Raw genomic sequence first — 70,777 nt, forward strand, 5'->3', positions numbered from 1 at the left:
ACCTCCTTTAAATCCCAGATCATGTTTTATGTCAAACTTAAGATAACATCAACAGAGGAGGAGGAAATGTTAGTGTGTGATGTGAAACAAGATATTTCATCAGTATAGTTTTGAGAGGGGAAGCTCTGATGAAACAAATCATCAGCATGAGGCTGATACAGTCAATAAAGAGCACCAGACAATCTCAGTTACATCCTCCAAGAAACAATGATTCAGATTCAGAGCAGAGAGCTCCAACAATCCAAATCGATCACCTGATAAACATGGTCACAAAAGAATCAAACGTCTTAAAGTCACGGTGAGCAGAGCTGCAAATAACAGCTTTGTTTCTGTTTACAGCTATTTTCAGTTTCTTAGAAAGCAGGTTGGAAGACAGTGTGGAAAATTTCAGCTCTGAAATGTCAGCTGGATGCACCCCTGAGTCCCCCATCAATAACAATTTAGGCCCCGTGGACAAAGATACTGATTCATGAGTCACACACACTGTGACATGGATGTTTTCCAAAGGATGACAATGATTTAGTGGAGATGTGACAAACAGGATTTGACAGCTCATGCAAAGGCTGACTACAGACAAGACTGTCAAAGGAGGAAAGAGCACGTGTGTGTGTGTGTGTGTGTGTGTGTGTGTGTGTGTGTGTGTGTGTGTGTGTGTGTGTGTGTGTGTGTGTGTGTGTGTGTGTGTGTGTGTGTGTGTGTGTGTGTGTGTGTGTGTGTGTGTGTGTGTGTGGCCGGTGGCAAAGCAGAAATATGAGCAACTGGAGAAAGATGGCAAACTTTGAGTTCATCCTCAGGATAATCTGACACTTCTGTCACAGTGTGACAACTGGGATGAATAAAACTGGACTGTTTTTATGTGAATGTTGAGTTTTTTAGGATTGAGTTCACATTTCTAGATACTCTAGTTTCAAGTTTTATTCAAGTATATATTGTATCAATATAGAAGACAATTTCCACCAGTAAAAAAAAAAAGAGACAAAGAAAGTCACAATAATGAGATGAAATAAAAAGTCAAATTTTGAGGTAAAAATTCAAAATTATGAAATATAAAAAGCCAATATTATTCTAAAAAGTCATAATTGTGAGATAAAAATTCAATATTATGAGAAAAAAAGTCAAAATTATGAAGAAAAAAACCTCAGAATTATTAGTTAAAGTCAAAATTATGGGATAAAAAGTCAAAGGTATGAGATAAAAAGTCATACTTATGAGATAAAAGTCAACAATGAGAGAGAAAAAGTTAGAATTTTGAAATTAAAGTCGAAATTACGAGATTAAAGGTTAACGTTAAGAAATAATATTTGGAATCTGTGGGAATAAAAATGTATTACTATGAGATAAACATTCAAAATCAAAAAATAAATAAATTTTGAAACTATGAAATAAAAAAAGTAAAAATTATGAGATAAAAAGTCATACTGATGAGAAAAAAAGCCCAAATTACGAGATAAAAAGTCGAAATCACGAGATAAAAAGTCAAAATTATGAGATAAAAAGCCAAAATTACGAGACAAAAAAAGTGGAAATTATGAGATAAAAAGTTGAAATTATGAGATTTAAAAAGTCAAAATTTAGAGGTAAAATGTCAAAATTGGAGGATAAAAGTTGAAATTATGAGATAAAAATTCGAAATTTTGAGATAAAAAGTTAAAATTATGAGATAAAAAGTCATGCATATGAGACAAAATGTGGAAATTGTCAGATTAAAGTCGAAATTATGAGATAAAAATTCAAGATTATGATATAAAAAGTCGAAATTATGAGATAAATCATAACTTTGAGATGACAAGGTTATCTGTGAATCACCTTACTTGCCCAGCCATGTGAATTTGCAACACTTATATCTAATCCAAGCAAGCAGGAGCACTTGAATATCATAATTTTGACTTTTTATCTCATAGTAATGACTCTATTATCTCATAATTTTTGCTTTTTAATTCATAAATAATACTTTATTATGCCATTATTATGACTCTTTATCTCATTATTTTGACTCTTTATTTCATAATTTCGACTTTTATGTCTTTTTTTTTTACTGGCCGAAATGGGCTGCCATAGAGCTTCCATATGAAACCCTGCCATCCTGTGTGTTGTTATTGTAGCTTGCGGCTGCAGAGAGGAGGGGGTTGAGTCAGTGTTGGAGGAGAGACGTGCAGCTCGCAGCACACGCAGTGATTGGTCGGACGCTCCACGCTGCTCAAACCTAAACAGCAGCGTAAAGCAGACACGACCGTGGGATGAAGCAGCCGGAGCCACACAGCATCCTCTTCATCCATCCGAGACAGGCGCACACAGCCCGGGGCCAGGAGGAGCAGCGAAACAGCCAAGTGCGCGGGTGTTGCATGAGAGCATGGTGATAAATTAGCCTGTGGAGGGATATTATTGTTGTGTTTCTGCAGCAGAGCCTCAGTCTGCTACTGCTGCTGCTGCTGCTGCTGCTGCTGCTGCTGCTGAGCGCCAGACAGCACGGCGCTGTTTGCAACCATCCACTGACTGAGGAGGAGCATCTGCTGTGACAGGAAAAACCGGGACCGATCATGGGTTCGTCCTCCTGGTAACATTATCTGAGTCTGCATCTGTTGACATAGCGACCTACTAGCACCATGGGTTCCAGACTGAGCAGGCAGGGCAGCTTGGACAATGAGAATTTCGCCAAAAAGCGACGCAAGCTTCTGGAAAGCGGTGGAGAAAGCGACAGGGGCAGCCGGGGCGGAGGGGACTTTCTGTTCGCACTGATGCTCAAATCAGACAAACTGCCGGGCATGCTGCGGAGGACCAACCACAGCCCCTACATGAGGAGAGTGACGTGGATCAAAGAGATACAGAAGCTGCTCCGTGACCGCAGGATCGAGCAGGCGACCGACGTGCTCAAACTACTGAGGAAGGTGAGGAAACGCTGCACAAAGTCAGACATGTTTACATCCTGCTGCTGCTGCTGCTGCTTTCAGCCTGCAACAACCCAGAGTGACCAGCCCTGCATGCGTGTGTGTGTGATTACACTTTGACGTGTTGTGCAACAGGTGCCTCTGTGACCTCTGACCCCTCATCACCTCTGTTTCCTCTCATCCCTGCATGCTGCCTGAGAAGTGTTTATAGAAAGTAGGCCACACGCAGGCTGAGCATTGTACCTGTGACACATTGTTCTAGTGGCAGACTCTGTGTGACTCACTCTCACTGTGGGTGAACAGTATTGACATGAGATTTTCACAGCCTGTGCTCTAAACTGGGAAACAGTCAGTTTATCATTGTTTTACACCAGGATCAGCTGACTCTGAACACCACCTCCACCATCCTCTGTGTGCATGTCCTTGTTTCCTCCTCTCCTCCCGTCTCACCTCACCTCAGGCTGTTCTCACACACTGCCATTAGAGCGGCCTGCCCCCTCCACCCCTCTCCATAACTAATGCCTCTCCCTCCCTCTCTGTAATGGCCTGAGCTCCAGCAGCAACAATGTAAGCCCCAGAGTCCCGTGTTCCACCGCGCAAAATATTATTCTTCTGCGAAAGGTTTATTAGCTCTCACAGAGAAAAAGAAGGTCACGGGAATGAAAATCCAGACTGCTCTTATTGCCTTGGTAGTAAAGCTGCACGGCTTTATCTGTGGAGGAGAATTAATCTCCCGGTGTTGTGATTGTGTGGTTTCATCTTTTCAATCATTTTTAAGCTCAAAATATTAAACATGTCGCTTCCAGGTTCTCTGAAAGTGTAGACGTGCTGTTTTTCTCTGGCCTTTATTAGAGGAGAGGAGGTGTCTTTGGGGTTTTGGGTTACAGGAAATTATTTCTGCAGTAAATAATCTGCAGATTTAATAAAAGATTAATTTGTCTGAGGATCTCTCATCAGGCTTTTCTTTGTTATGGCCTCACTTTTAATTCAGGGGTTACAGATGTATGGGGCGATGATTGTAAAGTTGCACACACTACAAATAACATTTTTCCACATTTGGCTCTGAAACATAACTTTTAATGCAAATTCAGAGAAATATTTGTGAAATATATATTTTCAAATATCCTATATAAATGTTACATGTTTTTTCTTAATGTTATGTCTAAATGTCCTGGTTCAAAATATTTAGTTATGTTTTTAGATATTTAGTTTTCATGCTAAATTTTAAGATAACATTTCTAAATATTTATCTTAGATTTCTAAATCTTAGGCAAACATTTCGTCAACATTTCATATTTGGTGCTCCCGGCAGGCAGGATGTGAATTTGCATATTAGCAAAATATTTAGTCAAGATTTCTCAAGATTTCTAAATCTTGACTCCATATTTAGAAATCTTAGCAAACATTTAGTCAAGATTTCTAAAACTTGAGCCAAGATTTCTAAATCTTCAGCAAAGGTTTCCAAATCTTTGCTAAGATTTCTAAGTGTGAAGCCAAGATTTCTAAATCTTAAGGAACAATTTCTAAATATTTTGCTCATATCCAAATTCACATCCTGCCCACCAGAAGCACCAAAATAAAAGTTGGAGGAAGCGATCCAGCCAAGTGAGATTTTAAGAATATCAAACACAGTCGGCTAAATCAGCCATAAGAAAAGAAACGTACCAAGTGCTGTAATGAGACTGTTTAAGATCCTGATGCCACATTGAAGTAGAGTAGAGTAGAGTTTGACATTCTTAAAATCACTTTCTCGAACTTTTATTTTGGTACTTCCGGCGTGTGGGAGTGTAAATTTGCATAATAGCCAAACATTTAGATGGAATGGGCGAGTACAGATACCAGCCTTTTTCAAGGTATCAGTATTCGTGAGGGCAGCAGATACTAGCAGCAGATACCCGAGGCAAAAAAGTCTTACGTCGAGCAAGTCCTCCTCACCACTAGATGCTGCTAATTGCTGCGGTTTAACACCACAGCAAATGTGCGCCAGGTCCTGTTCAGACAACATGAATGAACCAGGGAGAGTTAACTGTTAAACTGTTTTATATTGCTCTTTAGTTTACTTTAAAAAATACTTAAACTCTGACAGTTGCTAGTTTTATTGTTCAATTTTAATATATTTTTTACATTTTTATCAAAAAACATTCTAAACTTTTATTTGGCCTTAATGTCAGAGTGACTGTGCTGTCTTTGATCAAAATGATCTGTCACTGTTAATTGAAATTTTATGTATCAACAGTACTTGTAGTACTCAGTATCGGTGAGTACTCAAGAGGGAGTACTCCTACTGGTATCGGTTTGCACAAAAAGGGGTATCGAACATCCCTAACATTTAGGAATCGGACCTCAAGATTTAGAAATCTTGACTAAATATTTGAAACTTTGGTAAATATTTCTAAATCTTTTCTCGAGATTTAGAAATCTTAGATAAATATTTAGTCTCAGCTAAATAATCAGAATGAAAACCAAATGTTTAGAAGTGTAGCTAGAATCAGGACATTTATTTATAACATTTATATATTACATTTAACATTAAGAATTTGTTTTTGACATATATATTTCACAAATGTTTCTCTAAATCTGCATTAAAGAGATGTTTTAAAGCTAAATGTGGAGACATGTTTGTGGTCTGTGCAACTTTTCAGTCGGCGCCCCCTTACAGATGTGCCTTTTAGCCCAGAAGATGCTCTGAACACAGTTGTTGTTGTTGTTTATGTTGCCCCACATTTGATGCAGGATCCACCTGACCGTGTCACTAAGTGCTGTCTTTGTGACCTACATAGAAACGCTGCTGAACCTTAGCCCCGGGTTCACCCTGAAGCCTCCTCTCACCTGCTGCACTGAACGTGTGTTTGTAAATATGGAGGTGCATCAGAGACGTGACAGCAGCTGTGGTGATCTCATTTGTTTGCTCGCCCTCACGCCCTCCTCTGTCTTTTAGCCGTCAGCTGATCCCGCGTTAATTACTCTGAAGCCTCGACACAGGAGGAGAGGGTGGAACATCCTTAATCAAGGCGAGAAGATAAACTGGCCAGTCTGGGCTCCATGACAGCCGCATCACAGGGGACACGGGCTCGCTTCCTCTAAATGAGCTCCACTTTTATTAAATACGCCTGACTTTATCTTTGCTCGCAGATGTCTGAGAGATCCTGTTCTCTGAATTTGAAAAGAGCTGCCGGTGGAGTTAATTGGTGTGTAACGGCGAGCTCTGCTCCAGATGTGACAAAGATCTGAGCCTCTGCTGCAGATTTGAGAAGGATTTGTGGCGTCCTGCTGTGATTTCAGTGACGGTTGATGGCGTCTGAGCTCAGAAGGGAGATATTTTTATACCTTTGTTGACAGAAGGGCAGCAGCGTCTTGTGTTCAGACTGCTCACTGTTGCCCTTGTTAGAAGGAGAGTCAGTAACATGGAGCTGCCAGCCTCCCACTCAAACTGTCGTTTACAATCAATGCCGATTGTGTTGGAGAGAAGACGGCTGTGCATGCCGGTGTGTGCATACAGTATGTACATGTCTCTGAGGCTTTCTTCTCTAATTAAAGTTTCATGTGCTGCACAAGTGCTGGTCCTGGTAGTTTGGCTCATTAGGGCCTTCAGGACGGACGTGTTGATGCAGGCTGAACACACAGCTCGGCTCACACAGCTGCACGGCTGCCCGCTGCGTGTCTCACCACGCTCCAAAGGTCATCTGGAAGCTCGGCTTTTTATTGCTTTGATTTTTATATTTGCCGCAGATCCTTTTGGATTTGTCATTTTCATGAGTAAGCTGCGACGACAGCTGTCAGTTCTGACCTCTCTGCTGATGTATTTATGTGCTGCTCAGATTTTTAAATCATGTTTATGCAAAATCTCTTATTTAAGGGAGGCACAGCTGTATTTTTAGGAAGTGAAAGGGATTATGCACCAAGGAAAGTTGAGTTGTGCAGAACGAAAAAACAGCTGAGGATTAGGAGAGTTTCTTAGTTTTTCCAGGTGAAGTTTAAAAGGCCAGTCTCTGATATTAAAGGAATAAAGTGTGTTTAAAGTCAGAAAAGGCTTGGTCATAGTTTGGTATCAGATCAGAGATGAGTCAGGGCTTGTCCAGTTGAGTTAGCAGTGTTTGCTGAGGCATGTTGGGATAAGCCGTGTGGCTGGGTGCCATGAAGGTGTTATTATTCATGCCAAACTGCAGCGCTCCCTGTGACTCCCTCTGGACCTCACTCTGCTCCTGTAGATGAAACAGCTCCTGTCTCCTTTAATGAATATTTCAAACTAAACACTTCTTTTATCTCTCCATCTTCCACTCACTTTGCCTTTCCACCAGAGGATCTCGTCCTCATCTCTCATACCTTTCTTCTCCTGAGCTCCAAAGTCACGCTGTCACATCCTTTACTGTAACACTGCAGGATGTTTTCACACTCTCACCTCGCTATCTTTAAACCCTTCCTCTCCTCTGATCTGCTTTTGTAGGATCTTGGTTTGGAGGGCACTTCGCTCAACGACATCTTGTACAAAAACGCCGCCTTCCTCAACCTGGTGGATCCCATCTCCCACGAGCTGCTGCTCAGCCTGGCTCGAGAGATGCAGTGTCCAAAGAAGGTCAGCCAGCACACTTCTTCTTCTTTTTGCTTCTGTAAACACTCACAGACCAGGCTTCAGACTCAGAAAGCATTCACCTGAAAAGTCACGGCCTCAGCCGGGTTCCTCTCTTTGAGACACGACTTCTTTAGATCAATGAAAATCTGATTCACAGACGCTGTCCTCTTTCATTTTCACAGAGATATGTTCAAAGACACTCTGCAGCAGAGATGGCAAGGGTAACCGGCAAAAAGTTCAGGCTCTGAAATGTACTCAAATGTACTTTTAAAAGTAAATAGGACTGCAAGAATAAACACAGAATACTTTTTATGGAATCTACTTTAGCAATGTTATTGTTTGAACAAACTCTACCTGCCTGGTGTCAATCAATACAAATGCTCAATGTACTTCACTTTATAGTCCTTTCGGCTTTTGTAACACATCACACTTCTGAACCATCGACTATAAAAAAGAAAAAATGGACATCATCTTGCTCGGCCCGAAGTGAGGTCGCCACAAAAACTGCTCCCCCTGGTGGCTAGCTGCAAAATAGGTAAAAAAATCTGGCTCCCCAGTCATTCCAGATGGGCTGTGGTCAAACTTTAAAAAATTAATATGCCTTGTAGAAATGTTTCTCACGCTCGATTGTTGTGGGGATTTGAAGATATCATTTGGCTGTCTTGTATTCAAGTCCTCTTTTTTTCATTAGTTATACGAGGTTAAAAATGAGGCTTTATGTCACGTTTATCGATGATTGACAGCTGCCGTTCTCGTGTATTTTTGGGGGGATTGTTAAAAAAAGGTAAAAAAATAATTGTTATTTTAGTCACCCAGCTCCACTCAGATTCTCCCAGAATCCCTCATCGTCTCTACTGTGCAGACTCTGGCTGCAAACTGTTACCAATGGCTGCGCCTGTGACGGGGGAATTTTGGCTTCAAAACCGTACAATGATAAATGACGGAGCCACGCTGTCCACTCTATATACAGTCTATGATCTAAACTCTGTATTTTGGACCAGGATCAGCTTATAAACTTTGGAGTCGCAAATCACGCCCATAGGCCCAACTCTTAATTGACCTTTTTAATAACACTTTTTTTAATATCACATTAGGCATTGGTTGTTTCTCACTGTACAGGTGTTGTGTTACTGTAAGTGACCACCCAGGGACTACAGATGAAAATAACTAAGCTTCTCTAGCCAATGGGTGCTGCCCCTGTGACTGTGTGGGACCCTCACTGTTGTTCACCCCGTGCAGCTGCTCCAACGTTAGTTGTGCCACGTGTGGGCAGAGTGGTACACACACACCACATGCGCACGCTGGCACAGACAGCCATGTCTCCTCCTGCCCAAAACAGTTAACAGTCATTAGTGTTGCAGCGTCAAAAAATGAAAAGTATATAGGTTTAGGCTTTATATTTAAAGTAACGAGCCTTTTTTGGGAAACATAAGGAGTAGACTGATACTGATATTTATGCTTAAGATACATCTGAGTAAAAGTACAAAGTCTTCAAAGAAATAAATACTCCTAAAAGCACAAAGTACCTGGAAAAACTGCTTAAATACAATAACAGAGTATTTGTAGTAGGGATGCACCGATATGAACATTTTGGCCGATACCGATATTAATATTGATGTTGCGGCTGATTACCAATATTTACCGATAGCAATATTGGTAAAAAACAAACAAACAAACAAAACAATCTGAGATGATGTGTCGAGGTAGTTCAAAGAATAAGAGCGGCAAAATCGTGAGAAAAGACGACCATAGAGAGGATCACAGGATGGAGCGCCCGAGATGGATGCGATCAAAAAAAGTATGTTTTGTCTGTTTTTTGGATCAAAAGCAGGAGGAGAGACAGAAAAGAAGAGGGTCCTCTCTTTTTACGTAGTTTTGGTCTTTGGCATAGTCATAGAAAACAATATTTTTGGGGGTCTTGGAAGATCGTTGGCCGGCAGCTAATCAGTAAATATCGGCTGTCCCTGATATGTTAAACAAATGACCAACATCCCACAATACAGATATTGATACTGATATATTTGATATACTTTGTTATTTGCCATCTCTGCTCAGCAGAGACATGTAACATACGACCAGCTGGAACAAGAAGGGCTGTTTAGTATTTCAGACATGTTTTCAATGCTGCTGAAGTTGGTGGAGCTGTTTCTCTCAGTCTTAAGGTCGTGTTCCTGAAAATTGATGTTTTATGTTAATATCGACAGAGTTTCAAACCTCACCCCTGAAGGAAGCCAGCAAAGTAGCTCATTACTGACAAACAGCCTGTTTTTCTGGCACAGGGAGAAACCTCTGACTGTGAATACTGAAATATTCTGATGAAGGCACTGACCACCAGCAGCCACAACATGCTTAATGAACTGAAATTAGCCGTGTTTACCAGTGGCTGTGTCCTCTCTCCTGTGTGCTTCCTGTGTTTTCCCCATCGGTGCACGCTGCTGTGATTACATTTTCTCACCCAGGCAAGGCGGATAAATTGTGTTTTGTTCAGGAGTAGCTCAAGGCGTTACGTGCAATAATAAACCTTGGTTTATGTTGTTTTTTTTACCAAGCAGGTTGGTAAGTTTTAGAAAATGGAGAAAACTTGGCAGGATTCAGAGTCCAACAATCCTGAAGTAATAGAGTGTAAAGACGTTTCCTCATGCACGCATGAGCAGAAAATCTCATCCTGAACGCTGCTGCTGCTTCTTTCCTGTTTGTCTCTTTGTTCTCGCTGCAATTATGATCCCTCTCTCTGCTCTGTTTCTGCAGGATGCAGACACCATAAAGTCCTCTGATAAGATTTGCAGACAGCTCATCTACCACCTGACCCCACACTCAAAGTGGCTGAGGCAGAGCATGTCCAGACGGAAATCCCAGGCCTGGTAAGCCCTCCTGCTCAGACGTCCAGTCTGTAATAAATCTGCAGCTCGGCACAGCAGAAAACAAGGCTCGGCTCCACGTCGAGCTGCAGAGATTTTCATCTTTGTAGCTGACATTGAAGTAGGACAGAGCCGGCCACAGGCTGACCTGACAAGAGCACCATGGTTACCACAGCTGTCAATCATCTCTGTCTTTTAGCGCTCAGGTCCGTGCAGCGTATATATTCACTTTCAGCCTTGCTCTCTTCTCAAAGCTGCGTTGAGGAAACGTGTTTGTCATCTTGCAAAGAAAAGACGATGAGGGTTGTTTAAAAATCTAATTATGCTTCTTTTGATGAAAATGTTTTTGATGTGCAAATGACAGAGTAATAGTTTGTGTGCAAATAGGTTTTGTGTGCCTTGGTGTGTTTTGTTCATGGACTGAAGCAGGTCATCAGAACTCCTCTTCATTTAACTGCTCATTGTACATCCAGCCCCGGTGCTGCGAGTAACGCTTTCATTTTCCGTGGGTGTAAATAACCTCTGGGTACTTGAAAAGGAGACAATGCGAACACAGCGAGACGAGACATTTTCATCACAAGTCAGTCTGCGCTATCAACACGCAGCATCAGAGGAGAGCAGGAACATATTCACAGTCATCTGGCAGAATCAGACACTCCTCAGCAGAGCCGCACAAGCTCGGCTTTGTTGTGCACTTGGACTCAAATTCAGCCCAGAAGAGGAAAGACACGAGAATTAAGTGACTCTGACAGCATCTCTGAAATCCTGAGATCGTGCAGATACATAAGATCACTGAATTCTTCGCTGAAGGGCCTTGTTTTTCTTTTTTTTTTAACTTAGTCATGTTTTTGGCTTCAGAACCTGCAGAGAGAGACAGTCTGACACTGGCTGAGACAGCAGGAGCAAGATGAATCATTCAAACAACAATCCTCCCTAAAACAGAATATTAATATACGAGCTGCGGTGAGCTCTGACGGCTGCGGCTGTCGATGTGTTTATGAACAAATAGCTGTCAGAGATAGAAGGAGATGAGACAGGACCAGTCTGCCCCTCACTGGTGACAGCAGAATCACTTTATTTCTGTCTGAGATATTTAATAAAAGCAGCTTCTATGAATCCTGACATCAATGTTCCCTGGATGCACTCTTAGTTTTTCACTAATAGTCATTAAAAGAGCTGTTTCATAGGAATCCTTGGGTTGTTTGCATTTTAAAAACAGTTTACATACTGCGATATAAGCTAATTACATTTGAGTTGAGTGTTAGAGATAGTGAATAACACTCTCATTCCTGGGTTAAAAATACCAGGCTTCAACCAGCAGGTGGTCAGATTAGCGTAGCATGGCAGAGATATTATAAGCATCAGGAAAAACAAGCCTGGCTCTGTCTGAAGATGACACAGAGAGTTCAAAGCCTATTAAACACTGTGATGAAACACATGTAATGCTTGTATCGAATGAAAATGTTCAAACGTAATTTGAGTTTAATTTTATGTAGGCTTATTTTTTGGATATGTTAACTGAACCAGTGTGAAAAAAGAGAATGTCCAAAACTAGTTTAAAGGGATTTTGGCTTGCTACAGGATGACCAAAGATGCCCTCTGTTACAGCAAAGTGTTTTTAACGGCTGAGTTTAACATGAAGAGGTATACGGTTATTAAATATGAACAAAGACAAATCAAAGGCCTTTAATTTAGTTTTTTAAGATGTTTCCTTTTAATTCTAAGTTAACTAAGGTAGTGAAAAGTCAAGCAGCAACTTCTGATCTGGATCTAAAAATTTGAAGCTTTTGTGGAAGTGCTAAACTGCAGTTCCTCAAGTGTCCACTTGTTTTGTTGCGTTTCAGCCGACCTAAAACGCAAACTTTTGAAAACGGCCTCCCGTGTGGGATATTTTTGAAATGCTCCCGACACCGTTGCCATGTAAACAGTAAGCCGGCATTTCAGTGGAAACTCTGATGTCACACTCCGGTTCGCGCAAGGGCATCAAACAGGACAACAGAACTGTTGTTACGATTGTCGCGAACTACCGTGTTGTGCTTGTGCTGCTCAATCTACTGTGTGTGCTGACTGTCTTTATACAAAATGAGCATCTGATGCTCCACTTTTGCACTTAGAATTCCTAAATACACCAGATGATCAGCTCAACTCTACTTCAATGGAGATCTCCCAAAAGCGGCTTCTGGATAAGACAGTTATAGCGCCGACTAAAGGCCTGGTATGCTTACTACAGCGTTTGCAGTCCCTCTGTGTTTCTGTGTAAACACAGATTTTTTTTCACTGCATTTTCAGATGAAACATTGTCGTGCAAACGTGGCCTTAGACTCTGTCTTTCTCAGTGAGCTCTCTGCTCTTTGCTATTTCAAACAGGAGTGAGGAATTTCAAACTGAATTCATATTTTGATCCAGCACAGATCAGAATAGTAAGAAATAAATCAAGAATAACAAACAACCACTAAAACACATTTTGTTCTTTTCAGGTAAACAAGAAAATAACAGAGATTTTGCGACCAGAAAATAATGATGTGCTACACTATTTTTCTGCTGTCTCGTAAAACAGTAATTCATAACAACAGAAATTCTTAAAAATATCATTTTGATTAAAGAGCGGTGGATGATGAATTAACCATTAAAGATATATTTAACATATTTTGATAATCAGAAATACAAACATCCTGCACCGTCTGGTGATCTAATAACTTTGTTAAACACTGATGGTTGAGTTGAGCTTTTTAATAAGACATCTGATGATGATAGGATTCAAAACTTTGCTGTAGAAATAAATGGATGATGTCACAGAAAATATCTATATGTTTTATATACAATGTGAAAAACACACATTGTACCTGGGAGATCATGAATATAGTATTGCACCAAAGACAACCTCAAACACATCTGCAGGTATGATTTAAAAACAATATTGTCTGTTAGGGCGGGGACCAAATCTCACACTGAAACTCACATCAGTCTGAACTGCTGAGGCTCAAATGTGAGGTTCCTCAAGGTTCAGTGTTGGAGCCTTTGTTGTTTATTTTGTATATTTATCTATGTGAATCCTCCATGCACTCAAAACAATTTCATTTGCTGACCGCACAGATCTGCTCTGCTGTGGGAAGAACTTAGAAAAACTGTGTGAAGCAGTGGAATGTATTGAAGGAACAAAGGAGTTGGTTTGATCCACACACTGGGCTCAGGCAAAAATAACTGTGGGATATTTTTGAACCAGTCATCTACTTCATTCAGGAAACCTGTGATAAATGAGGGGAGTTAGAGATGATCATCAACTAGGCTGGAAACACGAAAAAATATCTAGCTCAGCAAAAATATGAAAATCAATCTGCATTTTATGTGAAGTCAAGGACCCTTCAAAATAACAATGAATGTACACGGTATACTGCTGATGCATTCCATCATCAAGCAGCAACGTCTGGTCGAAATGATATGAAGCCTGTGGACAAGTGCTAAAACTGCAGTTCATCAAGCATCCACTAGAGGCTGTCTGCAGAAACACCATCCCACACTCATTCCAAAAAAGGGGATCTTTGCTGCAAAAATGAACATTTTTGTAGACTGGCTCAAAAAAACAGTTTGGTCTGGATACTTCGGGTTTCTATTAGCACACACTGTACAGAGGGAGATTTTTCATTCTTCATTTCTGAAGTGATTAAACTTATGAGTTTTGTCCATATAAGGCCACGGCTGTCTTGACTGCTCTGTAGCTGCGTCTGCAAATATCCTAAAGACCCGTCTCTTTACCTCATCCTAACTCAAACAAAACTATGCTGAGTCAAGTTTTTCAATAAGGCCTCCGTCAGTGATTGGCTTCAGATCTTAGTATCAGAAACAAAAAAAGGATGAGTTCACTAAGACTACATCCATGTGTTATACAGTCTTTAGCTGCCATACATTAATTTTAGTGTGGGGGTTTATGGGAACACATAAAGTGAAATGGACTCAATCATCATCTCTCAGAAAGGAGCCATAAGAATCACAAAACCTTCAACAGAGAACTAACAAACTCACTATTTGTCAAACTAAAACCTCTTCAAAGCATTTCAGATCATGCACAGAGTAAAAATTGTACAAATATTAGTGCTGTCAGGCGATTAAAAAAATTAATCTAATTAATTACAGGATTTGTTATTAATTAATCGCATTTTAATCTCATATCTGCTTAAGGCCCCAAAATAAAGGATTTGAATTCCAGGACATTAAAATTACATTAAAAGTCACTAAAAAAACATTTAAAAATAAGTTGTGAATGTATACAACACATTCTTAGGTACCCTGAGGCATAAGGAACACATGAAAAAAGTTTTATGGTTCTATCTTTACAAAATCTACACATTTCGGCACCTAAGATAAGCTGATTCGATTTTTAGGAAGGCTTTTGCTTCTGTCACATTTTTACTCAATGTTGACTTGATTTTCACTGCAATATGAACTTCTTTACTTCTATGAGGTCAGGAGAACCAGGGCTACAGGCTAAAAACTGTGAGGAACTATGTACAAAACACTTAATTCAAGTCTTGGATCAAAGAAAAGTGAAGTATTTTCAGTTTAACATGCTCTGAACACACAAACTGTTGCTGATTGGTGCAGAGCAGCCCCAAGCTGAAATATGACACCAGGAAGATGGAAGAGTTCTTCAAAGAATTATTTAGATTTAAATACAGCATATATATCGATCATTCGGGGCTTGTTTGATGCAGTAAAGGGTGCAGAATTATCTGTTTTTTACAGAATTGAGCTAGAGAAAACGGTTGATTTTCTGCAGATTTTCAAAAAGGACGTGTGAATAAATGCGATATGACGGCAGTCACAAACACTCTCGCTTCCCTCCCTCAGGTTTAAAGCATGTTGCTGACGTCACGTGTGATACATTCAGGGACCGTCGGAAATTTGAAAATCTGACGAGAACACCTCTTTTTCCAAGTAGGACAGTTTGTAAATGCCAGACATTGAAAAATAAGTGCGTCTTTGAACGCACCGCAGGTTTGAGATCCAGATTAATGTGTTAATTTTTATAATGCGTTAATTTGCGGTGTAATTAATTAATCTAATTAACGCGTTAAAATGACAGCCCTAATAAATATTCAATAATATCTAAAAGTTGAACCACACACAACCTCAGAGAGTGAAGTATACGTTACAGACATTCAGCAGTGAGGACCAGTGCAGTTGTGTTCAGCTGCAGGCAAACTGCCTTCATCCTTCCAAACAAAAACAGTTCATTTAAAACCCTCTGGATCGTTCATCCTCTCATTATCCAGCATTAACACTGCTCACCAGTCGCTCTTAATACTAGACAGGCATGTCTGACTGAAATTCCTCAATGAATTACGTCTGGATCTCACTAATCTGGTTAATCTATCCATCTACTTTGTTTTTGTTTCATCAGAAATGTTGTTTTTCACATTTAATAAAAAAGCCTCTCAATGAGCCTGACACAAAAAGTGACCTGCTGTTACAGCCGATGATACCTGAGGGTTAATTTCATGTCAAAGTAGAATCTGTCAACACCTTTGTGACCTTTCTTCTCTTCAGTTTTCACACCATGTGTCCACTCCGCCGGCTTAATCTGACCTCGTAATTACCTTGTTCTTTTGTCACCTGAACACCCAGAACAAAAAAAAACTGTTTCCACATAACTTATCTTCATTAACCGCTGGGTAAAATTCAGCTTTTCAGCTGCTCTTAGATCCTCTGCTTAACATTAGGATGTGCTTCGTAGCATGAAATCGCATTACAGCTTCCTCTGGGATCCATCAGTCATTTACTGAGTGCTTCAGTCCACTCCAGGACAATTAAGGATAAAAAGAAAGTTCTCCAAAAAGTTCAGAACAGTCAGTCTCAGGTCATTTGTCTGTGACTAAAACACCTACTAAACATGAGGATATGGTGATGGCATTTGTTTTTTTATTTCAATCAGTTGTAAACGATGAGATACTGCACCCTGAAGTAGAAACAGTGGTGTGTGTTCGTGTGTGTGTGTGTGTGTGTGTGTGTGTGTGTGTGTGTGTGTGTGTGTGTGTGTGTGTGTGTGTGTGTGTGTGTGTGTGTGTGTGTGTGTGTGTGTGTGACAAACATAGTAATAAAGCAGAGTGGATTGAAAATGGAAGTGAAATGTCAGGAGACAGATGAGATTAGATGTCCCGTCTCGTGTCTCTCCTGTGCAGTTTGGCTTCGGCCATGAGAGGGCCAAAATGAATAATGGAGCAAAGCTTCAGCGTCAATGACTCTGCAAAAATCTGAAGCGTGTGAGCGCTGCAATAACAGCCCAGGGGAGAGCAATGAGCAAACGAGCTGCTGAGAAAAGTTAGTTAATGCTCAAATAAAAGGGATCTGCATTACAGCTTCCATTTTCCACTGACTTGTTTGAACAAAAAACACAATTTCCCCTCTTTTTAAACAGCATTTCCTTAATAAGCATCATGAAAAATAATGCTGATGTATCAGTGAAGTAATTTGAATAACACAACCTGAGAGAAAGAGTGTCCTCATTATTTGAATGACAGACTAATGAGCCATGCATGTGGACAAAAGATACACCCTGACCCCTTTGTGTTGATTTGTTAATAAGACATCATTATACAACTTTAATTCAACTAATTATTCATTAGAATGTGCTTTATTCATTACAACACTTCATTTACATGTAGTGCATCAAATATTGCCTTAATTCTGTCACCATCTGTGTATTATTTGGCTTTTATGTCCCTGCGAGGAGTTTCTAAGGGATCTTGAAAGTCTCCCTTCTAGGTATCTGCCTGATTGTAATCCACACTTTGAAATGAGATTATCAGCACCAACATGACAGGTTACAGTTTATTTCAAAAAGCTACTTCTTAGCTTCCCTATTGGGTTGAACAGGACCAGATTGATTTACAGCACGTCCAAGTCTCTATGACAACACCACGCCAGATGATAAAGTTTGGAAGTGAGAAGAAATAAAACACTGAGATCTGTGTTTTTCTCTGCTGAAAAAAAAAAATTCTGTGATTAATTTTGTAGTGATGGTGGACACTGGAGCCTAACTGTACGACAGAAAAAGGACAGAAGAGAAGAAGAAAGATAAACGTAACAGTGATACAGTCCGAGCTACAGGCTAACACAGGAGCTAATCTGTTTGTGATAATGTTGATTCCAACCCACAGTCAGCAGTTATTCTGCAGTGGTCTGTTCAAACTTGAGAGTCTATCAATAAATGAAGAGTGAGGTTATGTTAGCTCTGCTTGGTAGATGACTGGTAGGACATAGCTAACCAGGATTCACTAACGTTACACATTACAGACCTGTCTTAGAGCATCTCTGTCAGCTGAGCTAAATATAAACAGCTACTAAACTACTTACAAACTGACGGTGTTTACTTGTTGTCACGTTAGCCTACAGATACATCAGCATCAGGCTGACGATAGCGCTACATATAGCCGGCTACTACAACGTTAGCTTGTATCACGTTATAAACCGTAGGGCTATGTAACTGCACTGATAAATACCCTACCTTAAAAATTTGTCTTGAACAATGAAAATTAGTTTCGATCAGCTCTCCATTTAATTACAAAACAAACACACAATTCGCTAAAAGTAATTTACAATATTGTGCGGAGACTCAAGGCTACAAGGTGGCAAGGGTGTCCAATTAAAACAGATCCTCCTCATAGCATCTTTAATTCAACAGTAAATGTTGTGCCAGGAGGGGTAATTTTGTTCTTTCCTTGCTCTTTAAAAAAATCTATCAAGCAGCATGTTATTACTCAGATTAATGTATTTTTTAGACCTTTTTAAAGACTTATCTTTAAACTCGCTTAGTCATTTTATCTGAACCCTGTTGTCAGTGTTATTGTGGATGTTAAGACAAAAAAGAAGACACCTGAAGTTATCAGTGACACCCTTGTTCTCTGGTATCGGTCTAATCTGGAGGAAGGATGAAAGAGGCTCTCACAGAGGACGCCTCAGACACCCATTTTTTGTGCTGCCTGAGCTATAAAGGATGAGACCGTCTGAAAGGACAGACAAAGAAGTGGTTGTGTGATCAAAACCCTATTCACACCTGCAGGGGGGACTGGGTAAGATTGCAGCCATTAGGACTTTTGTGCTTCTGGAGAAGATGAGACTTTTGTCATATGAAAGAGGGACGGAATAGAGAAAGGAGACTTTGATTAAAAAAAGACCCAGCAGCCTTGACATTGTCTTTACGTCAGGGGTTTTGTGTTCAACAGTTGATTCAATTCCCTTTTAGCCTTGCTTCAAGTTGAGGTTTTTAACTCCTCTTGCTTTTTTATCTAAGTTTTGCAAGTGCAGTAATAATAGCCCTCTAATGTATCAGGATTCTGCTCGTCAGCCCATCACCTGCCTCTGAAATGAAGCTGTTAAGTGCTGCTCAGGGGTCATTCATTCTCAGCACGACCTAAAAAACACTTTCAAGCATCAGCAGCGACAGGTTCTGCAGTGGATGTCACAGTAAGTCACAGTGAGCCAGAGGATGCTATAATTCACTGTGACACTGAATCAGAGCTACAGGCCACTTCAGCAACAGCTCGAGTTAAACACACCGCACCCTCAGGGGGGGTTTGTGCACCGATAAATAAGACTGACTGGGAACAAAAGGACAAAGTGTATAAATAATGCATACATATTTTTGTATTCAATTTAAAGGAACACCTTCTGCTTCAGGAGAGCAATGTGCTCATACTTCTATCTGAAATATTTCCTGAGAGGCTTTGTGGTTTTCACAGGCGCCAAGTGAGGCAGAGAAATTGCAGTTCTCTTCGTTGAACTGCTATGTTCACTTCATAATTATCCCATTGTACCTTAAAGAGGGGGTATTATGCCTTTCTATAAGTCGATCAGGTATATTAAGTAACAATCCTGGATGTTTATACTAAACATGCAGGATTTCAAATCTCTACATACTTAAAAAAGTAATCCTGGACCTGTCTGTAAACTGATCAAGACGGTCTGTTTGTCTAAAGCCGCGTGTCCACCAAGCAGGGGTAAGTGGGGTAAGGGAAAATTCTTTTGACCAATCAACGGTCTGCAGTGTTGTAGCTCCACCTTCTGAGAGAGGATCAGTTTAGTCTGGCACCCACACGAAAGGGTCCCAAAAAGTGGAACGGCTCTTCTCGGTTATTTGGGGATCTGTCCTGGGATTAGTCAGTGGACATGCCACAAAATGTGCGCTGTACCAAGACAAACCGAACCAGTCTGCTTAGTGGAAACACGGCCTAAGGGTAGCATGAGACTTGCTGAGGTCATCACTTAAGGATCTCCTAAATGGTTCCAGACACGCTTGGCAGGTGGGTCTCAAACACCAAGGTCTTTGACCATAGTTCCGCCCCCAACAAGCTTCTGCAGGGCTAGCCAATCAGAGGGAAGGGGGTCTGTGGAGCAGGGAGCCTTAAAGAAACAGCAGCAAAAATGAAGTGTATAACACAGAGACTGAAATAAGTGTTTTCAAAAACACCAAGGAAAGAAAAAGATAGATTTTTATGAGATAAAAGTTCTGTAAAGATACTACTGCTCAGTACCCCCTCTTTAAAAAAAAACACAGAGGAGCACCTAGCCATTAAAATATAGCCAATAAATAATAAATTGACCCTTGTTAATACTGGTAAAAAAAAAACAACACAACATATCCAATCCCAATGATGTATGAAAAATCAGACTATGGGATTAGTCAGCACGAGATCAGACTATTAAGATGCATGTATATAGCCTAGTTGGATCCAGAACGGACTGAGCATGGCTCTATTAACACACAAAGATAATAAAATTGCTATTGGGCTGCAGGATTCCACATGATCGACAGGTCTCGGTACACCTCCATATTTGGCACAAACCAATTTCACCCAGAAAAGGAAGTTGATGACTATGATAATTAGGGTCACACAACAAACACCATGTAATATAATAACATGCATAGTCTGTAAGAAACAGCGAGCTACAGCTGCATCCAACTCAGCCATCGTTTTTAGAATGTTGTTTCCTTTTCAGGTGAATCAAAACCTAGTTTAATATGCACACAGCTTCACTTGCCAAAAAAGGAAACAGCGCCACCTATCAAAGTGGAGTGAGATGTTTTCAGCCAGAAGTCTGAGTCTGTGTTCTGCATGTAAACGCTGACAGGACAAAGTCTCCCACTGTGACTTTACGATCGAGCTATCACCTAAGTGGGACTGCTGGGTGCATGTAAACCTACTGAGTGTGAATTTTCTGTGCAGGGTGGATGTCCTGCCAAAAAGAAAAAGTCAATATTGAGCACTCACCCAGAATTTTCAATGTCCAGGCTTGGCAGTGTGAAGCAAGTTATCAAGCTGGAGGAGTTTTCTTTTTCCTCCAGAGAATTTTCTTTTGACAAAATGTTTCATACTCATGACGGATACCAACACAGGATTAGCAAGAAGATGCATGCTTACTTACATGGTACTGTTGTAGACTGCACCAACCAGAGCTGGGCCCAGCACAGGAGCAAAATAAACAGGACTTCATGTTTATGCTGTGAGTGGATGTGTCACTTCACCTGCAGGACTAAAAAGTGTAGGTAACACATTTACTAGACCACCCCCCAGGGTAAAGTTACCACCACTGCCCTGAATGAACAGTTTATCAATGATTACAGAGATCTGTTTTAGGTCTCTCTGAGCGCTAATTCAGCACAAGAGGTCATCAGTCTACGTCATCATAAAACTGCGCACGCATCTTGACCCCAGAAGCGTCGGTTAGCTCCATTCATTCAGACGAGTTAACGTTTGTTAAACACTAAATTCAACCTGTCATCAGCATAAAAATGTACGGTTGTCCTGTGGTTAGTTTTTAGAAACAATACTGTACAACAGAGGCAACGTCCATCAAGTTTTGACTGTCACAGAGCAACCAGTGTTTTGGAGTTAATAGCGACCATGCTAACTGGTGAATCTCAGCCGACAGTATCAGTGATTAACGGCCGAGAGTCACCAATTAACAGGGTCACACTTTACACTGAAACACCAGCGACGTCTGCGGGTAAATTATTAACTCTGGACGTAGTTTCTGGTTCTTTTATTATGAACCAGGTCTCAGACTCAGCAGTCTGTGTACTCTTTTTGGTCTGGGAGGGTTTCTGATTTATTGAAACACGTTTACGTCCTGGTCTGTCACAGTCTGGTAAGTGTCCACGGATAATGCAGTCATGAGCATCGAGTGACAGTTGTGTGTTTAAATTCTTCTCTGGGTACACGCTGGATTTCTCCTCTAAAAACGTCTGTCCACTTGCTGATCCCTTCTGTTCACTCACTGCTGTTTCACAAACCTGGGAGCTCTTTACTATCTGTATAAGTGCTGATATTTACTTAAAACATTTTTTTTTTTTGGTGGTATCCACGTATCAACAGGGTATCCAGCACTGTTGATAAACAAATACTCCTAAGAATTTGCAAATATACTGTTAGGGCAGAAAAGCTAGACATTATTATTTTGTGATTGATAAATTACATCTTTTTACTTTCATTCCTGAACAAAAAAATGTGTTTGGGTGGTTTTGTGTTATCCTGAATGTCTGACTTCTCAGAGGATTTCAGTTTTCAGCCTTACATCATGTCAAAATGCCTTTTGTTGGATCACATACAGAGAGTTTGATAATGTTACATTACTGCATCAAGTACTCTTTCCATACTCTAGTTTAATATGACCTTGGTACCAGCACATTTCTTAAGATCTTTATCAGCGCAGCTACAGAATCAGAAAGTAAAAATAATCAACAGGAGCTGGAAGCTGATCAGTGTTTGAGTTGAAAGTAGTTTACGTCCATAAATTGTTGCAGAAATCCAGGGCTAATATCAAACATTTCTAACAATTTAGAAAAAAGATGACCCTGACATTCATCTTTCTATTTGGTTTTGTTTTTCTTTATCAGTATTTTAGATGGTTTTGATGGCTTTTTTGTCTTATTGAGTTCTCCGGGTTCCCCCGTCTGTGCCACAGCCCTGCATCAATCTTCTACCGTTTACCGTGTTCAGGGTCACGGGTGGCTGGAGCCTATCCCAGCTGTCTTAGGGCAAGAGACAGGGTACACCCTGGACTGGTCCCCAGTCAATCACAGGGCAGACACACAGGCAGACAGCCTTTCGCGCGCACACTTAAACCTATGGGTAATTTAGAATCAAAGATTAACCTGATGAGCATGTTTTTTATGGGGTTTTTTGTTTGACTGTGGGAGGAAGACTGTGGAGGAAACCCACGCAAACTCCACACAGAAAGGCCAGCCTTGCTCTTATCAGGATTGCTTTCTGTGAGGAAACAGTGCTAACCACTACACCACTGTACCGCCCCAAAACAAATCAGAGTTTCCTAAATCCAATTATGAACTTAAAAAGAAATCACAGCAGATTTTTGCAACAGAATCGACACAACTCACAGTGACACATGTTCCTCACAGGGACTTTAATATGATCTATTATTTGTAAAGGAGGCTATAATGTTGATTACATGTGTCATGGGATCATTTTCACATTAGTTGGTCTCTATTTCCTCTAAACAAACCTAACTACAGATCTGTATAAAAGTTCAAAAACTGTGTTAATAAAGAATTATTCATAAGCTGTCTTAACTGCACCTCTGAAAAAGACAGTCATCCATATGTATGACCACAAAATCAGCTGAGACACGTTCTGATTCTTGTTTCATCATGAATGCAGAAAAATGCCTCACAGTTGAATGAATTCAACCTAAACACATCTGTGCAGGAACTGTTTTCAGTCGCCGTCCTCTAAAACCACCTGTTGCAATGGTATATTTTAAAACTCATGAGTCATGGTGACTCGATCATTTATTCATGGTGAGCAGCAGGAGTTCATACACCATCATTATCATGTCATAAATAGTCATGAGTCATGCATAAGTGAAGGGTTTGTTGTGGTCTGTCGTACAGGTGAGAGGTTATCTGACTAATAAAGTTTTTCATGGAAAAAGAAGGTTGTTTTTTAAAAAGTGTTCAATGAAGGGAAACTGAAAATCGAACATCAAACCTCAGGCTCACTTTTTGCTAAATCTCTCCCAAAGTGCTTATTGAGTTTTTTTGTAACAACTTTAAATGAACCGTGACGGAAAGCATGACTTCTTTTAGTCGCAGAGCATTCCTAAAAGATTAATCTCTTTCCTTTCCTGTCCTAGAAATACAGTTGCCAAGTCTCTTCTTTTATTTAAGTTTAATCTTTCTCTAAAAACCCTTCATAGATTATCTTTTAAGCACTGAAACATTCTGGGCCTGTGCCGTAAGGAGCTCTGTGCCGCTGGCCGTCACAGCCGTAAGCTCAAGCTGCTGGCTCGTTTCGGATGTTTTGGCTCTTCTGTTTGCACGAGTAAATCCCCGTGCTGGACTCTCTGTGTCAGCCTTCCGCTTCGTGCGGGCCCAGTCACCCAACGCTTTGTACAAACTAAAAAACACGCTGATGAAAATTGACCCAGCGCTGGTCGATGGAGCTCAATTGTAATGGGTTTCTCTTGGCGCGGCACCAGCGGGGCTGTTTGACTCAGTGAATAGATGGTTGGTTGTGTTGGTTTGATTCACTCGGCAAACAGTCACAAAAAAAACATCAACACCAGAGTTAACCCTCGCAGAGCCAAGTTAGAGTGTGTGGAAGATGTAAACACTGCCTTGTTCCCCTGTCACAGATTGAATTTAATCTGCAGATCAAACTTTTTCCTCTCATTTCAACTGATTTTTTTTCTTTCTCTCATCAGTCTGAAGAAGACCCTTCAGAAGAAGCTCTCCAATGACTCGGTCGACCTGTCAGGCATCCCCCTGTCCACCCGTGATGTCCGACAGGTCGCCTTCTACCTCCAGAACAACAGAGACAGCGTGGTGGCTGTGGACATCAGCTTCACGGAGCTCCACGATGAGAACCTGAGGATCCTCCTGCCCTTACTGGCCTCGCTGCCCAAACTCAGCACCCTGGCTCTCAACGGAAACCGCCTCACCCTTGGTATCCTCAAAGACCTCACCGAGATGCTCAAAGACCCCAAGCTGTTCTCCAACCTGGCCTGGATCGACCTGGGCAACAACGTGGACATCTTCACCATGCCGCAGCCGCTTCTCGTGGCGTTGCGCCGCCGCTGCAGCCTGAAGAGCAGCCTACCTACGATCTACGAGTACACGGAGGGTCAGCCCTACTGCTACCACCTGGAGACCTCCATCGAGGAGCCCAGCCACTACGAGGAAGAGGAGGAGGAGGAGGAGGAGGCAGATGAAGAGGAGGATGACATGGGGAACAGATTCGGGCTGGAGCCGTGGTCTTTAGAGGAGAAGCAGCTCTCCAAAGACTTCACGCTCCACTACTGTGAGAGGTGATGGAGCATTTCCTCACACAGGCTCTTCACACTGTGGTTGAAGCGTCGTACCACAGCGGTCTGATACTTCCTTTGCCCTTTTGCCCTCACACCACGAGCCCGGTCAACCTTTTGGGGCACGAGGGAGACCAGTGCCCACATTGTGAACTTCTCTCCACAGCTCCCAAGCTCTTTCTAACCATCTCTGAGTCAACCCACACAAGACGACAGTGACGTGACGGCGGTGGACTTACCGTGTTGGTGGATGGTACTCTTGGGAACAAGATGCGGTTTCATTGGAGGGGGTCCGGGAGAGTTAAAAAACCGGTACTCCCTGTCTTTCTCTTTCTCTCTTCCCCTCTGTCTTTCTGTCTCTCTGTAAAACGGCAGCTGAAGAGCCAGTCCAAAGCAGCTTTAGATCAGTTGGTTGGACAGAGGAGAGACATCCCGGCGGTGGCTGAAGTGAATCTGGAGTGGGTTTGGAAACAGAGGGTCCCTGTGGGCTTCTCTACCAGGACTGAGACTCTCTCTGGCAGGCAGGGCCTCGCTCCACATTGTGTGTTCTCTGTTAATCTCTCAACAAAAGCTATGACACAAGTTCAACAGACTATACAGCTGTCGACCCGTCACGTGACGCCGGCAAAACTGCTAGGTCAAGACTTTTTGCGTTTTCCCCCCCTTTCCAAATGTCCACTTGTGAATACCCACGCTGCGCCTGTGTAGATGTAAACCAGGACACAAAACATGGCTCTGTTGTGTTTCCACAGGCTATTTTTGTGCACTTTAGGTGAACAAAGCAATCTTAGAGGAGAACAGGTAGGACTCTACAATGGATAGATTGTTTTTTTGTACTTGCCTAAAAGCTGATATTCACCTCTTTGTAATTATGGAGCTGTTGTAATCTTCACTTTCAGTGCTTCAGTTTATTAATGGCGCTGTAGCCAACTGTTTTTATGGATCACCTCGTCTGAGCACTTCCCAAACTGCCCATCCTACTGCCGTTTGTCTCTATGATACGTTGTCTTACCCATGTATCGATGTTCTTTGGTGACCCTGTGTTTGTTTATGAGACAGCCATGACTGTTATTTATTGGTTGACGTCTGTCTACGGTAGCACATAATGATGAAGTTAGACTGACTGAAACACTGCAGAGCACTTTAAAGGGACTGTTTCTGTCATATTTGAGTTTCCTGACAGCGTATACTCCATGTACATCCTTTAACACAGCAGATATTTAGGAAGCTGAAGCTGAACGCATACCTCTGTACGGTACGACCGAGCAAACGGCTGATGATTGTTAGAAGGCTCACTGAAAGCAACATACCTGCACCACCAGATATATAATAAATGTTTAAATGTGTGTTTTATGTGTTTGTACAAGATAAGTGTCTGCTAACTGCTGTAATTATTTGTGTTATTGTTTTGGTGTTTTGTCTTTTGTCCAACTCGGTAGTTATGATAATGACTAATAACTATGAACCTGAGCACAGTGACCTCCTGCTGAGTGGGAAGCAGAACAGGCTCGTAGGATTACACAACAAATCAGAAAAACCGAGCAGGAAATGCAATCAGCGTGGACACATTTTGTGTTAAATGTTTAAGTTTGGTGGTGGAGACAGCTGTCCACTCGGTTCATAGTTCATGTTTTTGTGTCTCAACGTCAAACTCTTCCTTGTAGCCTGTGTGTACTTGTCTCATGCCAGACACTGACTGCCAATAAAAGAACCAAACCGAGAAGCGCTCTCTGGGTTTGTTTTATTCTGAAGGTCTCCAGGATGAAAAGTGAGTGTACTGGAACATCTGGGTCACAAGCACAGAACCTGCAGCCGCCCACACAAACAAACTGAGGATTTATTTATGCAGATTAGTCTGTAAATAGGGCAATAAAAAACAATCATCTCAGGCTGTGCTGTTCGGGATTGGTTGTTGGAGTGCTGTGCTTGTTTCGGGGCCAGCGGATCATCTCAGCTGCTCTGTGCTACCAGGGAAAAGGCCTGAGCTGCCACCGCTCGCAACAGAGAGGCAGGATGCTCATCACATGTGAGCCTGCCCATGATCCTCTTCTGGCAACTGTTTGTTCATGCTGCCAGACATGGAAATGTGGCATTTTCACCAGGTGTCTCCTTTAAGGTCAGGGCGCAGTATGACTGTCACACCCCCTAAGGTCCAAATACCATGTGACGGTGCAGCAGGGCCGGCCCCTAATAACTCCAGGAGCATATTATCTGACCTTTACCCATCAGGACGGATTTATTTCTCTGCATTTGGAGTTAAATAAGAAAAAAATATTTTTACTTCATTGTTCAAACTGAAGACATTTCCCATGCAGGTCTTAGAGCAGAAACATGAACTGGATTGTGTTTCTTCTCAAACTTTCCCACAAGAAGCTGCTCTCCTGTGCCTCACTATTAGATCTGATTATCTTGCCCCAGCTGCTGCATGCTCCGGCACAAAAATGGAAAATAAATTATGAAAAACAGAACAGAGACTTTGTCCAGATTGTCCCTGAATAAATTACAGCAGAGAAAGATGGATTTGCAGACATGATTACAACAGGACTGAGCTGGGGTTAGAGGGATCGGCCGTCTGAGTTCACATCACAAAACACACCTGTAGCTTTCAGTAAAGCCAGGCTTTAGTCCTTTTTGACCTTCTGTTTCTCACATATGATGCATTTGACTCTTCCTCAGCTTCATCCTTTCTTACTCACACACACACTCTGAGTGACTCAGCTAATTCCTGGCAGGAAAATATGAAGCATTGTAATATGGGGATGATTCACCAAAATAAACAAGTTTCCTCTATGTGTTCAAACCAATCTGTGATAACAGCCCATCATTTATACCAAGATTTACAGACAGAAAATCAGCTTTTCACCCGTTTTACATGTACAGAGAATTCAAAACCATTTATTATCTGAATATAACACAAAATATTTATTCCAAACTCTACATTTAATTTTCACTACAGCACATATATTCAAAAGTAAAGGTAAACAAAGGGCTCCAATATGCTAGAAATTGGATAAATAGTGAGACGAACAAATAGTTAACTTAATGAAACTTTTAAAATGGCCTGCTTTGGTTTTAGGATCTTGTATACAATGAACTATGTGGTTTATTTTTTTTTCTCTTTTTTTATGTGAAAAATGAAACACATGAAACTGTTGAGGTTTAAAGTGCATGGATACAAATATTGATAAACTGTAAAGAACTAAAACCTCACTGAGTGTTTGTGTCTGATTTCAAGACATTAAAAATGAAGCCTGAAGCCCTTAAAGAGACAGAAAATTTGCCAGTGAGGTAAAATAAAATGCACTTGTCAAGTTTCTTATACAGGATTTCCATAAAGTCTCTTTACACGTTAAAAAAATATATTACAAAGGCAGTTGATGAGCTATCTTAATCAGATTTGTTGTTTTTACTTAGTGGCATTTTTAATCACATTACTTTTGTGTATTTTAGGTATCCTGTTCATAGAAGAGGTTCTGTTGAATAACCCCCCCAAAAAACAGCTACTCCTTAAGAAAAGACATAATGTGCATCATTGTTCAGTGAAACAAAATCAAATGTGCAGATTTAGCAAAACTACAGAACCAAGTATGGAAGAGATCCACTGTTATGTCCATCTCTTTGTGCATTTCACAAGAAGTTTATGGAGACAGTGCTGGATATAAGGGAGGAGAGGACCCTAGACTGGTCGCCAGTCAATCACAGGGCTTAGATAAGGAGGCAGACAACCTTTCATGCACACACTGACATCAACGGGCAATTTAGAGTGACCACTGAACCTATTGAGCATGTTTCTGGTGTGTAGGAGGAAGCCTGAGTACAAGTAGAAGACCTACGCGTGCACGAGGAGAACAGACAAACTCCACAGATGGGCCAACATGCCCAACTGGGGTTTGAACTGGTGACCTGTGAGTCAGTGTTGTCCAACAAAATTATTTCTCCTTTTAGATCAATTAAATAAAACTTTAATATCCACTCCTCATTTTGTAACATTTCCACATTGCTTTTGTAATAAATTTCCTAAATTAAAAAGTGATTTTATGGAAACTTTGTAGAACAAGAATTATGTCTTAATTAAAGGAACTAAACAAGAACAGTATTTCTTACCCCACTGGCAGATATTTCTTTCTTTCTTTCTTTCTTTACAAGCAATTTAGGCATATTTTTTTCTTTAATATCTCTAAGTAAGACATTGTCTGGACTTGTCAGGTGAGTGTGGCTCATGTTCAGCCTAAAAAGACAATTTGTACTAAAACTAAGACATGAACACCTATTACATTTCAGATTTTGCAGTGTAGGAGTTGATCCAGTTCAAAGACTCCCAGCAGGTTAGATACAGTCGGTGACGTTTCCTCAACATGTCCGTGTGACAGTCCACATACATGTGTAAGAGCTACATGTTACTGTGAGTGTTCAGCTGAAGAGGCCTGCCATCCAGCCCCCTCTTCAGTGATTTTCCAGCAGAATAAAACTCAGTCTGTCGCAGTGTTGGTGGTTCTGTGACTACAGAGAGGTCTCTGTAGCCTTTAGCTTTGACCGACGTCAGCTTCTCTGTGACTCAGTAACCGGCTGCTTCGCCCATTTTCCTGGCATCAGACACGGCAGAGATGCAGCCGTCCTCTTTCTCCACAGCATTGACCACGTTGAAGAAGTTTCTGGTTGAGCCTTGTGTGTGCCCCATTGCTTTCAGAGCCTCGATGACATCCTGAAAGACAAAGAGGAGCAGGGCTCAGGTGCTATAAGGCGATGAGTGGACTTTATTGTTCCTGGAGGAAACCCCAGAGGTAGATAACTCAAGAATTACAGCACAAAAGATGAGCAGTGCGAAAGGTAAAAATGTACAGTGGATAGAACTAGAATAATTGAACTGAATTGAAGCTCAATATGTAAAAGAAAGAAGTAGAAACATAGTGGTGTCACATTGTCATTGGTATTTGCAGCAGTATCGAGAGGCAGATAGTAAAATAGTTTAATATCTCTAATAATGGATGTTGAAAAGCTATATTGCACCTAATATGAAATTGACTATAATTAGTTATTATGGCTGATAAATGCAGACTCTTTAAGCATGTTACCTTATCAAACCTGGGCTCAAACTTCACAGTGTTTTCTGAGTCGACAAAGACGACAGGAGCAGCGATGGCCTCCTCAAGACTCTTTCCAAACCAGAGGTGGTTCATGAGCGTCTGGAGGAGAGACAGAACAGCACATTTCAATCTGTCTGATGGGGAAGTGATGATTACAGAATGGATTATGGACACGCTGAAGACACTTGAGAAGACGCTCTTGCTATGACAACAGTGAGGGGCATTAGGCGGCAGCAATTTATCTTAATAGCACTCAGTATGATTGCCCTTGGTACGTACCGAGGCCATCCCAGTCGTGATCATTCCTCCACCAGTCGATCCAATCACCAGGATCTTCGACCGAGACTTCAGCACAGCGGGGGCCATGGAGGAGGGAGGCTGCTCCCCTGTGTGCACAACAAAAGCTTTGACTGACAGAACAGACTCGTCAGTGTGAGAAGAATGAAAAGAAAATGATTATAAATGCATGCAGCAGGGTGTCTGTGCATACGGGAATCAAAGGCGTCAATCAGAGCATGAAGGGCAGTAATTCAGCCCTGACATGTACTTTACCTTTGTTCACCAGTTTTCTACCTCTGTACAAAAATATCCTCTTTTGAACACTGTGTATTCAGACTCCTGATAGGATCCTCCCTTAACAATTGCAATTCAAGGCTATTTATTCAATAGGAGCTGGAGCTCTGTGTTAGAGCACATTCATGTAAACAGTGATTTTTTTTTTGTCATTTTGGGCCAAAAAGGGGAAACACTTCCTTCACATGGTGAAGCTTTTTCCTCTATGAATCGTTCTCCAAGGCTTAGGCGTCCAAAATCATTTAACCCTTGAGTCTTCCCATCTGAGGAAACTTTAATATCCAACCAGCCAATCACATGGCAGCAACTCAATGCATTTAGGCATGGAGACATGATCAAGACGATCTGCTGCAGTTTAAACTGAGCATCAGGATGGAGAAAAAGGTGAATTAAGAGACTTTGAATATGTCATGGTTGTTGGTCTGAGTACTTCAGAAACTGCTGATCTACTGGGATTTTAACCCACAACCATCTCTTTACAGAGAATGGTCCCAAAAAAGAGAAAATATCCAGTGAGCAGCAGTTCTGTGGGACAAAATGCCTTGTTGATGCCAGAGGTCAGAGGAGAATGGACAGACTGGTTGGAGCTGATAGAAAGACAACAGTAACTCAAATAACCACTGGTTACAACCGAGGTCTGCAGAAGAGCATCTCTGAACACACAACACGTCCAGCCTTGAGGCAGATGGGCTACAGCAGCAGAAGACCACACCGGGTGACCCTCCTGTCAGCTAAGAACAGGAAACTGAGGCTACAATTCACACAGCAACACCAAAACTGGACAATAGAAGATTGGAAAAACGTTGCCTGGTCTGATGAGTCTGGATTTCTGCTCCACATTCAGATGGTAGGGTCAGAATTTGGTGTCAACAACATGAAAGCATGGATCCATCCTGCCTTGTATCAACGGTTCAGGCTGCTGCTGCTGGTGTAATGGTGTGGGGGATATTTTCTTGGCTCACTTTGGGCCCCTTAGTACCAACTGAGCATGGTTTAAAGTCCACAGTCTACCTGAGTATTGTTGCTGACCATGTCCATCCCTTTATGACCACAGTGTACCCATCTTCTGATGGCTACTTCCAGCAGGATAACGCTCCATGTCATAAAGCTGGAATCATCTCAGACTGGTTTCTTCAACATGACAATGAGTTCCCTGTACTCAAATGTCCTCCACAGTCCCCAGATCTCAATCCAATAGAGCACCTTTGGGATGTGGTGGAACGGGAGATTCTCATCATGGATGTTCAGCCGACAAATCTGCAGAAACTGTGTGATGCTATCATGTCAATATGGACCAAACTCTCTGAGGAATGTTTCCAGCTCCTTGTTGAATCTAGATATGTCCTTTCCTATCCTTCTAGCCATGAAGGATTATGGCAGTTTTGAAGGTGAAAGTAGGGCCAACCCGCGACGAGCAAGGTGTACCTAATGAAGTGGCCGGTGAGTGTTTATTAATTAAAGCTGGCACTGAAGGAGAAGTTGAGGTATCACCAAAGTCATTGGGTTGTCAGCTCCAGTGGGATATCAGTACTAAAGCCAGGAGCAATCCACTGTGCAAGAATTAAATTATATTAATCCACATCATGCTGGTGAACTAACTGGACTGACATGAAAAGCAGAGCCACCGACAAGGCTGAGGTTTTTTTGTTGCTACATGAAAAGATCTTTTTTGACCTAAGCTGTATTAAAACTGTGCTGACAGATATAAATTGTACTTTTGATATATATTTGTACATCTTCCTGTTTATTCCTTTCTTGATTTTAGGTTTTATCTTAATCTTTAGATTTGTGCTGATTGAGTTGGGCGCCCCCTGTAGACAGAGTTGTGTATCTCTTTATAGATTGCACACACTAGTAGAAGTTTGACTCTCTCATCATCCCCCCTCTGTTTCAAACCATCACATGCATCACTTTCTGTGAATCTTCTCATTTAAAAATGTAAACAAAGGCACAACCAGTCTGCCTGATTTAAACCTCTTCATTCACTGACCAGGAGCAGGAAGGAGATGAAGCTTCAGTAGGCTGGTATTCATTTCACTAAGTTTTAGAAGCCATTAAAAGCTCCATTGGGTGTCTATAAATGAGGACGTTGCTTGATGAATCTATAAAGACTGATCCGTACATGCATCAATTTTGTTTTATAACCGTTGAATGAAGACTGAAAACACGTGGTGCCCATCTGATTACCAGGAAAGATGTTATCGACTCTCCCACAGAAGTCATACAGCTCATTGTTGAGGATGACCCCGGTTCTCGGAGAAAAGACTTTAGAGCCAAATCTGTGAAGGAGACGTATCAGAAGAACAGGATTAAATCATCCTTAAGCACATTAAACATACAGCAGTTATGATCCACGCTGTGCTTCATCTGTGCTCCTGCTAACAGCTTTTGGACTGTGATTACAGCAGTCTTATGAAAAGAGAGATTTCTTTTCAAATTCCTTTTACAAAAACACTGGCTCCATAATCTCTCAAATCTTCTTAATCCTCTGCTTTCAAACCGACAATATGTAATGGTTGAGGCAGGTCCCTGCAGGGACTTACATGTGGTTGATGGTGCTGGTGACAGACACAGCAGATCCGTCCTCGGCCAGCACAGACACATGCGTGGTGCCCATGCTGTCCAGATGCGGGGTGATGTTGTAATACTGGGGGTCATGGGCCTTGTCGTCACTGATCAAGCTCCGGATGTTGTTGGCAAAGCTGTCCTCTGTGAATTTCTTAGCCATCTGTGCAAAGTACAAAGCATTTAAATCACACAGGATACAAATTTAGAGCATTAATCATAACTCAGGCTTCTGGCTGTTTGCAGAGAGGATGGAAACATGATGAAAGGAATGTTTAAAACTGGAGACATGCAAGCAGTTCTGACTCTTTAAATACTTTTTCTCTGCCTCTAAAACCTTCAGGTATTTCAAACATTGTAAAAGAAGCAATGTTTTGTTATTGCAGAGCTGTACATCAAGCTAACTGGGAGGGAGATTTTGGTGTGAGAACATTTTGAAAGCAGAGAGAAAATCTCTGCCATCACAACCCTCAGGGGTCAACACTGGTGTGAAGTAGAACCTGTTTCTGTAAATGTGAGAGATTATTTCTAAGACTTTTCAGTCTCTAATGGTGATAGTGAACCGAGAACACTGACATTTATTTACACTGGACTCGAGTGTAATACTGAGGTACAAGTCAGTAAGGTTTTAGTCAGTCCACTCCATTTCAACTAAAAGAGATATTTTTGACCAGTTTCGTTAAATGGGGGAGTTGAAATGTGGATATTATTACACAATTTTTTTTATGTAAACCAAATCAGGTCTTCTGACAGTGCAGAATGAAAGTTTTCATTGCGTCTTTTTTGAAGGTCGTCTGGAGTTCAGATTAACGTCTAAAAGGGTCTACTTATGATGTCTGAATGTTTGGATCTATTTTGAACGTCTCATTGATGTCTAGATTTGGTCTGCAAATGAAGTCCAAATGCTGAACGTCATCACAATATCCAAAAATGGTCATATTCAGATGTCAAAATTTGTACCCATTTTGCACGTTGCTTTGACGTCTAAATATGGATTTTTGACAAACTGACCTGATACTGACGTGATCTTCGTGTCTCTTCAACGCCCTATGTTTGGAAGGCTTACATAAATCTTCATTTTTCTTTCACTGGTGTTTCAGAAAACCCCTATTTCAGCCTTTGTCTGAAATGCTTCTTTTTAGCTGCTATCTCTTTAAGACTTTCTGTTCCATACACCCCCCAATCTCTGATTGGCCAGCCCTCTAGAGGACTGTCAGGGGCAGAGCTGTGGGCAGACTTTGGTGTTTGAGGCCCCTCAAACTAGTCATGAACCAGTTAGGAGATCTTTATGAGAGGGCCTTGTCATTTCAGCAAGTTAGTATGAACATCCAGCTCTGTGACTTTATGTCTTTGTTTAAAATATGGGAAAGCAGAATACCCCTCTTTAAAAGTAGCTCCACAGCACTTTTGGCTACGACTTCCTTTGACCTTCATTTCCTTATAACATTTTTAAAATATAGTTTTCAGCTATTTTTTAATGTAATTTAACTGATACTGTTGCCTGCATGAGCTACAAAAGCAGATGAGACCATCAATATGTAAATATCTGTAAACATATGTACATTATGTTAATTTCTCCAACCATAGTCTACAAGTTGCCAATAGTCTAAACAGTGTTTCCATTTCCTTTGCAAAAATTCAGCATTAATGGTACATTTTACAATGGAAAGACAGCATAAAAACACAACTTCAAAATAAATAAAATCAGTAAGAAATTAGATGTAGAGGCTTGTACCCAAATACAGGAAGCGCTACTTTAAGTAAAGTCTGGTCAGAAGTTTTAAAGCTCCGGTGAGGATTTTTTAGCTGGTTTTGAAACAAACTCAAATGAATTCTGACATCTTTCTCTGGCCTTAAAAACAAACAAACAGGACCATCATCAAGCAGAGAGACTATGTAAATGAAGTTTTTCACATCTGAAACCATAGGAAGGGGGTAGGTGGCAAACCAAGACACAAACTGCTGATACAGTCTTTTATTCACTGTGATGAATTTCAGATGACTGATATGAACAAGAGGCTAAAGAGAGCATGATATTTTCTTTCAAGAAAGACAAATTAAATATATTCAAGAGAAAATCTGCTGAATTAACACCAATGAAAAGTCACACACGGGAGCTTTAAATGAAATGTTGCAAGAACCTCAATGTATCCCAGAAAAGACAGTCATACACCATGAGAAATATTTTCACTCATGATGGGGATTTGAAAAATGTCCCTACTCCTGATGATGAGCCACTGACTCACTCCTATAATGATATTAGTGATAATATGTGACCCGTACACTGAAACAGAGAGTAAAACTTACTTCTGCTGAGCTGAACTGTGGATCCCGGATGTGTTTCTTTATGCCATTAGCAAACTTAAAAGCTTCGATGTAGCGATGATATGCCAGTGTCTTTTGTTCACCTGTCAGCGATGCTGAATCCAGATGATAACCTGTGAGGACACATGGTTCTTTAGTTCATACAGGCTCAGCTCTCAAAGTATTCACCTTCAAAATGTGAGCAGCATGAAGATATTCTCCAGCGTGAAACAGACATTCAGTGTCAACATGAGTGCAACAAGCACTGACAGGAGTCAGTTGGCAGAGCTCTGAATGCAGCTAACAAGCTCCTTTATGTGATGTGAGAGTGTGGAGGAGCAGCTCTGCAGTCTGTGTGCAGCAGAAACCTTTCAAGATGTTGAGGACGAGGCTGAGGATGATGCCTCCTGCAGGGGGTGGGGGGATGTACATCTGGTACTCTCCCAAAGGAACAACCCACGCATCCGTCACTGTAACTCTGTACGCTGCCAAGTCCTGCATCGTGATCGTTCCTCCTGAGCAAAAACATTGAAACAAATGGTTCTGCTGAGCAAAAGTGAAAGAAACGCTTCTCAGCTCCACATAATGGAGACTTGTAATGCGTCCCGGCAGCTCACAGTCTGTGAGTGATCACTGCAACGCTCCACAGATCCAATTGATTTGCTCTTTTGTAATTAGATGATAGTGCCAGGCAGAGATAGAAATGGTTGAAAAGAGAGCGTGGTGAATAAGATCTGTCTGACAATACCTGCCTCCTGTATGTCTCGGATTAAATCCTCTGCTATCCTGCCAGTGTAAAAAGCATCCGCCCCGTGTTTTGCAATCACCTCCAAAGTGTCGGCCAGTTTCTCAAACTTCACTAAATCACCGGTCTGCAGCAGCTTCCCATTCTCATCAGAGAAGAGCTTCCTACAGGTCAGAGGCAAACACAGATCATAGCACTTACATGTCAAAAGGTTAAATGAATTCCTGCACTGAACACCGAGGGCGTTTTATTTACCGCAGCGGCTGGGTCTCATTCATGTCAACATAAGAGAGATATCGACCCTGGACCTGGGGGATAGGAAAGCCTTCTCTGGCGAGTCTGATGGTCGGTTCAAAGAGGGCTGACCACGGCAGCTTTCCAGAGAGCTTGTGTGCCATCTCATAACCCCGGAGCTCCCCTGGGACCCCGATCCAGCGGGTACCTGAAGGAGTGTAAACATAGACAGGTAACCATGCATGTGAAGTCAAAATACTTAAATCACAATATGTGCAGCTTTGTGGTATTTGTACTGTGCTTGGCTATTTCCAAATTGGGTCACTTGATGCTGTTTAACCATGTTTATTTGTCTATAATTTGTGGATTCAAAAATAAGCAAAACCTGTAAAATACCAAGTAAATACATTTGGAGAATGGCTTTCAACCTATTTTAATGTGCCAAATGGCATCATGACAGAATACATCAAAGAGTAAGGCTGGGTATTGTTAAGAACATCACAATATCAATTCAATATGGATTTGATTTCATATTGATTTAAATACTTTAACGTCGATTCAATGACAAGTAGAAATACACAAATAATTAGAGTTTCTGTTGACACATTTTTTGATATTAATTTTCATGCCCATGTGTATGTCACCTCACATTTTTAGCAATAAAACAACCCAATAGTCAGTTTAAAGTTAGAGAAGCTGGATTTACGCAGCTTGCCTTGGTCGCAATTTTGTTGTTGTTTGGTCCAGTGCAGCTGTAGACTGTATAATTAACGACTGTAGTCTCCTAGATGTCACCCTTCTGTTTCTGAAATGGGTTTTTGAAGCAGATCGGCTATCACAACCTGAGCTGGGCCTCTGATTGGGTGAGCTTGCGATCTTAATATCCTCTGAACGGTTGAGTTAGAAAAAAAATGCCCACCCCACAGTGTGTGCCGATAGTAAAATTAGTTAGTAGTTAGTAGTAGTAGAATTAGACGTTTTTTGAACCAGGCTGTAAATAGGTTAATTTCTGCTTTGGAAACAACTTTTTTAGCTTGGTGCGTATGTGACTTCTCGAACTTCCAGAGCCAGCCTCAAGTGGACACTGGAGAAACAGCAGGTTTCAGCACTTCAACATTGTCTCATATTCTAAGACAGGAGGTTTCCGCTTGGGTGCAACAAACAAACCATATAAAATAAATGACATGCACAGTGCCCCCACTGGCCAGGAGGTGAATCCATTCAGAGGATTTCCAGAATCGATACTGAATTGTGCAGGGAAATATTGCAATGCATCAGTTAATATTTTACCCTTCCCGTTATCTGGGGGGGATTTTCAAAATAAGAGCTTTTTTATGTCACATTTTCAAAAGTCAGACAGAGGTCCAGCTTTCCAACTGTTCGCAAACAGAGAAAAGAGAAATATTTAGACCCATCTTCCTGACCTCTGTGTTATCTGAACTCTACTTTATTGTAAATGTAGATCCACAGAAACTCCCCTTCGATCAGTCTCATTCATAAAATGTGTTAACAGCTGAAAATAGCTTGCTGATGTCTCCATAATCTTGATAATAAATAAGTTACAGCAAGTTTAAAACCCCTACTACTGTTGTAGCATTTGGCATTTACTAAAGATTATGTGTTATTACAAGTGTGTATTGGTGTATTTACTGAAAGTTAAGGATATAAGTGCTTCACTGATTAAGGTATAAAGGTAAAGTATTCAGAGGACAGTCAACATAATTTTGATTTTAAACAGACATGTACTGGACTCTCACAGCTTTGTAAACAATGCTGTTTTCAGGTTTATATTTCTTTCATTTGACTGATGCTGTACACCAAACACACTTTTCCCCCTCTCTGATAATGTCCTCACTATATCACTTACAGATAAACTCCCCTGCCTGCAAAAAAAGGCTTACAAGTTCATGTCCTGACAAGATTAATCGCCTGTGTAGGCCTCCTGTTCCCGGAGCGTGTGTGTGGTCTTGGCTGAGAGCTCAGCACTGGGACAGCTTCTATACGTCAGGCCTGTTGGGCCCTCGGTGTGTAAATAACAAGAAGAAAGACATGGAGGACAGTGATGTATTACCAGGTCCAAGACCAGACTGACAGAGACTCTGATCTACTTGATATGAAGCTTTCATCTGTGGAAGACAAAGCTGACCTGATGCTAAATGTACTTTAAAGAATGAGTCCAGCAGGAAGAGCTAAATATCTGGAGTCTGCTCCCTCTTCTGCAATGATGCAAGACTAAGATTTTAATCTCTAGCTTCCTCCTCTGTACAGCAGACAGAGTATCAAAACAAGAAAATCTGTCCAAAAATGTGCAGGTGTTGTGATAAGTGATAAACCAGGTCAGTACCTGCCATCATCTGGAAGGTCTTGGGACATGATTTCAGCAGGTCAGTGTCAAAGTTCTGGGGTACGGTCTCTCTGGAGTTGATTATTTTCACTTTGCCTTAAAAACAGATGAGGTATCAGAGATTAGAAGTGGCTCCACAGCAGAGCAGAGTGTCGTTTTCTCACATTATGCCTGAGTGTTGTTACCAGAGCTGTCCATCACTGTGAAGATAGACCCTCCTCCGAGGCCCATGCTCTGCGGGTTAACGATGGAGGTGCACAGCAACGCAGCAATGGCGCCATCTACCGCCGAGCCTCCTCTCTGAAGGATGTTCCTGTGAGATCACACGCTGATTACTGTCCACGCAAAGTTATTCCCGCATGCTGGCCGTGGGTTCATGTTTATGTTTTGCATGAGCTGGTTTTATGAAAAACACATCCGGTATCCATGAATAAAACTTTTATTTCACAGGCTCAGCATATAAGACTTCAAAAACAGAGAGGTAATGACTTCAATGAAACTCCTAAAAATCAACACATGATGCCACAAAATCAAGAAATGCTGAAGAAATAATCTTTTAAATATTTAGAATCCAATAAATCATGTTGAAGTGTTTGCTGATACTGAGATACACACATGTTGGGTCATTATTTATCGGAAACCACGCGTGATAACGCGATAAATCCACATTAATTCACAAAACTCAAAGTTTATTTCCCATTACTTCACTGGTTAGTGCACAAAATGTTGTTTCTGTGTTATTGAAGGCAAAATGCTGCTTATGAAAGAGAAAGATCTGAAGTGTCGCTGACTCTCTTTAGGACACCTATCAAACCTCATAGAGGTCTACTAACTAAGACAAAAGTGTGAAGTATCACTCACCGTCCAATTTCAGAACAAATCCTGGAGTCTGCAGCCACTGCTGCTTTAGAAAAAGTGTCATCTGAACACTTCTGCCTCACAAACACAGCAACACACACAACGGCAACAACCACACACAGCAGCATCAGAGCGCAACAGGCGCGCACTCTCGCTGACCTCGACATATCTGCGTAAATCCAGTAAATCCTTCGTGGTTGTCATACAAGTTGAGTTGTTTTCAGTGAGCAGGTCATCTCCTCTGAAATACTCCAGCTACTCTGGTGTGATGCCTGGTTGCCCGATCACAAAGGGCAGCCTGGCCCCGCCCTCCTCCTCCTGGAGCTCTCCAGAGGGGAGCAAAGTTGAGGCATTAGTGTTGTTAAATCTGGCCAGAGGTGGTTTCACCTCAAAGAACTGGACCGGTTTATGTGGCACCCACGCAGCGGGGTGGTGGATGAAAGCCAGGTGACAGACAGCGAGCTGAGGGTGCAAGTACTAACAAGGAATTTAAGAGCTTAGCCCAAGGAGTACAGAGTGGGAGGAAACAACACCAGTCAATCCCAAGATGGTTTTAGAGGTTAGGGTGACATGGAAACAAAGTCTTACACACCTACATAAAATGTTTCAGAGGTGGGGGTGAAGATACTTCAATCAGCACAGTCCAGATCACTCAGATAGGAAACAGAGATAGTGTGATTTTCAGTAACATACTGGTCTCAAGGTCTTATATCATGAGGTCACACCATCAACTTTCCTGCTGACCTTTACAGGGTGTCCTTCAGCAGGGCCCTCATCTGCCCCCAGAGGAAAATACAACTCAGAAATCTGTTCTTATTTTAAATATATTGTTAAATCAACATGGAGTACACAAATAAAGCTTTAACTATTGAGGACAATGCCTCAAAGTGTGGAGTGTGTGAGTTGCTGTACAACCACAGTGTTTACTCTGAAGAGCTGAATAAATGCTGAACAGATCAGACAGGCCAGGACTCGTCAGACTGATTATATCTTAAAACCTCAGATATCATCCATCAGCTAAAATCTCTTTTATATTTTGATTAACAATGTCAGTTTTTCTCGTCAGTTTTCAGTTTTCACTATTCAGGTAAAATCAAAAGTTGCAGACTCTGAGACACAGGAGAGACGATCAACAGAGTGACTTTTTATTCCAGGAAAAGTTGTTGACCCTGTTGTCCTTTGTTGCCTCAAAAGTCTCACTACCAAACCACAGAGCGCTATCTAGGCAAGACGCAATGCATGTTGGGGGATGGTGTCTGCAGCGACATATCGAACAGCAGTCGATGACTGAGCCATAAAACACACGGAAGAGGGGGTTTTCATGAGGGTCAAGTCAAATACATGTTATGAGAGCAATACCGGATATAAGGTAAGTTTGCCTTCAAAATAAAACTTCTATCGTATTGCTGTGAAACGCATTGGAACACTTGTCTTAACGTTTTTTTAAGAGCATGATGAGTTGTGAAAAAAAGTTTATTAAAATATCAAAAATGAAATGAAATTACCGAAGTTTTCTTAATGACAGCCAAAAAATGTTATAATTTTAGTGAGTGGCTATTAAAAATTTCTGCATTTTACTGATAAAGAAACACCAAAAACTAATACTTAGTAGCCTATATTGATGATATGTTTCCTTTTCACTGACAAATGAACATTAAGTTAATAAATCACATGTTACAGTTGGAGACAATTTAGGGTTCCTGACAGTTATCGAAGGATGAAATCTTCAATGGTATAACTGTCTGACTGATTTGAGAATAAAAAACCATGAAAAACAGATAAAAAGCTGCATCTCTCCACTCTTAAGTGTGTTGTAGAACAGCTTTGAGCTTATTCGATTCACCACGGTAAAACTCACAGTAAAATATCTTGAATATGAAAAGGGTCAACAGGAAATCTGTTCTTGGCAGATTTGACTTGAACGTGTATCTGTCTGTTGATATGCTCACTTCAGACAGATACTAAGGTTATAATGACTAATGATCCCTGAGGGTAACTTCACAATGTGTGCTGATTAGAGAACAATCTCACACATTTACCCTCAAGAGGTGTGCCACAAGGTTTAGTCCTAGGACCACTTTTACTTTAATATTTATATTGTCATTTTAAATCATAATGTCTGTTTTGCAAATTTCCACCTGTATGCTTATGACACCATAATGTGTTGCTCTGCACCCACTCCAGACCAAGCTTCGACACAGTTACAAACTGCTTTTTACAATCGAACAACATTTTTATGAGTTATAACTTGTTTTAAATGAGGACAAGACAAAACAAATCATTCTGTTTTCGGGTTAAAAAAAAAGCCTCCAGACCTGGCAACAATCAGTACCTCTGACAGGATGCAGATTGAACCTGTATCTTGTTATGGCTACCTTGGTAATTAACTGATGACACTCTGACGCTTACCCTACATATTCAGTAAAAGTTGAAACCGACGTTGGGTTTTCATTTTCAAATCAGATCAGATCTGGTTTTTCGTTTGAAGCAAAAAAGAAACTTTTTTATGCTACTTTTCTGCCTGTGCTTGATTACAATGTTTTTTATATATGCACGCCCCTGCTCTGAGCTTGCGTGCTCTGCGTGCTGCATACCGTAAAGATTTGGGATTCATCACTTATTTTAAATCAATCATCACTGCTTGCTCTATTCTGGAGTAGGGTGGTCGTCCTTGTCATCTCACAGACTGGAAGGATATTTTTTCATTTATAAGTGTCTCTTAGGTCTGCTTCCCTCTTATCTCCTCACCTACATTGTACAGAAAAATACAGGAACTTGTCGGTACGACCTTATATAACTGTCTGTTTCAAGGGTCAGGGCTGAACTAAGGGAGAAGTGCTACTCCCTCTACCTGAAATGAGAACAACTAAAAACTTTGTGGACTGGGCTCATTGGACGTTTATGATTTGGAGGCAGATGTTTTGTCTAATATATGATGTTTTGACTCCTGGAGGTAGTTGTTATGCACACATGTTGTTACGAGCATGATATTTTTATTTGTGTCTGTTGTAAACATGTTACTGTGACGCCCCCTGTCTTGGTCGAGACATTCTTGGAAAAGAGTTTTTTAATCTCAGTGGTGCTGGAAGTCAGTAATACTCCCCAGCTACTGACTCTGCAGCTCAGTGTGACTTCAGGAAACACGCCAACAATAAAACTGATGGTTGTACTGAAAGCCTCTGAACTACACAGCTATCTCCTGGAGGCTGTACAGCTGCTGAATGAACAGGATGAAGCATCTTTTAAGGAGACAAAAGATGTACGCTGGTGCAGGATGTTCAAGGACGTCTGACAGAACACAAATCAACTGAATACAAAACTGTTTCACTGCAGAGCTCCTCACATCACGATTGGAAATAGAAACAGGGGAAGTAAAAAACAGGGAGATGTTTTTCTGCTTTTTGTTGGTGACATCTGTACTGTCACAAAGCGTGTTTACTTATTATGTTATTATGTAACTTTGGAAAGATAAATGCTATAGCGTCAGCTGATAATCCATTAATACATGCCTGACTGTTTCATTGCAGCCTCATGTGACAGAATTGCTTTTATCAGGTTTGGGGAGCAAATAATTACAGCATTAAATGAACCGTAAAGAAGAAATGGATGGAGACACCATTATTGGTTTTAAGGTCCCATATTATGCAAAAATCACTTTATTAAGTCTTTTAGAGAAATTTCAGGGTCTTTGTATTTCCTCCAAGCCCACAAAATAGAATAGAATAGAAAATACTTTATTTGATAAAGTAAAAATGTGATAATAAAATGTGATATTTAATAACAAAAACCAGTACCTAGTAGTTCTTGTGAATGTAAATCCTGACCTAAAACGAGCCGTTTGGATTTTGGAGATTTGCCGACGTCAGCGATTCCCTTTCTGACCAATCAGTTTGTTGTTTGTTGTTGTAATGTCTGTTGTTGTCTGTTTGAGGTGCAATGTTTGTTGTTGTTGTTGTTGCTCTGTAATGTACAGTCAGTGGAAATGAATTTCCCCTCTGGGGACTAATAAATCTAAATCAAATCAAATCAAATCAAGTCTGACCTGATTGGTCTACCTGAGTAGATACCCCTGAACCCCCTATCCCCACCCACTCCTCTACCCGCTGCTGGAGAGAGGAGTGTGGCTGACGGTTTTTGGCTGTAAACAGCCACATAGTTCCATACACAAGCTTCCCATCTCAGAAGAAGACAAGACTAAGTGTCTAGAGTTCATTTATCAGGAAATGTGCCAGCTACACTCAGTAAAACTGTGCATGTGTGTGTTAGTCACTTCACGGCCGACTGCTTTTCCAACTTTGGGCAGTACATCAGAGGGCTAGCGAATAGACTGGTCCTGAATCCAGGCGCATTACCAACCATCCGCCAACAAACCTCTGACCCTGGAAATGTGAGTATTTTAAATGCTGTGTGCTGTGGAGCAGATGTAAGAGCTTTTCCCCAGTGTCCCCCCGTCTCTGTTTTAGCTTCAGGATGCTAACTTTAGCTGCGGTTAGCCTGTTGTTTTAGCCTGTAATGTTACGGTAAACAAGCTTCGCTGTTTTCTAAACATTGTGCACTCAGAGTTTGTGGCGCTGCTCTCAGTGACGTTGAAGAGTGGGGCGGTATCAGCGGTGGCTCATTTACATATGAAGGCCACGCCCACTAAATCAGAGCGTTCTGAACAGAGGGGCTATGAGAGCCTGGAAACAATGCTGCTGTGCTTGATTTATTGGCTTTTTGGACCAAAACATGTTAACTACCATTTCATGAAGACATCAATGATTCATATTAAACTGCAGAAAAGGAGCCGAATATGGGACCTTGTCAGGAATCAACACAAGGCGGTGGAGGACTCAATAAACAAAAATGTTTTATTTAACTAAACTCAAAAACTCAAAACTCTAGAAAACTCACTCAGGAAACCAAGAAGCATGAGGATGAGACACAAGGGAACAGCAACACACAAAAGAGCGACAGCAAACATGCACAAAATACACAACCAGAGAGTGTTTGATCAACAGAGGATCTGCACATTGTATATTTTCTATCCTGAACAACAAGTAAAGTTATGGAAGTTATGGAAGCACAACAAAGTAAATCCAGGTTACTCTAGACTGAAAGAAAAAAGACTTGAAACCTGCGACTGCTGACACAACTCCATTAATATAATCAACTTTCTTTATTTTAATGATCTCACCCCTTTTTGCAACTAAGGCAGTCTACTGGCCACCATCAAGGGGACTACAGGTTTTCTGTGTATAAGAAGGTCAGATTCTTCATGAGGCTCTGATCTTTTGAGGAAGCTGCTCAGCATCATAGATAACACCTCTCACCCCCTGCACGCCACACTGACGCCCTGTCACAGCAGCTTCAGTGTTAGACTGAGGCCATCAAGAACACCACAGGACATCTTTTCCTACCTGTGAAAAACTCTACAAATCTTCTTCCATCTGCAGGAGTAACATTAAACAGACTCTACAAACATGGTACAACATCATCATGTGATAGTTCATTCATGTGTAATAGTTTATTTATTTACTGATAAGTCTAATATAAGCAATAATTTCCCTCATGCAGATTCCTCTAAATTGTGCAACTCGTTTACACTTTTTGCTGACAACTCTTAATTCATCTTCTTACTTCAGGCACTAATTTCTGCATTTGTTTAGATTCTTTGTATTTTTCAATTTGACACTTGCTTTAGTACTTTATGTTTCATTTCCCGTTTACTTACTAGCAGTTTGTGTTCTTACATTTCACAATTAGTGCTTCACTTATACCTACATAAAATATATGAGCACACACTCATAAGTTATCTTCTTGGCTATTTCTGGTAAGAAAATGTTATAAATGGCAACAGATTTCTTCATTGGCTGAAATATTCAGTACAATACAAGCTCTTCATCCATTATCTTGGTATCACGATAAAGGTAGCTCTTATGAGATTTCACCAGAAGTGTAAGTATCTCCATTGATGCAACTGTGTCTGGGTAAATGCAGGTAGAACAGAGCATAAATGAAGGAGTGTTTTCCTTGCATAAAAAGTGCTTTACTTTATAGTGAATATATTTTAAAATATGCAACAGAATCCTGAAGATTCAGGCAAACAATAGAACAACATTCAGACATCAGCTGTGAAAATTTTGAGGCTGTTAAGTAAAGCAGTGTAAAATAACAGAGGTTTACGTAAAGAGATGTCTATGAGTCCTAAAGTTTGGCTCATTTAGGCTCAATTTGTGAAATTTATTTCAAGTTACCCAACTTTGGTTCCAAATAGTAGATTTCCAGTGTCATTAAGAAGTTGGTCTTCTCTCATCTTATAGAGAGAGTGATAGATAGATAAACTTTATTGTCTGCTGCAACAGTAACAGAAATTCTCCTTTGACCTGGCTCAGAAGACAGTGTGTGCAACTTTCATAAAAACACATTCAAATCATATATATATATATATATATATATATATATATATATATATATATATATATATATATATATATATATATATATATATATATATGTGTGTGTGTGTGTGTGTGTGTGTGTGTGTGTGTGTGTGTGTGTGTGTGTGTGTGTGTGTGTGTGTGTGTGTGTGAACTAAAAACACATAAAAACAGAAAAGACAGAGTATAAGGCTTAGGGATGGGTACCAAATTAGGTACTTTTATAGATACTGACCGAATTCTGTCAAAAGTACTGATTCAGAACCAAAAGGTACCATGTTTAGGAACCTAAGTGCATCCTTGTGACTGTGAGAGAGTGGAAGAGTAGTTAATTTCCATGCTGGGCATGAACACAGTATTGCAAGGTTATATATTGAAGAATAAATGTGTTAAATTGAAGAATTTTTATTTTCTATTATTAAACAAATTGATTTTTTTTACTACATAAACGAAAAAGTACCGAAAATTGGTACTGTTGCTTACCAGTACCGATTGCCAGGTACCCGGCATCAGTACCGTATCATTTCAAATGTGAAAAATACCCATCCCTAGTTAGGCTATTTGTCGTTTTTCATGAAAGTAATGGCTGAGAGGCTTTATCTAAAGCATCAGCGTGGTGTCCATAGGCACCTGGGTGCCCTCAAGAACCATTAAGGAGCCTATGAAGCATATTCCAAAAACAGCACTGGTGGCAATGGAGCTCCTTCCAGAAATATATATTGTCCTACCATCATTGTTGTGTAAATAATTAATGATAATTATGGAATTATTCACACTGACATCAGTGATCAGTCTCTTCACTTAGTATAACTACTACTCTAATTGTTGTCATAAAAGAGTGATCCCTGCAATTTTGTTCAGGAGATTTGTATCAGAAAAGTAGCCCTCCATACCACTAATTTTCTTTGAGGTAGCCCTCAGTCTCAAAAAGGTTGATGACCCCTGACCTAAAGCATTCAGCAATGATTTCAGTTTTTTAAAACCAAGAGGCTAGCCTTACTCATCCCAGGCCGTACATTCAAAGCATTGCACGGTATTAACTTGGTTACCTTGCTTATGAATTCTGCTGGGGGGAAATGTGTTAAAACACATTTATTTATTGATCTCAGGCTAAAGGTCTAGCACATTATCAACCAGTTCAAAAAAAAAGTTTGGTCTTTTACTTTGAAATATCTGACCGGAAGTGATGCTGCGCGTGCCTCTGTGTACTTGACGCTGGGTGGCTTCCCTGGTGGAGCTTTGGTATTAACAACAATATTATCAGAAGCCTGCCCGGAGCTGCTGTCCATCACGGACAGACAGGCAGTCAGAGAGACAGACAGGGGGACAGTCGGTCGGTGAGACACCTTAGGTATGTTTTTCCGGTTTCTGGCGCGTGTCGCCTCCAGTTCGGACTTCTTCTGAGTATTTTGGAGACATTTCCTATAATGTTGGCGACTGATATCCGTCTACCGTGTGCACTGCAGTGGTGCGCAGCTTCGCCTGGAGAAACACCTGTGCGCCTCTCCTCTCCAATGCCACAGTCATGAATGTTGAGTAGGTATGGATTCAAACCTGCATGAGCCCACGCGTCAAACATCCACGTAGCTCTCTGGTGAGGTCTGTTAGTGCGATCTGGTTGTTTACGGTGGTTATTGAACGGTGCAGCTCATCAATGGGTTGGCCATCACCAGTGTTGGTGGCAGCTCGGCCCTGGTGGCAGCAGCTCACCATGAACCAGTGGAGAGGGCAGGCTGTTTGAGGAATGAGGGAATTAATGTGGTTTCATTGGGTTTGGTGGCCAGTCTTTCCTAAAAGCAGCGGGGGAGAGTGGGGGAGGTGGGGGCGTCTTGATGCTGTCAGACAGGATGTAGGGGAGGATCTATTGGAGCAGGATTACCCGACCATTTTTGGTGAGGGAGCATCGTGGACTTCTGATAACAGTTGACGCATTGCACTCCTCGCGTTTTGGCTCCTGGTCCGTAATAATTATATAATCACACTCATGTAATCGAGCCTGTGTGTTTTTTTTCTTAAACAGCATACGGTTACACAGAGCACAGCTCGCCCCCTCCCTCCCCCCGGGGATCCATTTATGCAGCTCCCGCTGAGCAACCTATGACTGCCAATTATAAATGTGGGTGGGCATCAATACTGTTTAAGTTTACATAATTCTGTTTAGTGCGCGCGCTGAGTGCGCGTGGTGCGCTCAAACACAAAGGCAGAGATCTTAGTTAAATGCAGCAATGTGCCCATGACTCATGGGTTTTAAAGTGTGCTGTACAAGGGTGTGTGTGTGTGTGTGTGTGTGTGTGTGTGTGTGTGTGTGTGTGTGTGTGTGCGTGTGTGTAAAGCTGAATTTCCAAAATGTGTTCTGTGTGTGTGTGTGTGTGTGTGTGTGTGTGTGTGTGTGTGTGTGTGTGTGTGTGTGTGAGTACGAGGTGCAGTCATTTTGAAGTCCACGGTGTGTGGGTGAGTTCAAGCAGGTGTGTTTTACATGAGGTGAATACTAGATGAGAAATTTCTGTCAGACTCCAAAGAGGAAGGATGAGTTTCACCAAAGTGTGACATCAATTCCTGCATCAGATGAACTCTGCAGACCGTCACTGTCACAGCCGTTTAAAAAAAAAAAAAAAACAGCATCACCATCAAACGCAGCATCCATTTACTGTGAGGTACAGTGTGCTGTCTCTCCTGATCACTCTGTTTCTCCTTCTGTCTTTGTTTTTCAGAGAACAGATCACCCTAAGGCGCGGTGACTGTCTGCATTTGTCTAAAAGAGCAAGAGAGGGAGCAGCACAAATACCGCACAGCCACACATCATGCAAGGAGAAACCTTCCCTCGCTGCAGAGTGCTGAAATGTTAGCACAGAAGAGCAAGAGTGTCAGATCGAATCAGCAGACGGTGTACATTAGGGGCAGCGATAAGAGCTGCCTGACACCAGACTCCCCAACACCCTGCGTGTGGTTTAAGGCCCCTTTCAATCAGGACCGAGAGGAGACGCGTTAACTGATCTCTCATCAGCACTTTTCTGTTTTTCTGTCAGATTCAGCAGTCCTGCAGCGGGCAGAGATGGAGTGGTCACTGGAGAATGTGAGGGAGATGGTGGCAGGAGGGATGCAGTCTATAAGGGAGTGTGAGGTCTGTGCTTTTGCCATCGGCATGTGTGTGCTGCTGCTGTTTTTGTGGTACTGTTACAGGGTGGGCCGGGAGCATGGGACTAGCCCCCTGCGTGGGAGGTATCTGTCAGGGCCCGGCCGGATTGGAGGGGTGGTGGGGGGCTTTATGAGTTCAGACTGCCGGGGCAGGGGCAAAGGGAAGAGTGGCTCGCTGCTGGAGGAGCAGAACGGCTTCGCTTTCTGCCAGTCGTCAGAGTGCTTTCGATGTACCAGTGCCGGAGAGAGTCTGAACCAGAGGCTCTACCACAGCCTGCAGGATTACGCCAAGCGCTACACCTGGTCAGGTATGGGCAGGGTGCACAAAGGAGTCAGAGATCAAGGCAGATACCTGAACAGCCGACCCACCATCCAGCGGCCAGAGGTCTTCTTCCTCCCAGACCTGCCATCAGCCCCCTTCTTCTCCAGAGAGATCCAGAGGCATGACGTGGAGCTGCTGGAGCAGAGCTTCCCTGCCCTGCTGGCGGAGTTTGAGAGCATCTACCACCAGCCTCCGGCCCGCAGCGGCTCCTCCCTCCCCCCGGGTTGGAAGGCGAACAGCACTCCTCGGGGCCAGTGGTGGACCTACTACCTGGTCAACCAAGGCACTCCTCTGGTCCTGAATGTGAGGAGGTGTCCCCGGGCCTGGAGGGTGCTGGGCCAACTGCGCACCTTCATCGCCAACAACGTGTTTGGAAACGCCTGCTTCTCTGTGCTGACGCCCGGAGCGCTCATCTCCGAGCATTACGGTCCAACTAATGTCAGACTGCGCTGCCACCTGGGTAAGACAGTGAATCAAACATGTGATGTGTGATGGCTCAGAGAGTGTTCAGCCTGGCACAACAGCAGATGATTAGAGTAATAAGCATATTTAACTGAGCGGTGCAGCCCAGGGAATCAGCTGCTGTCGTGTTTGGACTGAAAAATCTGCATCCTTTTGGATCATGACTCCACATGGAGGGAAATTAGCAGCTTAGTCTAAAATGTTTTTCACTGCACCTCAGCTTTGATTCTATTTCCAGCTGTGTCCTGTGTGGTGATTATAAATAGAGATTTTAATTGTTATGCAGGCGTTACTTTTTGTTGAGCACTTTCAAACAGCACGCTGTAATAACAGGATGCTCTCAGAGCAGTTTTTTTTTTCAAGGAGACTTTACCTGGGTGGTTGCTAGGCAACACAAACTGCTTTAAATGAGTTCATTTCACGGGTCCTGTACTAACACATGGATGGACTTGTTTTGTGTCTCTGGCAGGTCTCAGAGTGCCCCCTTCCTGTGAGCTGGTGGTTGGTGGAGAGCCACAGTGCTGGTCTGAGGGCAGCTGTCTGCTGTTCGATGACTCCTTCCTCCACAGGGCCTTCCACGAGGGTAAGAGGGGATTAAAATGTAATCCTGTGTTTTACTCTTTACTTTTTTCATTTCTTGAAGAGGCATTGCGCTCTGAACAGTCTGAACCTGTATCACCAAGAAAAACTGATGCCCTCTGAATCTGGGCAGACATTTTCCTTTAGTTTCACTGTTTCTGTTTGTTTCTGTGTGTTTTCATCATTTGTGAAGGTGGCGCAGAGGACGGGCCCAGAGTGGTCTTCATGGTGGACCTCTGGCACCCCAACGTGGCCGCTGCTGAGAGACAAGCCTTGGATTACATTTTCACTCCGGGCCGTTTGGAAGACAAAGACGGGAAATAGGTGCGACTGAGAGAAACCATGTCTGACCAGGAGACGGATTGAATCTAGGGAGGTGTTTGTAGGATGGGGGAGCAACTCTTTTTCTGTCTCCAGACCAGCTTTCATATTCACCGTGTACATATTCTCCGTCTCGTACAATATCTCCCACAGCTCTTTTAGCTGATGATCAAACATTGGACCTCTTTTATCGGACAGGTTTTGTCTGCGTAGCTGAGATAGAAAAGCTGCGCTTGAAATCTCATAAAGTGGGAGCACGATTGTTGATGCAGCCAGTTTGGTGAGAGATATTAATACCACACTTCAAAAACTGAAATCTAAGCAAGTGTTAGTGGGTTATTTTTAGTAAAAATGGTCTCATTAGACTTAATATAAGCCACATTCTGACAAGTCTGGAAAAATATCTAAATCCAGACACTAAAAGACCAAAATGATGCCTGACAAGAATGTCCAATGATGTAAGAAAAGTGCACTTGTTTAGTTTCTTTGATCCTATTTCAAGCAACTTAAAAAGTGCATTTTTCATGCCTCATTGGAGATTTCTCCAGGAGTTTGAAAGTGATCTTGAAAATGTCTCTCTTCTAGATATATGCCCGATTGTTATACACACTTTAAAATGAGATTATCAGCACCAATATTGCTGGTTACAGGTTATTTTAAATTGCTACTTCTTAGCTTCCTGATCTGGTCGAGCAGGACCAGATTGATCGTCTAGGTCTCTATGACAACACCACGCTGGCTGATGAAGTTTAGCCTAACTGTCAGACAGAAAAAGGACACAAGAGCAGAAGAAAGACAAACGGGAGAGTGATACAGCATGAGCTAAAGGCTAACACAGCAAACTGCTAAACTGTTTGTGCTAATGTTCATTCCAACCCACAGTCAGCAGTTATTCTGCAGTGGTCTGTTCAAACTTGAGAGTCTATCAATAAATGAAGAGTGAGGTTACGTTAGCTCTGATTGGTAGATGACTGGAAGGACATAGCTTACCAGGATTCATTAACGTTACACATTACAGACATGTCTTAGAGCACCGGGCCACCAGCTGCGCTAAATATAAACAGCTACTAAACTACAAACAAACTGACAGTGTTCACTTGTTGTCATGTTAACCTACAGATACGTTGGAGCACTGAGCTGCCGATAGCACTACATATAGTCGGCTTCTACAACATTTGCTTGATGTCACGTTTCAAACCACAGCGCTACGTAACTGTACTGATAAATACCTTACCTCAGCTCGTTGTATCCGGTATAAAGTTTCTCTTAACAAAGAAAATCTGAGACGATCTGATCTCCATTTAATCAAAAACAAACACGCACCTCACTAAAATTAATTTACAACAGTGTGTGGAGACTCTGGGCCAGAAGGTGGTGAGGGAGTGTGATTAAAACAGATCCTCCTCATGGCATCTTTGAATCTAAGTAGACCTTTTAAAACTAAAAATGAGACATTAACACTGCCTTATATTTGATTTCCTGCAGGCTCAGACACCTTTGGTTCAGGTTCAGTTTAGAAAACGTAAATGTGTTTAAAGAGGCAGATTATGGTACAGCACAGCGTACAAATATTAAAAGCACTTTAGCCACAAACAACAAAGATTCAAATAATCATGAGAAACTGTTTTCAGTACTGCAATACTCACATACAATAAACCCAGCTTTATAGCTGCTGTCACTATAGTTACATACAGTAGAACGTCTGCATCACAGCTTAAGTGTCAGTTTAGAAATAGTCAAATATTTTAACAACAAATACTTATTTTCTGAAGCAAAAATATGAAAATTTGTTCAGACAACCTTTTTAAATGTAAGCATTAACTGATATGTGATTATCTGGATTTCATTCCTTATGAAAAGATCTTTGGGTTTTCAGTAGTGTTTTTTAGGGAATAGCCAATTTCGAGCTCTGGGAAAATGTGGTGAGCATTTTGCTATTTTATGACACTCTCAAATCTAAAAAAAATGATTCTCAAATTGGTAAAAAAAGCAAACTAATTTATGTTTGCAGACATTAATTTTTTTTATTTCTGTTAACAGCTATTTATCTTTTGTTGTAAAGCTATAAAACAACATAATGATGGAGAGCAATTTATGTTATGAACATGACATGTAACTCCTAGCATGCTAAACAGTTATCTTAATGCTACTTTGGAGTATTCCTCATTCCATAGTTCGGCCTTTTCTGTTCACGAAACATAAGCTGCAGAAACATTTCGCCATCAAGCATGAAGAGAAACATGATGTGATTACTTAATGAACAGCTGGTTTTACTTAATGCGTAACATTTTACACGTTTCACTACCGTTTTATGCCTTTCATTTCCACAAGGGCTAAGAAATCAAACTCCAACTTTCAGCTGCCTGATGCAGTTCAGATTTATGAATGGTTATCTTTATTTTTGATCTGTTTACCTCTGGGCTCTGGACTTTCTAGAATCACTACTGACAGGTAAACAAAAGCATAAACCAGAGATCTGATGAATCCGCGCATTTCTATTCCATCATCAAAAAGACACCTGAACACATCGGTTCACCTATGTGTGGGTAACTGAGGTCCAATGTTGATCATGACATGAATGTTTACAGACGCAGCTGATTTCTCCGTTATGACTCCTGCTGGTGTGGTAGTTTGTTGTGCTCCCCTTCCAAAAAAACAATCCTGCTTTCGCGAGACATGGTTAGAAAAGCACATTTTTAGGTCTAATAGTCTGAGTCGGCCTGTGCTGTAACACTGGAGATGACGCGTTTTTGGTATATTTACTAAACTTGTTATTTGGTTGCATTTGATATCAGGTTTGTATTTCTGTATATAGGGTAGAGGTTAAAAAAATGAACGGCCTGAGATGTTTTGAGATGGTTGTCTTCGATGCTGTAACTATTGTGTGGTCTTGAATTGCAGCTACAGAGAGTGCATTTCTGAAAAAAAAAGCCAACCATGAACTCATTTTGATAGGTTAAATTTGTAGATTCTGTAAAATGTTTATGAAGTACTATCTCTGTTGTTCTGTGATGTATTTTCCTTTTTTTTAAGTTTTGCAGCGCCACACAGTGCACAGTGTAAACGGTAATGCAAATTAATCTTCTGCAGCTTTACAGGTCCATCGCAATTCACGATACCATCCATTAAATCCTAATGTTTACAAAGTATGATTATTTACGAGCTGTTTACAACATCGGATGAGACTGACACTCACATTGAGGGGTCCTTAATTAGGTTTCAAATCAAGAGTGCTGTTAAGAGAATGAATCATTCCCAAAGCATTTGCTTTATATGCACAGTACATGGTGGGGCTACCATTTTGTTTACATTTGAATGAAGATTTGTCCTTTAACACATTCTCCTGTGGATTTTGAACAGTATTTCTGTACATTTAATAAATGGACTAGTATCTTATTTAACCAGCTTTTGTCAGAAGTTTCACTTTTACACCAAAAGCACAATAACGACTGCATGTCACACTGCATGTTTCTGAGCTCTGCTGCATCGACCGTGTCATTGATCAAACACGCTGAGTCCCTCCCAGCGTCTGCTCTGATAAAAACACGCTGAAGGAGCAGCACAGTTCAGACGTCAGGAGTCACCAGCAGGAAGGCCAAAACACGGGGACTAAAAAGATCCTTGTTTCCTATTTTCAGCGAGATGCAGTTTTGTAGTAAGGTCACAGGGAGGCGTAGGCTGCAAGGTTTTCTCAGCGGTTATTTATTTATTTATTTATTGAGCTTGCAGAGCCTCAGGAGGATACAGAGCTGTAGGCACTAAATGCTCTCACTGGCCTTACACTTGTTTCCATTGTTGAGGAAAAAAATCCCAGCATCCCTCACTGACAAACTTCCCTTTTAATCACAATTTAACACTTCAGATTGTTGGTAGAGGGAGGCACATGTTGATGTGAGGCTGACACCTGTATTAATTCATTCAGGAATACTTTGCTTCTTTTATTTATATGCTTAATGTTTTATGGCACAGGAGTGTTTTTGTTCCAGTGTCTCAGCTCCTGAATTATTACAGCCGGCCCAACTGTTGAGGAAGAGCAGAATGGTGCTTCGCAGTGGGAGGCGAGGCAACAGTTCAACCTCATGCAGATGTACACTTGTGTGTCCCAGGGGTTATCCTTTGAGCCGTTTGCATTTCCATCAGAATTCAAAGAACCTTACGTAAGAAGACAGGCACACTGGTGTAGAAATGTAACAAAATGAGCCTCTTTTATAAGCCAGTGGGATGGAGAGCTGCAGTGGGCTCAGGGGACCTCTAGGTGTAGCTGATGCAGTGCCTCACAGATGATGTGAGGAGTGCAGATGAGCTGCACAACAATACAAAGAACACTGAGGAAAGACAGGGGGTGAACACCTGAGAATAGCTCTATTAGATTGCCTTGTTGTTGCATTAGACTGTGATCACTCAAGGCTGATTCACTGTGCACGTTAATTTCTAAGGCCCTCAGTTAGGATATAAATTAACATTCTATTGTTGTAAATCTCATGAAAACAAGTTGTCTTTTGGGTCTGGTGCATGATTTTAATGCAGAATTGGACTGGAGGGACATGTGTGTTGTGAGACAATGAGCCAGTTGTCCAGGGGCCACATAGCAGGTTAATCTGTCCATGAATACAACAGTGGGCCATTCTGTCTCTGGTATGAGGGGATTCTGGGACACACTCGCTGTTGTCTGTATGATGTTTACATACCTCTATGTTTATATCTTATGGCTGCCTGATGATGTGCAGCTCAGTTCCGCATCCATTTGACTCCTCTGTCTTCTGTGTATCGTCTGTTGTGTGTGTTTGTTATGAAGAAGTTTCCAGTCTACTAGTGTGTATATAGCACTATCGTCCACACCTACGTCACTGCCACGATGCCGGAGCCCAGCTCTCCTCACATCAATGAAAGGTGACGCGCTCCGCAGCGACGTGTGTGCCCCTGTGTTCCGCTGTCTGCGCGCGCTCCTGCCGCGCTGCCGCACAGCAATCAGGTGGTGAAATGTAGCCTAACTTACCGCGGCAGGCTCTGCTAAATGCTAATATGGGACGACAATGGGGAGTAAGCGGTGTGTGATGTCGACGCACACCAGCACGCCGAAACAGACTCGAACAGAACCGCAGCAATGAGCTCTTCCTTTCCCAAATCTGAATCCACGACCTCTCTGCTGAAATCGTCCTCGGCTGCGAGGAGACCAACACACCTCCCTGAACGCACCGCAGAGAGCCGGAGAAGTCAGCACCACCATCAGCATCAGCACCAGCATCACCACCGTCCCGCAGCAGTCCAGAACAGCAGCAGCAAAGCCGAGGAGTCCTTCTGGTCGGCCGAGTGCGACGTCAGCGCCCGGAGACCCCTGTGCCACCCGTCCCTCGTGGGCAGCCAGGACAGTAGTAACAATGCAGCCACGCGGAGCAAGTGCAAGTCACACGCCCCTCACAGCCAAGTTCCCGACCCGCCGGAGCCCAACGGCGAGGCGGGCCGAGGAGTAAGGGAGCGCTGCAGGTCAACCAAGTCCACACACAGGCACCATCACCGCAGGAAGCACCACCGGGAGGACCGACCCCCTGCGGCGGGAGCCGGACCACCTGAACCTGAGCATCCCCGACGCTCCCACACACACAGCCGCACGGTCCCCAGAGTGCCCTCTCTGTCGGACAGCACCGATGACAGGGTTCCTCTGTGCGAGCCGAGAGACCACAAAAGGGCTAACAGCGGGGGTCAGGTCAGCAGTCCGTCCCCGTCCTCCTGCTCTCTGGTTCCGCTGTCCAGCAGGTCCTCCCGGCGGTCCAGGAGGTCCAGCGCTGCTTCCTCTGCATCCGAGATTAATTTACGCACCATCCTGAACTCCCTGTTTGGCCAGGTAAGGGCCTGAAATGTGGAAACTGATAAATGTCAAGATTAATGTCCTAGTCTGGCAATGTGGTTAAAGCTTGTCATTTGACAAGTGGATGGGTGAACAGGTTTGAGCCCTGACAGGCCCTGAAAACCGAATCAAATCTCAAATGAAGCCAAAGTTATTGTGTAAAGCCTGTTTCTGGAGTGGCCTATCATTTCCTATCAGAATTTTGGCATTTTCACTCATCATTTTAAACAAATAACATCACATTTATTCCTCAATAGCCACCTTTTTTTACATATGAAATAAAACATATTGTGTTTGTCATGCAGAACTCAGGGCCGGGTTGTTTTTTTTTACCAAGGTGCAGATATTAAATGGTTAACTGTGCTTTCTGGCTCCACTGACGTCTTGTTTACAATCAATATACTCTAATGTGCTCTGTGATGCAGCCTGCAAACAAACACTGTCATTTCTGGACAGACTATAGCTGGAGAAGCTTCCTCTACACATGCACTCCTTATGTAATTTGTAAATCCAGCACCACCTCCTACAGACCTCCTCAATCAGCAGTCCTGTCTCTTTGAAGTGGATGTGCCAGGGCAGATGAAATGCTCTGCTGCAGAGAGATGGAAATCTCTGATATGGTAATGTGCATTTGGTCAGAAACAAAGATTCATGGTCCTGTGTCGTTCAATTAGAGACACCTTTGTTGTATTTGAGGGTGATGGCTTTGATGCTCCTGTCTGAGGTGGATATTTTTTTAAATATATATACACAAAAGAAAAGAGCTGAGAATAAAACTCTTAGAGATTTGATTCTGTGAGCAAAAAGTCTCTTCAATCAAGCGGTTGTATCTTCCTGCACACACCTCTGATTATATGTTGTTTTATCAGGGGCAATTTTGAGTCACTTCCTCAGAAATCAGAGCTCCGCTCTTATCACGCTGGCTGCTTTTCTATTTCTCATCCTGAATCAGGAAGTCATTCACAGATGTTGCTGAACTGGGAAGCTCTCGGCTGTAAATAGGCTCCATATCAGAGCATGAAGATCTTCCGCTGTGGCTCCAGGAGAAAAATCTTCTAGTACTTATCGTATGAAAGCCCAGTCTACAAATAACCCGTGAGTCAGTCTGCGAGCTGCTCTGTGAAAACATTAGCGTGACCTGGAAAAGGTCTTTGATGAGCAAGCTGGATGTAGAGGAGTTCAACGACGGGCAGAAAGGAACACATGGCTCGAGAGAGTCATATTCTGCTTTTGGCATCTTCATCAGGGGAATGCATTCAAAGTCAAATTGATTTCTGCAGATCTGGCTTGGTGTAGAGATCTGATGAGCAGATGGAGATCGGTACCTGGGGAGGAGGATTTGTTTGGGAGTCATACTCTCACTAATTAATCTTGTGCAGGAAAGATTACCTCTCCAGCTAATTGTATTCTTGTTGTAGTTGTCTTTTTTTTCTGCAGGTGTACATCAGAATAATTATTTAGCTGACTTGTGATCCTGAGGTGTAGCTCTGTCTCATCGTACTGGAGGTCAGAGTGACCTTGTCTTTCCTGCTGAGGGCAGAAAATCATGTGACGTGGGGGTGGGGGTGTAAAAAACAAACATGTTTATCAGTAAACCTTGTCTCGACTAAGGAAAGGTACCTTTCACATTTGAAATGGTGCTGATGCCCGGTACCTGGCAATCGATACCGGTACCAATTTTCGGTACTTTTTTGTTTGTATGTGGTAAAAAATAACAATTTGTTTAATTATAAAGTTTTTTTTTTCTTTTTAACATATTTTTTCTTCAGTATCCAACCTTGTAATGCTGTGTTCATATCCAGCATGGAAAATCACCTTCTCCTGTGAGGGAGTTTAGGTATATAAACATGGTACCTTTTGATTTTACTTGAATTGGTACCCCGTATTTTTGACAGAATTGAAATGGTACCTTAAAAGTTCCTAATTCAGTACCGATCTCTAGTTTCAACAGAGATATCAAGGCTGAAAAATGAACGTGGCCCTTCAGAGTGCAGGTGAGGAGGACAGCAGGGCTGGAAATAGGTCGTTACACAGTGTTCTTGTAGACTTGCCTGGTAGAGACTTCCAGAAAGAGCAAACACAGACAGAAAATCGTGGTGACCCTGAATTATCAGGGACCTGTGTCAGGTGCTGCTTTTCAAAATGCACCGTCGTTCCTGTTACATGTTTATTCTTACATTGAGTGTTGGTCAGTCTGCGCCGAATGGTCTGTGCTGTTTACAGAGCGAACAGAACGGTCTGGTCAGTGTGACAGTCAGTGAAATATCTCACAGTCAGAGCATCACCCTCTTCTCCTTTAATAGGCATCTTTCTGTTTCCCTCCCTGTCCCACTTCCCCCTCTTATTTAGCCTCACACGCTCACTCTTCATCTTCTTCTTCTTCTCTCTTTTCATACTGCGTGTTGCTGTCACTCTGAGTAGTGCTACATCCAGTCCACCACAGTGCAAGTCAGTGTTTCTTTGACTTTAGCTTAGCATCCTGGGTCTCTTGATGGGTCTATCTGTGACCAGAGTTTGCACTCCTCTGAGGATCCAGTCAGCCAGCCTAAGGGAGAAAAGATCCTCGTGGTCCTTTCTGATGCCTCTGCTCTCCTTTGGGATGGGAAACTGCTTAGACTGGCCTCTGAGACCGGTAGGAGTACACCCTGTCTTCTTTGATGTGGTTTTTGTTCCATATTTCAATGAAAAAGCTAAAAATTAACGGAATTGGGAAGTTTTGCCGCATAATTTTAAAAAATTCTTCATAGTTGTGTACATTTAACGCTTGGCAAACTTTTCAGACAAGTTAGAAATGATGCTACAAAAAAAAACAAAAAAATGGAAAAAGCTTTTATTTCTGCACGACTTTATAGAAATTTAGTGAGACTTGCCTTTTAACGAGAAGATTAGATTCAACTTTATGGTCACTGCACGAGTAAAAGTATTGAACAACAAAACGCTTTCAGACGTCAGAGTAGTTAAAACCTGAATCTGTCATGCTAAAGTCTGAACATACAGGAATTAAAGCGCTTGTCCAGTATTCACATCAGTTTTATAGCTACTCTGGTTTTCATTGAGAGTTATGTCATGATTTCTAGCTTGTTCTGGAGCGCTCTGCTTGTTGTTGGCTCTGGAGTTCATTTTATTAAACATGTCAGATTGCTGGCGTCAGAATTTGGCAGACCTTTGGTGTACAACAGGCCCAATTCTTTTTTTCAAAGTACAGGATGTCCTACAGAGGAAAATGTTGCATAATGTCTTCAGAGCACAATGTCTTTTCTTTTTATAATTCACAACAAGCTGTAAAGAGTGCTCCTCTGTGGTTTAGCTCGTCTCTTTATCTGAGCATGTTTACTGTGGATGTAACGCTGTAAAGGTGGGAGGTGTCAGTCCCGTCAATGTGGCAAGTAAACTGTTGTGAGTGATGAGTGGAAAGTTGGCCGCCTGATGGTTTATTGTTGCTTTTACCGTCCTGTTGTTTGCTTTACACTCACACATTCGACCCCTTCACAGAGGAGTTCTGTCGTAACCTTTTCTGTATGGATTATTTTCCAGATTATGCAGAGTACAATTTAAGAGACACACGGTCTAACTTGTGTTTTCTGTCGGCTCAGTGCTACTTCAGGTATCAAACCTTCTGGAGATGCTGAGAGGAGGTTAGGGGGGATGCTCACCTGTAGGAAAGAGGCTGGGACTGGGATCTCAGGCCTTAACAGGAGCTCATTAGTCCCGTTACATAGAGCTGCTGTATGAATCCAAACAACAGTCTGTATTTATCAGCGTCATGGCTAACCTAGACAGGATTTCTCCCATTACCCAAAAAATGCCAAACAGATATTATTTTGTTATTTTTCTAGTTCTACAGCCAGCTTAGAGAAACACACTGCAAAAATGAATTTATGGCCACATGTGTTTGGAGCTTTTGCATAGATGCAAAGCTTCCATGCGCATTAGATTTGTCATGTCTAACCCCTCACTTTGATTGATTTGTTTCTGGTGTATGAATATTTTCCTACTAAACTCAACATTGAGGCTTAAACAAAGGAGAGGTGTTAAAGAATGACTCTCACAGTGGAAATAAGCATGTTTACAGCCTGGTTCAAACAACAGTTTAATTTCAGTGCCTCATTTTTTTAAGATGAATATCTGTTAAAGAGGAAAACCAGGCTGAGCTGACTGACAGGTGTGTGTTTTGTAGCTTGAGCTCCACTTCTTTACCTGTTTCTAGACTGACTGAAGAATGGCTGGAGGCAGCATTTCCTTTACGACAACCCCAGGCCTCTTCAGAAACCAATGAGCAACATCTTTAAGTCTTTGCTGATGTTTATTTTACAGGAAAACTTGTGGAACACTGTTTGTAAAGTGGCACACTAATAATAACAGAAACACTTTTCCACATTTAAAAACATGGTGTGAGTTTTTTTAGTCCTGGTTTTAAATCACAATTAAAGAAACATTTGTGATCTTGTTTTAAAAAGACAAGCACCGATCGATCGATCGGTTCCGATTTACTTAATTTTGGGTGATCAGTCATCTGTCCATCCTTACATATGAAACTGATCTTATATTCCTCCAGGAAGGTCTGACAGCCAGCCTTTGTTGCTTTTTGCTCTGAGATCTAAAACTCAGTACACTTTATTGGTTGTTTAAGTTAAAATATAAAGATTTCATTGTTTCACAAGTATTGTTAAATGATTTTCAATAAAATAAGATTGGAACACTGAAGGTATATGCTGTCAGTTAAAAAATGAATAAATAAAAAAAATCGGTATCTGCAGGTCAGGCTTTTTAAAGATCAGTGATCAGCCAGAAAATTGTGACCGGTGCACCCCTACTTTTAAAGATTTGCTTTCACTAGCATCACAAGTCTATATTCAAATATTGTGTGTGAGTGTGTGTGTGTGTGTGTGTGTGTGTTTTAAGCGGTTTTCTAAAGAAACATAAACAAAACTGAAGAGTGTTAATCTGTCTGCGTGTGTACACAAACATACATTCATGCATATTCTGACATGTGTACTATAGAAAAACAGCTAGTTTGGGATAATTGTACACATTATGTTGATGTATTTGTAGGAAAGCTGTTAATAGAAATCCATGAGTATGGCATAGAAATATTAAATCAAGACATATTTAATTTTTTAAATGAAAAATAAAATCTGTAATTATATGTTATTACGTTTAATATTAAAATTCACTTTTAGAATAGAATTAAATACAAATTTGTATTTAACATTCAAAATGTTTATCTATACTTAAAAATTAAATCAAAATAAAAACAATTGGAAATATCTAATAATTTAAATTCAGAACTATATTGAGCGTTGATATTTGACCGTACCAACATTTTTTCTTAACACAGAACAAAAAAAATTGTGACAGTTTAGAGCTTATTGTGGAGAAATGTGTCATTTTAAGTGTGTGAAACTTCAGGAACACTACCCCATTTAAACCTCTTAATTCCTAAAAAAAAGTAACAGCTTCACCTGAAAGTATCCAGTAACCAGCAACCAGTAACCAATAACTATTTAAAAAATGTTGAAACTCGCTTGCTCAATCCAACTTTAAAAAAACACCATGGTGTGGATTGAAGAAGAATACAGTAAAATTTGTAATGGCCAACTCCTGCAGGCTTTGATATTGAACTTTCAAATTGGAGAAAAGAAACGTTTATTCATCACGAGATGCTTTTATTGAATCCAGTTACTCTCAGACTGAGCCAGGCTACCTGTTTAAACCCTTAGTGCTGTGCTTAGTTTATCTGATGAACATGAAACTGGTCTTGTTTTTATTTTACCCTTAGCATATCCCCAAAACCAAACTGCTCTTTTAAGCAAGTTACTCTGTTTCAGTCTCATCTGCTCAGATCACAGCTTATACGCATAAATGCAAAGGTTCATGTCAGCGTTCAGGTGGTGATGACAGGTGACTGACATAAAAAAAGACTTTGCTGTGTGTGATGGAAGTGTCTGTGCAGTAATCAGTGAAGCGGTGATGCTGAGGACGTATAAATGGAAGTGACGGTTCACTGATAGCTGATGGACTGACACATTAAAGTGCTGACGCTTGGACATCTTGGTTTTTTGGTGTCAGTGGTTTAGTTCAGACAGTTGTTTGGTCTGACGTCAACACTCAGTGTTGTGTTTAGACATCTTGCTGCTCCCTCTGTTAACCCCTAAGGGTTCTGGGATATGTCTGCCTCTTTCCCTGTCCTTTAAAGGTTGCGTTCATTGAAAGCACACTGAAAAAAACAGAAACAGTCACATTCTTCTGTGAACTCCAGGCTTCTTGTTTCCAGTCATGCATGACGGGAATTAGCCTATTTATACACAGAGATTCTGTCATCAACATGTGAGATAGCTGCAGTCCTCTGTTCACGTCTTTTACTGTTAGCTCCCTGAGGTGCATGTTTATCAGAGCACACAGGAGTGTTATGGAAAAGGCTGCTGGTTTAGGTTTGGACATCATCAGAGTGGGAGCGCTGTCAGTGGTGTGTTTGTGGCTCATATACAGAGAAGTGTTTGTTAATGTGTTTTCTGCTTCTTTAATGGGTTTAATGTTCTTATTCCTCAACAGGACAGAGAGCTGCGGCCAGAAGAAATGGATGGTAGGTTTCTCCCTCTTTAAAATTCTGTTTTCTATCACTGGACTTCAACAGTACTTTGTTTTTATTCAACAGTAAATGTCAGATAACACGCAGATTCAGGAACTATAAAACTTCTGTTTTTGCTCAACAGAGTTACGAGATGCTTTCAAGGAGTTTGACAAGGACAAGGACGGTTTCATAAGCTGCAAAGACCTTGGAAACTGCATGAGGACTATGGGATACATGCCCACTGAAATGGAGCTGATCGAGCTGAGTCAACAGATAAACATGAACTGTGAGGACTTCACCAGCTTCTGGTTTTAAATGTCAAGCTTAGACTGAAGTGGTGTTGTTTCTTTAAAATTCTGTGCATATTTATTTTTTTAGTGGGAGGTCACGTTGACTTTGAAGATTTTGTTGAGTTGATGGGCCCAAAGCTGCTGGCTGAAACTGCAGACATGATTGGAATAAAAGAGCTGAAAGATGCCTTCAGAGAGGTATGGTCTCTTTGATTGTATTTTGTAGACATGGTTATGTCTTTGCTTTTCCATGATTAATTTTTATATCTTTTCATTTGTTGTTCCCAGTTTGACACGAATGGAGATGGAGCCATAAGCACATCTGAGCTCAGAGACGCCATGAGGAAGCTGTTGGGTCAACAGGTAGAGTTCAGATCACAGCCCACCTCAATCACACAATGCCGTCATGATCACAGCTGGAGGCTGAAATACTTTCATGTAACCTAGGCTGTTAACTTTAACACTTATTACTGAGTATTTAAATGATAAATGATAAGAAAGTTCTTAAGGTCAACTTTAGGTCATGTCAACGTAGTAAAAACATGTTTAAAGAACAATTTGTTAGACAGCAGCAAACAGCAGTAGCCCAGCACCCCTCTGCCAACATTAAAAAATATCAAACATAAGAGTTTACATTTTAACTGCAATGAACCATTTACTTATTAATTTCAAAGTGTGCTGCTGACCTCTTGGCCAGGTCACCCTGCCCGCAGAGATATAAATCTCATGGGGTTTTCTACCTTTTTACTCAATCAGAAAATCCCAAAAATAAATTTTTTGTTCTTCATTTTTAAAATGATTTACAGCTTTTAAATTTTGTTACACTGCATAAAGACATAATTGAGTCACATCAGCCTATAGCCATGGTTGTTCTGAATCAATAGAGGTGCTGGACTTCACTTTACAGAGAAAATGAGACCACAGTGAGTAAAAATGTTACAGAGGCAAAAAATGCTTAGAAACTGCTCGGGATCCTGAAGGTTAAATAAGGGTTGAATAAGAAAATTAGAAAAAAATTAAGCCACGCCGTTACAAAAGGTTTCCTTTATCTTGTATCATTACTGGATGCCAATGACTGTGTCATTATCCTTAGTATTACTTGGAAATGAATGACTGCTAAGGCTAGCTGCTTTCTGACTGTTGACCAATCAAATACACTGCTGAAACTAAAACTATGGCCAGATTTCTGCAAGGTTCTTTTTGGTTGATAATGTGTAAAAAGAAAACAAAAAGAAGGGTATTTTTTTTTAATTAAGTATCTAAAAGGGGTATAGTGCCTTTTTAGGCTTTATTCTGTCCCTCTGGTTCACCCGTAGTGTTTTACATAAATTAACGGCTCTTAAGAATCTCTATTTTTCCTCAAACTGATGTTTTAGAAAATCCTTATACTAGCCTCTATCTGAAATGCTTTGTTTCAGCCGCAGCTGTCTCTTCAAGGCGCCATGCTCCACAAACCCCCTTCTCTCTGATTGGCCAGCCCACCAGAGGTCTGCTGTGGGTGGAGCTATGGGCAGACCTTAGTGTTCGAGGCTTGGCCTTCCAACGTGTCATGAACCATTTAAGAGATCCTTATGAGTTTCATTTCTGCAAGTCTCATGAAGATCTCATGAAGATCTCTGGGGGTCTTTTTAGAACGGACTGTTTTGAGCAGTTTACAGACAGATTCAGGGATTTCTCCAACATACAGGTCCTTCTCAAAAAATTAGCATATTGTGATAAAGTTCATTATTTTCTGTAATGTACTGATAAACATTAGATTTTCATATATTTTAGATTCATTACACACAGCTGAAGTAGTTCAAGCCTTTTATTGTTTTAATATTGATGATTTTGGCAAAAAAGTAAAGAAAAAACAAAACTCCCTGTCTCAAAAAATTAGCATATTTCATCCGACCAATAAAAGAAAAGTGTTTTTATTACAAAAAAAGTCAACATTCAAATAATTTTGTTCAGTTATGCACTCAATACTTGGTCAGGAATCCTTTTACAGAAACGACTGCTTCAATGCGGTGTGGCATGGAGGCAATCAGCCCGTGGCACTTCTGAGGTGTTATGGAGGCCCAGGAAGCTTCGATAGCAGCCTTAAGCTCATCCACAGTGATGGGTCTGGTGACTCTCAACCTCCTCTTCACGATATCCCACAGATTCTCTATGGGGTTCAGGTCAGGAGAGTTGGCAGGCCAATTGAGCTCAGTAATACCATGGTCAGTAAACCATTTACCGGTGGTTTTGGCACTGTGAGCAGGAGCCAGGTCGTGCTGAAAAATGAAATCTTCATCTCCATAAAGCTTTTCAGCAGATGGAAGCATGAAGTGCTCCAAAATCTCCTGATAGCTCGCTGCATTGACCCTGCCCTTGATAAAACACAGTGGACCACCACCACCAGCTGACATGGCACCCCAGACCATCACTGACTGTGGGTACTTGACACTGGACTTCAGGCATTTTGGCATTTCTTTCTCCCCAGTCTTCCTCCAGACTCTGGCACCTTAATTTCCAAATGACATGCAAAATTTATTTTCATCTGAAAAAAGTACTTTGGACCACTGAGCAACAGTCCAGTCCTGCTTCTTTGTAGCCCAGGGCAAGCGCTTCTCCCACTGTTTCTGGCTCAAAAAGTGGCTTCACCTGGGGAATGGGGCACCTGTAGCCCATTTCCTGCACACGCCTGTTCATGGTGGCTCTGGATGTTTCTACTCCAGACTCAGTCCACCGTTTCCTTAGGTCCTCCCAAGGTCTGGGATCGGCCCTTCTCCACAATCTTCCCCAGGGTCTGGTCACCTCTTCTGGTTGTGCAGCGTTTTCTGCCACACTTTTTCCTTCCTACAGACTTCCCACTGAGGTGCCTTGATACAGCACTCTGGGAACAACCTATTCGCTCAGAAATTTCTTTCTGTGTCTCTTGCTTGAGGGTGTCAATGATGGCCTTCTGGACAGTAGTCAGGTCAGCAGTCTTACCCATGATTGCGGTTTTGAGAAATGAACCAGGCTGGGAGTTTTTAAAAGCCTCAGGAATCTTTAGCAGGTGTTTAGAGTTAATTCGTTGATACAGATGATAAGGTTAATAGCTCGTTTAGAGTTACTTTTCATGATATGCTAATTTTTTGAGATAGGGATTTTTGTTTTTTCTTTACTTTTTTGCCAAAATCATCAATGTTAAAACAATAAAAGGCTTGAACTACTTCAGCTGTGTGTAATGAATCTAAAATATATGAAAATCTAATGTTTACTTTATCACAATATGCTAATTTTTTTAGAAGAACCTGTATGTGTAGTGGTTTAAAAATCTGAACAAGTGGAAAGCAGAATGCTCTCTCTTTAAGTTTATATGACTATCATCACTGACTGAACATTCATATCCTGACATTCCACCTCTAACTGGTGTCAGTATGAATATGATGATTACCTCAGCATGTGAAACACTGCTGCATGTAGGTATGTCTCCTCTATCTGATTCTCGAACCTCTTGTTTCCAGGTTGGTCTGAAGGAAGTAGAAGACATTTTGAGGGACGTCGACTTGAACGGTGACGGGCTTGTTGACTTTGAAGGTAACACGAACTCGTACAAACTACTCATTTATGATGTATGACGACATTACAGTGTGTAATCCTCCTCGCTTCTCTCTTTGCAGAGTTTGTACGAATGATGTCTCGCTAAGATCACACACTGATCTGTCCTGAATGTGAAGCTGTGTCCTTCTTTATACTTGACCAAGTACAACAGAAGACGTGCTTAAATCTCTGAGCCACCCAACTCTGACTGACACTGGAATCTAAACTCCATGAATGTTGTGGAGAGAGGAGTCACCTCACACTTTCAATCAATAAGTGTTCTTCCTAAAAAGTCTCCAGTTCAACTGAGGCAGAATTTGCTGTAGCCTAGCTGATGATTGTCCAACTTTTCATTTTGCACTTTAATTCTCACTTAATAACTTCCTACATGAATTGATTGCTTGTGTCTTGTCTCGTCTTTAACGTTATAAAAAAAGTGTCTCACATAATGTCGCCTTTGATGTATGTCTGAGTCAGAGTGAGGGAGTGAAGGGTTGTGTAGGAAAGCCGTAAAAGATCAGAGCTCTGTCGAACATTTCAGTATGTTTCCACACAGTGTGTGTTATATTTTCAGAACTGTAAGTGGATTGTCCTTTGTGTGACATTGGTGCTCCTAACAGGAACCCATGTGGCAATATAACACCTGTATTGTAACTGTGTGACCATCTGTGATTCTTCACTGTGCCAGTCCAGTCCTCTAAAAGAATCACCGTCTGACAGTGTGTGCAACCAAGAAGCAGATCCCAATGAGAAACAAAACTGTGTAATACATTTCATCTATGTTACCCACTAATGTCTTATATCGAGGTCGGTTAGATCGCTGTTTGAAGATGAGGAGGTCTAACGTGGTGACTGACAGTAACCATCTGTCCTGTGTAAGATGTTACTGCAGATATATTTGAAGTGTATCGACATTGAATGTGATTATGTTGTACCTGTACTGTATGTAAGTGTCTATATGATTGTAGTTGTGGTAACATTCCACATTTGTGTTGTCAAAGCAATTTTTATGCATGCCAAAGAAAGAAATTTATTAAATTGAGTATGCACATTTGCATTTTTTGTCTTACAGAGTAAACAAAATAATTTGCCAAGTTAACTGTAGAACAATAAAAGGTGTTTACATTTGAGACATTTTCTGTGATGTTGTTACTCAAGATAAAACAAACACTGTTGTAGACATTGTTTAAAGATTTAGAAATAAAATGAAACATATTTAAATATACTCTGACACTATCTTATGCTAGCCTGGACTCTCATTATTTTATCTTATATTCATTTCTGCGAGGCCCATACGTCATCATCAATGTATCAGTGTGGCACCCTGAGCTGTCGCTGTATGTCTTGGTGGCACACCTCTTTATCATATCTATTATTCATGCATCTTTAGCTCTGATAAGGCTAAGAGCAGGGTAAGAATAACCTTCAGACCCATCACTGTGTTATTCCCTGTCGTTTTTGGCTCATTCAGAGTGTCATTGACTTCATAAAGCTGTATATAATCAGTGTTTTAAATAGAGATGTCTAGTCTTTATATATATTGCCCTCATACTGTTTTGCTCTGGATTAAGCTTATTGCATACAGTGATGGCTAAAATTGTTAAAACACCTGACAGATCTGAAGGGATTAATTTTTTTTGCCTCCAAGTCATAATCATGAAACATGCAGGTGGTTTCTCTGAGCTCAACAAATATCAGATGAAGTGAGTCCTACTGTTTTCATCTACTTCTAACTTTAATTGGTTTGTCCATCTTTCACAGCAGTTACATCAGCACATGTCTCTGGCATAGCGTCAACAACAGTGCTGCTTATATGTATCAGACCACCAAGGCCTTTGCCTGTACTGCAGGGGTGGCCAACCAGTCAGAGAACAAGAGCCACAGAAATTACCGTGGTACAACAAAGAGCCACAACACACACAAGGTCTTACAAACCCACTTACTGTCACACATAAATGAAATTACTTTAAATGAAAATCAATACATATCCTTTCATTTACTTGTCAGTGTGTTTAAATTCGTACTTGAAGCCGTGTCAAAGACAAATTTCTGTTTTTACTGCAGAAGAGACAAAGTTCTATCTATCTATTTATCTATCTATCTATCTATCTATCTATCTATCTATCTATCTATCTATCTATCTATCTATCTATCTATCTATCTATCTATCTATCTATCTATCTATCTATGAGCACATGAGGGATTGACAGAAGCACGTGTGGAGAAAAGAAACTGAAACTTAAGTATCAATCTCATTACTCAAGAATTGACCAACAGTGATACCAGCATTAGCATTAATATTTCATTATTTAAGTTTGATTGGCACACCACTACTTGTAACAATATACATATAAATATTTTTTTATGAATGGATCGAAGAGCTGCACACTGAAAGGCAAAGAACCACATGCAGCTCCTGAGCCACAGGTTGGCCACCCCTGATCTACTGCCCTAAAGTAACATTACATTTCTGATTATCAAGTATTTTTATGTTTCTGTAATGGTTAATACAGCAGGATATGTTAACTTTTTAATCAAAATGATATCTTGCATGCTAAAACAAATTTACTGTTGTTATCCATAGGTATTTGAATGTACTGTCTTACAAGAAAGCAGAAAAAAAGAGAGAGTATGGCACATTTTTATTCTTTGATTGCCACATTACAGTTGTTTGCTTTTATTCCTGAACAGAAAAGTGTGGTTTAGTGATTGTTTGTGATTCTCACTTCATTTCTGGCTCCTCAGAGAATCCCAGTGTGCCTGCTCAAAGTTGCAAGGAAAAAAAATGCAACAACAACAAAAAATGTGTATATTTAATTTGATACTCCTTTCACCTGTCTAAACAGTGAAGTGAAGGAAACTCAAAGAGAAAAAATGTGTTTAAACTCAAGTACTTCATGATGCTGGCTAGTTTTCTCATTTTTATGATGTGGTCAAATTCTTTAAGCCTTCCTGAGAACTTCAAAACTTGTGTTTTCCCATGTCCTCTGCGATTCAAGCCAAGGATTTCTTTTGAATTTCAATAGAAATGTATCCAGTTTATCTTTCAACTCCCCCAAATTTGCAGGATGGGTAGAGCTCTAGACTTGAAGGGGGCAGTTCATAATTTTCAATGGTCTTTTTCATAAGGAGGATAACCTAATCTCCTTATTATGAATCTATTCTATGGTATACAGAGCATCATGGGGACTTAGTAGATGTTCCATTCATTTTATGGGCATTCTAACAGCCAATTCATTTTTTAAAAAGCTTGAAACCCCTTAAATATTTTGAGTGTTCTTATTATTTTGGCCTATCACTGCAAACATCCAAAAATCCATAGACTCTTTTAACCGTACAGGTCCATTAGTACAAACTCACATGTACATTTATAATAGAATCATTTAAAATAGAAGTCTCAGAACTCAGAAAAATAACCTCTTCTTACCCATACCAGCTCAGTAGTGGAAATAAAGGCAAACAAATGTGGAACTGCAGAATGGATGAAAGCAAAACAAGACACCTCTCACTCTGGCAAAGATTGTAGATTTCTTAAAGGTGTCAAACAAGAAGCCATTTATTATTATTTCTGGTTTATTTGTTTATTTAATTAATTTGGAGAATGAGTCTTGTAACCACTTTGCAGCAGATTGAGGGTCAGGAGAATGTAAATGTAATGGGGAGGAATGAATTGAGAATGATTTCCCATTGTTTAGAATTTAAATAAACTGACTCGTTTTTGGAGTTTCCCTTAAAATTTGCTTCTTTTTCAACACAGTTTACCACAGATTTCTTAAAATTAAATTAAATTGGACAAAATGTGTGAAATCACAATGTGAGACCAAATATTAGGAAAAAGAAGAGTAGAAAAGAAGAGATTGTAGCAGGCACAGCTACTCCCACGATAACACTGTGTTACTACCTGCTGCCTCTGGGCCTCTGTAATGTAGTAGAAACAAGGTGGGC

The 70,777-nt window shown here is 41.2% G+C and overlaps 4 protein-coding genes across 9 annotated transcripts; 3 read left to right on the top strand and 1 right to left on the bottom strand.

Annotated features, from left to right (window-relative positions):
* The first annotated feature begins 2,106 nt into the window (after positions 1–2,106).
* Positions 2,107–26,352, top strand: lrrc75ba (leucine rich repeat containing 75Ba). The gene is made up of 4 exons (XM_074669960.1): positions 2,107–2,885; positions 7,330–7,458; positions 10,204–10,316; positions 24,030–26,352. The coding sequence occupies exons 1-4, from the start codon at positions 2,604–2,606 to the stop codon at positions 24,634–24,636; spliced, it is 1,131 nt and encodes a 376-aa protein (XP_074526061.1). The 5' UTR covers positions 2,107–2,603; the 3' UTR covers positions 24,637–26,352.
* Positions 26,353–27,658: 1,306 nt separating this feature from the next.
* On the bottom strand, positions 27,659–39,578 carry ggt5a (gamma-glutamyltransferase 5a). Its single transcript, XM_074669958.1, has 12 exons — positions 39,340–39,578; positions 38,664–38,791; positions 38,479–38,574; positions 36,156–36,342; positions 35,904–36,064; positions 35,524–35,670; positions 35,159–35,289; positions 32,830–33,014; positions 32,474–32,565; positions 29,993–30,099; positions 29,702–29,812; positions 27,659–29,331 (listed from the first exon to the last, which is right to left on the bottom strand). The coding sequence occupies exons 1-12, from the start codon at positions 39,501–39,503 to the stop codon at positions 29,185–29,187; spliced, it is 1,656 nt and encodes a 551-aa protein (XP_074526059.1). The 5' UTR covers positions 39,504–39,578; the 3' UTR covers positions 27,659–29,184.
* A 7,385-nt stretch (positions 39,579–46,963) lies between these two features.
* Positions 46,964–53,975, top strand: asphd2 (aspartate beta-hydroxylase domain containing 2). 5 transcript variants are annotated; one of them, XM_074671076.1, is made up of 5 exons: positions 46,965–47,106; positions 47,222–47,295; positions 48,467–49,672; positions 50,144–50,257; positions 50,447–53,975. In XM_074671076.1, exons 3-5 carry the CDS (start codon positions 48,808–48,810, stop codon positions 50,575–50,577), a joined length of 1,110 nt encoding a protein of 369 aa, XP_074527177.1. In that variant the 5' UTR covers positions 46,965–47,106; positions 47,222–47,295; positions 48,467–48,807; the 3' UTR covers positions 50,578–53,975. The 5 variants fall into 5 exon arrangements, with proteins under 5 accessions (XP_074527176.1, XP_074527178.1, XP_074527177.1 ...); XM_074671078.1 differs by having other exon boundaries at positions 47,222–47,291; XM_074671075.1 differs by having other exon boundaries at positions 46,964–47,295.
* Positions 53,976–55,678: 1,703 nt separating this feature from the next.
* cabp1a (calcium binding protein 1a) lies at positions 55,679–68,055 on the top strand. 2 transcript variants are annotated; one of them, XM_074671375.1, is made up of 7 exons: positions 55,679–56,416; positions 62,972–63,002; positions 63,133–63,276; positions 63,369–63,478; positions 63,569–63,643; positions 66,757–66,829; positions 66,913–68,055. In XM_074671375.1, the coding sequence occupies exons 1-7, from the start codon at positions 55,679–55,681 to the stop codon at positions 66,936–66,938; spliced, it is 1,197 nt and encodes a 398-aa protein (XP_074527476.1). In that variant the 3' UTR covers positions 66,939–68,055. The 2 variants fall into 2 exon arrangements, with proteins under 2 accessions (XP_074527476.1, XP_074527475.1); XM_074671374.1 differs by lacking the exon at positions 55,679–56,416 and adding an exon at positions 58,830–59,051.
* Positions 68,056–70,777: the final 2,722 nt, after the last annotated feature.

Source organism: Halichoeres trimaculatus, unplaced genomic scaffold (genome assembly GCF_033239565.1).
Source record: "Halichoeres trimaculatus isolate MK-OKI-2021-1 unplaced genomic scaffold, fHalTri1.1 fHalTri1_scaffold_5, whole genome shotgun sequence".
NCBI classification, from domain to species: Eukaryota; Metazoa; Chordata; class Actinopteri; order Labriformes; family Labridae; genus Halichoeres; species Halichoeres trimaculatus.

Bases quoted from the DNA above. Each gene is read 5' to 3' on its own strand.
- lrrc75ba (XM_074669960.1), top strand. From the start codon at position 2,604: ATGGGTTCCAGACTGAGCAGGCAGGGCAGCTTGGACAATGAGAATTTC. The intron at 2,886-7,329 runs GTGAGGAAACGC...CTGCTTTTGTAG, and splicing joins TGCTCAAACTACTGAGGAAG to GATCTTGGTTTGGAGGGCAC. The intron at 10,317-24,029 runs GTAAGCCCTCCT...TTCTCTCATCAG, and splicing joins AGACGGAAATCCCAGGCCTG to TCTGAAGAAGACCCTTCAGA.
- ggt5a (XM_074669958.1), bottom strand. From the start codon at position 39,503: ATGTCGAGGTCAGCGAGAGTGCGCGCCTGTTGCGCTCTGATGCTGCTG. The intron at 35,290-35,523 runs GTTTCTGCTGCA...GTGTCCTCACAG, and splicing joins CGTCCTCAACATCTTGAAAG to GTTATCATCTGGATTCAGCA. The intron at 30,100-32,473 runs GTAATCAGATGG...TTGTGCACACAG, and splicing joins AGTCGATAACATCTTTCCTG to GGGAGCAGCCTCCCTCCTCC.
- asphd2 (XM_074671075.1), top strand. From the start codon at position 48,808: ATGGAGTGGTCACTGGAGAATGTGAGGGAGATGGTGGCAGGAGGGATG. The intron at 49,673-50,143 runs GTAAGACAGTGA...TGTCTCTGGCAG, and splicing joins CAGACTGCGCTGCCACCTGG to GTCTCAGAGTGCCCCCTTCC. The intron at 50,258-50,446 runs GTAAGAGGGGAT...TCATTTGTGAAG, and splicing joins CCACAGGGCCTTCCACGAGG to GTGGCGCAGAGGACGGGCCC.
- cabp1a (XM_074671375.1), top strand. From the start codon at position 55,679: ATGAGCTCTTCCTTTCCCAAATCTGAATCCACGACCTCTCTGCTGAAA. The intron at 63,479-63,568 runs GTATGGTCTCTT...TGTTGTTCCCAG, and splicing joins TGAAAGATGCCTTCAGAGAG to TTTGACACGAATGGAGATGG. The intron at 66,830-66,912 runs GTAACACGAACT...CTCTCTTTGCAG, and splicing joins CGGGCTTGTTGACTTTGAAG to AGTTTGTACGAATGATGTCT.